This window comes from Solanum stenotomum, chromosome 6, assembly GCF_019186545.1.
Source record: "Solanum stenotomum isolate F172 chromosome 6, ASM1918654v1, whole genome shotgun sequence".
Taxonomy (NCBI): Eukaryota; Viridiplantae; Streptophyta; class Magnoliopsida; order Solanales; family Solanaceae; genus Solanum; species Solanum stenotomum.
In genome coordinates this window covers 3,488,908-3,560,996 of record NC_064287.1, presented here as the reverse complement: position 1 = coordinate 3,560,996, position 72,089 = coordinate 3,488,908, and the positions used below count along the sequence as shown (strand labels likewise).

The 72,089-nt window shown below is 31.6% G+C and overlaps 5 protein-coding genes across 6 annotated transcripts; 3 read left to right on the top strand and 2 right to left on the bottom strand.

Moving 5' to 3' along the window:
- Positions 1-13,573: 13,573 nt before the first annotated feature.
- LOC125867310 (uncharacterized) lies at positions 13,574-14,494 on the top strand. Its single transcript, XM_049547753.1, has one exon. It carries the CDS (start codon positions 13,574-13,576, stop codon positions 14,492-14,494), a length of 921 nt encoding a protein of 306 aa, XP_049403710.1.
- A 23,795-nt stretch (positions 14,495-38,289) lies between these two features.
- LOC125867090 (eukaryotic translation initiation factor 1A) lies at positions 38,290-41,355 on the top strand. Its single transcript, XM_049547512.1, has 2 exons — positions 38,290-38,675; positions 40,975-41,355. The coding sequence occupies exons 1-2, from the start codon at positions 38,421-38,423 to the stop codon at positions 41,155-41,157; spliced, it is 438 nt and encodes a 145-aa protein (XP_049403469.1). The 5' UTR covers positions 38,290-38,420; the 3' UTR covers positions 41,158-41,355.
- A 1,159-nt stretch (positions 41,356-42,514) lies between these two features.
- Positions 42,515-46,874, bottom strand: LOC125867079 (GDSL esterase/lipase At4g01130-like). The gene is made up of 5 exons (XM_049547499.1): positions 46,600-46,874; positions 44,290-44,499; positions 44,036-44,193; positions 43,260-43,530; positions 42,515-42,811 (listed from the first exon to the last, which is right to left on the bottom strand). Exons 1-5 carry the CDS (start codon positions 46,844-46,846, stop codon positions 42,540-42,542), a joined length of 1,158 nt encoding a protein of 385 aa, XP_049403456.1. The 5' UTR covers positions 46,847-46,874; the 3' UTR covers positions 42,515-42,539.
- Positions 46,875-57,222: 10,348 nt separating this feature from the next.
- On the bottom strand, positions 57,223-57,944 carry LOC125867309 (uncharacterized). The gene is made up of 2 exons (XM_049547752.1): positions 57,774-57,944; positions 57,223-57,696 (listed from the first exon to the last, which is right to left on the bottom strand). Exons 1-2 carry the CDS (start codon positions 57,942-57,944, stop codon positions 57,223-57,225), a joined length of 645 nt encoding a protein of 214 aa, XP_049403709.1.
- A 5,135-nt stretch (positions 57,945-63,079) lies between these two features.
- LOC125867076 (transcriptional activator TAF-1-like) lies at positions 63,080-69,981 on the top strand. Of its 2 annotated transcripts, none has more exons than XM_049547495.1 (13): positions 63,080-63,236; positions 64,556-64,756; positions 64,933-64,977; positions 65,065-65,160; positions 65,278-65,358; positions 66,381-66,437; positions 66,597-66,754; positions 67,154-67,202; positions 67,310-67,358; positions 68,316-68,533; positions 68,686-68,763; positions 68,897-69,022; positions 69,103-69,981. In XM_049547495.1, the coding sequence occupies exons 2-13, from the start codon at positions 64,697-64,699 to the stop codon at positions 69,334-69,336; spliced, it is 1,251 nt and encodes a 416-aa protein (XP_049403452.1). In that variant the 5' UTR covers positions 63,080-63,236; positions 64,556-64,696; the 3' UTR covers positions 69,337-69,981. The 2 variants fall into 2 exon arrangements, with proteins under 2 accessions (XP_049403452.1, XP_049403453.1); XM_049547496.1 differs by having other exon boundaries at positions 63,081-63,236; positions 64,539-64,756.
- The last annotated feature ends 2,108 nt before the right edge of the window (positions 69,982-72,089 follow it).

The window sequence follows — 72,089 nt, the reverse complement described above, 5'->3', positions numbered from 1 at the left end:
GACACCCGTCTTACAAAGAAGATCCACATATTTGTTTCTCTAATTAAGGCCTCAATTGCAAGTCCAAATCAGTTTGTTCTTCAACTATTTTAACTAACTCATCTGCAATTGATGAAATAGGAACATCCAATTGATTGATCAATGGTGTGGTACGATCAACAATAGCCTCCCTTGAACTTTCAACCTTGTTCCTTCTTTCCATCTGTTGTCTATCCATTATTGATGTTATACGCCTTCTGATCGGTACAAACATGTTTCTTTGTGCCAATTGTTGTCTATCGATTGGTAGTGCTCTACCCCTATTAATTATTGGGTGGTTAAGATTTGAAGATGGTGTTGGCAGGATAACAATATTATCGCTTCTTTCTGGTCTAACATTTCGTGGGGCCGCGAGTTGAGTTGATAGAGAATTTCCTGGTAAAAAAGTACCAGATGCATATACAGAAGAATGTAGAATGATGTTTAGCTCAGATGATAATGGATGTGTAATATGTATATGATTTATGAATCCGGAATAAGTATGAAACATTCCATTGCATACGGAGCAAAAGAGTAGGATAGGAGAAGGTCTTAAAAATGGAGAAAAGTTAGCGTTATGCATATTTGATGATATTTTTTTTCCCTCTAAAGTAAGAAATAGTAGAGAAAAATATCAACTATACCGTATAATTCAATGAAATGTAAGGAACATTTATAGGCACTTCATTTATGTGTCTTCCAATTTTGCAATGGTAAGTTCCAGATATTGTTGCAATAAGTGACAACTTTGCTACCAAATTGATTTGGAAATCTAGTTAATTTTCTCCCTTCATTTATATGTTTTCCATTTTTGAAGTGGTAAATTCAAAATAATGTTGCAGTAAGTGACAAAACTTTGCTAACAATTTAAATTGGAAACATAGTTTTTTTTTTCCTAATTCATCATCTACACTCCTAAAACTAGATAATTGCCCACGTTTAAAATTACTTCCTAAAGACTAGGACAAACCTAACGTATAACAAAACTCTAATTTACTAAACTGAATTTTCAAAACTAACGGGTTTGTTGTTTTGAAAAGAATAGTAAAAATAGTAATAGATGATATTGAATCAAGATGATAATTGATAACTTATCTTAGGAGGCTAAGCCCTATTTGTTTGCATTGATATTAAGATATATCTTAATACATGTTCGAATGATTAAGATAGTGCATATAAATTTAAACAAATGATTGAGACTCTAATTCTTTAAACACCTAAATGTGAATAATTTATTTATTGGTATGCACTTCAAATTAAAAATAATAATTAAATCCTCCTTAGAAAATAAATTATTATTTGAAAAAAATAAAACATTAATGTTCGCTAGTGATGATTGAGATGATTTGTAGTAGTAGTGAGGATGGTGCTAGTGAGTATTAATAGTGAAGTTGATAGTCGTGATACATGAGATGGTGTTCTATTGACTAGTGCGATGATGACGATTAATTGTGATGATGGTTGTGGTAATAATGATAACGAAGTTAATTGATGTTAGTAATTAATGATTGGAGATGATAATCAAAGAATATGTGATGATTGATAATGATATTGATGATAGTTGATGGCGATACTATTTGTATATAATATTAGAACTTGACTCATTCAAGTTTAAAATTAGTATTAGAACTCTCTCTGTGCACGAATAACATTAATAATACCATATAAAAGTTGTAGCCTGTCAAACTTTTTCAAGATTAAAAGTTTTTTTTTTAAAAAAAGTTGAGGTGTTTGCCTGTTTGGCTAAGCTTTTAGGAGGAATAAAAGTTTCTAAGTGAAGTAAGAATTATTTTTGAGAAACGATTTTTTGAGAAACTCAAAAAAATCATTTTTTCCTGAAGTACTATTTAAAATAAATTGATTTTAAAAGTTTTGAAACTTTTTAAAAAATTGATCAAATAATTACTATTCAACATTAAAATATTTTTCAAATAAATTAGCCAAACCACAAATTAATTTACAAAACAATTTTTTTCTTTGGAAAACCTTTCAGAATAATTTCAAAAAAAAATCTAAAATTACTAGCTCATTCTGACTGCTAGGTGCTTCACAATCAAATGGCATCTGTCTCTTTCAAAAGTGAAAAAAAATAATTGTTAAATTCAAAAGGTTAGGTAGAATTTATTCATTAAAAGATTAATGATGGGGGATTATTTAGGTATAGCATAATATTAGAGAATTAAAATCCTTTTTGAAAACCAAAAATGAGAGGAAAAGAATATGCGTGTTGGTACAATATACTCCAAACATATTGTATAAGTAAAATTGAAATATAATATATTAGATTGGAAAAAGAAAATGTAGGATCCAACCTTGTATGAATTTTAAAATTGTCAAAAGATGAAATAAAAGGAAAAAAGCGAATGCAAAGGAACAACCTTATACTTTTCTCATTTTTATAAATTATAGTATTTGTTTTATTCATGTATAGTAAATTACAATTTTTTCCCTTTCTCTAATTCTTTGTCGTTACTCTTCCGTTTCAATTTATTTGTCTTACTTTCATTTTTTGTCAGTTACAATAAAAAATATCTCTTTTCTATTTTACCAACTTTCTAATTTTTACTTTTCACGTTATATGTTTTAGACTACAAGATTACAAGGTATGATAGTACATGTTAAATCTTTCATTTAAGAAGATAAGATTCAAAAGTTTTCTTTACTTTTATTAAACTTTATGTCAAGTCAAAACAGGTTAAACAAAATTAAAATCGAGGGAGTATTTTTAAGTAATATTGGTTCCTCANGAATGCCACATAAGTATTTCCATGGTTTTGGGGAATTTGACGATGTTTTTGCCAGTAGCGGTACAGATGACTTCATATACATACAGAGTTATGGAGCACCTGCTCTTCTTGTTTTTGATGTTGAGCAGAAAATGTGGACGTGGTGTCAAAAATGTCCTGGGAAAAAGAGGCTTCCCCTTCAGCTCTTTACTGGTTTTTGATTGGAGCCAAGGCTTGAAATGGTTCCATAATTCTTCTTTAGAAAATATACTTTCTTCTCATATCTTTTGAATTTTTGGTTTACCCTTTTCTTTCCATTTATTGCTCTTGGTACAAAGGTCTATGAAAAGTTCTATACATGTATAGTCAAGTGAGGTTTCTAATTTATCAAATGAGAATATAGTCAAGTGAGTGATCAGGAGGTCATGGGTTCAAGCCTTGGAAATAGTCTCTAGGAGAAATGCAAGGTAAGACTGTGTACAATACGTCCTTGTGGTCGGGAGCTTTAGTGGATCGGATCGGATTGCCTTTTTTTTATGCCCGGTATAGTTGATAAACAGAATGAAAGTTCTTCTCATTTGGAATAGTTATAACCACTCTTTTGTTTGTTTTATTCCAATTTCATTTCAACCATCAAACAATAGTGGAGCCAAGATTTTTATTAAAGGAATTCAGAATATAAAGAGGTAAACACATGCAAAATAAACAAGGACTTGTACCAATTTTCTGAAATCTCTAATAATTTTGGCACCTGAAATTAGGGGTCTACAGAATCGAATCGAAAATCAAATTAAATCATAAATCGAGTCAAATCGAAAAATAAATCCGACTAATGGTTTAGTTTGACATGTTTGACATTGAAAAAAATTCCGATTATACTTGGGTTGGTTTGGTTTCAATATAAAAAAGTCAACCTGAAACCAAACCAACCCGACATTATATATATAATTTTTAAAATTTATTTTATACATAAAAGTATGATGTAATTTCCAAAATATTGCTTATACGTTTTCATAATTTTATCTTTTTAACATATTTTTTCATATATTTTGAGACTTAACTTTGAATGATTCAATAAAGGTTATAGTCCATAGATATTAGTCACTCTAATAAAGCTCAATTCAAAATCAAATCAATACTAATGCTAACAAAAAAAAATCAACACTAAGAATGACAATAATGTTGAAAAAAATTTCTTTAGTTTTACATTCGTTTAGACATTTAAAATACATAAACAAATTTTAATTTTTCTTTAATATTTAATCATGTAATTAATACTTAATAGACTTATTTTAGCATGATTTAGTACTTTTAAATTAGGATCATTTTCATTATAACTTATCAATTTGCAATATTTATTTTATACGATATCATTATTATTTTTTAATGAATATTTTTGTGTCATCACTCATCTCATATTTGTGTTATTTTCTTTAGAACACCTTAGAGAGTTGTATTTTGATTGAACTAAAGAAATATTTGGAGCACAAGTTAAGTATATGTTTGTATGAATACTTCACCGGAAAAATCCAAAAATCTGAAAAAATATCTGAGGTTTATTTGTTTGGTTTGATTTAAAAATTCGACACAAATGATTTGGTTTGGTATTTGAAAAACCCGAACCAACCCGAAAAGCCCGAGTTTAATAAATTTGATTTGGTTTATAAATTTAAAAATTTGACACAAATAATTTGATTTGATATTTAAAAAACCCGAACCAACGACTGATCATGTACACCCTTACCTGAAATACAATGGGAAAGATGAAAACACAAAAGTAATAAAGTGATTAAATGAGTTAGAGCTCACTTCATAACAACAAAATCATATGACTTTTTCGAATTCCTTTCTACATCAAGATCTTTTCCATTTTTAAACCCTCAAAACTAAAAGACTCACCCAATATCCATTCGATCACCTCTTAAATCGGGTTACCTATTCCCGCAGGTCTTAAATGATATACAAAAGTTACGAGAAGGGGAAAAATAAGAAAAACATGTAGAAAACATAAAAAAGGACCATGAGGATCGTTACATATCTAGGTTACACGATTTAATAGATTAGAAAATGCTAGATTGATAAAAAAGAATTGATATTTTGAAATGAAGCAATCTACACTTATTTTACTGATTGACATGATGCACACATGCAACACATGTATAATTAAATTGACGCCAGATTTAGAAATTGGTGGTATTTTAGGTGCCATGTTAGGGTACTTTACTTAAACACTTGGCTCTATATTTTAGGCAACTCATTTTTTTTAAATTAAAAATAATTTATATCTAAGCTATATTTAAAATTATATTATTGAGTAATAATATACCTTACCATAACACGTTGATAATTGAATGATTTGATATTTAATTTTTTGTTAAATTTGTGAAGCTATATTGTCGAAGAGGAAAATGATGCATATTATTAATTGAAGATTATATGTATTTAACTCAAATTATAATTAATTATATAACTAAAATAAAATTTATCAATAACTAAAAGTGCTAATGCTTCCATAAATTGTTTATAACAAGAAAATGATTCACATTAACATGGTCATTTGCATTTTTTTCTCCTATTTTGTATTCCGCTTTAATTTATATCTTTCATATTTATAGACTTTTTGAAGTCATTTGTTATTTGCAATGGTAAGTCTAAAATAAGTAAACTAACATGCTGCAACAGACTTGAAAAAAAAATCATGTTGTTCTTTCTAAGTAAAGTAAACATACTTTTTAAAAAATGATGTTTTATCTCTAACTCTATTCACTTCACAAAAAAAATATGCTTAGTGTGATGGATAAAGAAAATAATTTTGGAATAAGTTTTTAGAACTCCTTAATTCTTTATTTGGTTACAAAGTGTGGAATAACTTATCTCAGGATTAATATTTATGACTTAGATAAATTATCTCTACTTGTAGGTGGAATACTAATCCCATGATAACTAATCCAGGGATAAAAATGTAAAATAACAAAAGTACCTCCTTAAACCCTCTTTTATAAATAAATAACTTATTCTTAGAGAGTATTTTTGTAAACAAACAACTTATTCTTAGAAATTATGTCATGCATATTTGACAAACCAAACAACCAATAAAAAATAATCTCAACATAACTAATTTTGTGATAACTTATTACATCATAATTAACCTCAACATAACTTGTCTTTAAACCAAACAACCCCTGAGTTCATTAACTTAGAAAATAAATATTTCCTCTCTAAGTCAATTAAACACTTCCTTAAATANTTCACAGTTTTTTTAGTAGTGTCTCAACATAACTAATTTTGTCATAACTTATTACATCATAATTAACCTCAACATAACTTGTCTTTAAACCAAACAACCCCTAAGTTCATTAACTTAGAAAATAAATATTTCCTCTCTAAGTCAATTAAACACTTCCTTAAATAACTACAAAATCTGTTGTTTGGTCATCTAATTTAATGTAAACAATTTAAGAATCTCATAGTGTAAAGAACAAATTATATCATATCCCCATTCTTTTTGTAATTACAATAATTCCTTAAATTTTGTACCTTCCGGATACATAAGTCACCATATGGATACATTACTTCTAATACAATAAGTATCAATCTGTTACACTAAAATAGGAAATAAAAACTGAAAATCTACTTGTACACTAAATGTCAAATTCGAACTCTCGCTGATTCTGCAGAGTAAAAGAAAGGGAAAAAGTAGAAGAACACAACCTTGTTAGAGCAATTGGATGGATTTACATGTATCAACTTTTATGTATTTATGTATCATGCCCATAAAATTGTGCATGATACCTTACTATCTATAACTTTAACTTCAGAGTAAAAAGATCTGATAAAGAAAGATATGAAATTACATGTATTGTGTTGTGTAGTCGATTTTTTAATTTGTGATCTCGAGATGCATATATTACTCATGATACATTACTATTTCTAAAATATTTAGTAGATTTCTAAGTATTGTAATTCTACCGGATACATTAAAGTAGTAAAGATTGTCCATAAAGTACTTGGTTTTAGATCGATATATTAGTGTTTGGTTTTAGATCAATACATTTAGCCAAATCCTATTTTCTGAGAACAAACAAAGGTTCAGAAAAAAAGGATAGGTGCAGAAACTCAATGAAAGCTATTTTAACAAATGGAGTTAAATGCGTTGTTAGAGGACTCTTTACATTGAAACTTTAGAAAGATAATTGACAAATTGTAATACGTTAGCATAATTCAAAATTCAAATTTTTTCTTCTCATTCTTCCATAAAACTCTCAATTTTTGAATCGAACTTGTTGACAAATTGTACTAATACCACATGAACTTGTCGAGACATTTCGAAAACTAGGAAAGTGAAGTGAGGTATGAATGATACAAAAGTGATGAAATTGTTGTTGGTCAAAATATTGGTTTTGTGAATCTTAAATCAGTCATTGCAACTGAATTAGAGATTGATAAGTTGAGGAAAAATTTGTAAATCAAATACATCGTTGAGATGAAGAAACAAGAGCCTGAATTTTCAATGTATCTGGCATGCATTGATACAACATACAAAAAGGTTGAAGAGATACATAGCTTTGATGGATACATGTTTGTGTGGTAATTGCTATGTATCATATACATTTAGTATAAATTTGAATTGACGTATCTGCCTAAAAAAGTAGTGCATGATATATTACTATTTGTGTGTCTTATTTTGTTTGAGAAATACTGTATTTTATATATAAAAAAATACAGTATACATGTAATTATTCCAAATAGAATCTGTTTGTGTGTGATACATAACACATTGGTGTTCACTTGGTATGTATATGTGTCACGACCCAGACCGTCATGAATAGCACCCACCCTAACCCTTCAGTGGGAGAGCCACTACTACAACCCAACTACATAACCAAACGAAAACTAGGACATTGAAATATATGGAAGTAGGTTTAAATGTCTAAAGAAAATTGAAGTTCCCATAAACTCCGAAAGTTAATAAAACCATTACCAAAACATTTGCGGAAAACAATGCCTAGAACCTGAAAGTCTATGTACCAAAAAATCTAAAGTGCAACAAATCTAAGAAAAGGGTACAACCCCAACCAAACATAGGAAGTATCTAAACAATAGTCTGAGTCCGAAGAGAATGGACTAAACGAAATGAAGGACTCCATGCAGCCTGAAAGAACTGGCTCACCCTTGAAATCCGGTCTCGATCACTGATCTCCTAACTGAGGTCTATCAATAGCCGCCTGAAGATGCCCTGTACTCAACAACGAACGAGCAAGTGCAGTATCAGTACACAACCACAGTGTACTGGTAGGATCACGCAGCTATCCCCATAAGTGAAACATATATAAGCAATCACAACAAATCAAGCATAACATATACAACATATATATATATATATATATATATATATATATATAGACACACACACACCAGTTATCATTTCAGGAGCAATGTACAATTCCACATTCTCAATAACAAGTAGATATAACAATTCAATGGTCCTTTCATGGAATCCATACCCAAACTGTTAGTGTGCCGGACGTGACACCCGATCCCAATTAGTGTGTCGAAATGTGACACTTGATCCAATATATGTGTCAGAACGTGACACCTGATCTAATGTATGTGTCGGAACGTGACACCCGATCCAATCAACACAACCACAATCACATTCACGCTCATAATGTACATCCATACTCATAATCATACAATCAAGTGTTGAATCATGACATACATTTGTTCTTTCATACTCATTTTATTAGGTTTTACCAACAGTGCTTCATTCACATACATACATGCATTACAATGAAGCAATCACCAACATACATCACACAAACAAAAAATCAAACCATCACCTACCTCGAAACCAAGCTTGAATCCCCCTAAGGCACTTGAATCTTCCCTTTCAGGATTCTTTCTGTTTGTTCGTGGTCTGAAAACAACAATTTAAAGCAAGGATCAATAAATTAAGGTCTAATTACCTGAATTATAACAAACCCAATAACCCAAGACCAAACCCATGATCCTAAAGTGCAACTAGGGCTTTTTCCCACCATCAAATTCAGTCCAAAACCCTCCCCAAACAATAATTACCCACGAATCTAAGTTTTACAGATCGAAAAATGGATTAGGGGAGTAAAATCCTTACATTTATCACCAAAAGTCTTGGAAAACTATCGAGAACTCGTTCTGGGTCATCTCGTAACTCTTAAGAACGAAGTTTGCAGAAAAATAACATTTTTGAGGTTTTTCCCCGACTTAATTCGCGATTGAGCCGCTACGGCGGACCCCATCCCATCAGAACGGTCCTGCCCTGGCGGAATAATCCTGCCACAGCTACTTACACGGAGACAGAACCTCGGAATTTGAGTTCTAAACCCCCATTTCACAACACACCTTCAACCCTTGACGTTCAAAAACTACACGTTCACGCTAAGATCAGTTTCGGGAGTTCTACTGACCCGAATTCGATTCTGTAAAGTCGTACGGGCTCCTTAACGTCTCAGTTATCCACTCATGTAATCAAAATCACTATTAAATTTCTCATTCATTACCAGATTTCCCTAGACCTCACATGACTCAGATTTTGTCCAAATCTGAACTAGGCAAGGAATTTTTAAGTCACTACCCAAAATTTTTTGGCCTAAATTATTTCTCCATTGGCTTTTCTATAACGTCGGGATCAGGTCGTTACAATATGATACATGTAATAAAGTCTTAAAACTATTGAATTTGATATATATATATATATCATGTATCATGCACATATCAATTAATTTGATACACAATGCTTTCGCTATAGAACATTAGGGTTTATGTTTCAAGTGTATTTATTAGGTAATATGTACAGACACATAGCCTTCTAGTTGAATAATTTTGAGTGTATGTATCTGGTAGTAAAAGATTGCCACTGATATGTATAATATACCTATTGTTGAATCTGATACGCATTGCTATAGTTATAGAACATTATGATTTATTTATCAAGATTGAAGATACATTATATAACTTGATACATGTAAATGATACATTAGGTATTGTTTATGTATCAAGTAATTTATATTGAATATGATAAACACTAATCGAAGATTCAACAACGTTAGAGTTATGTATCAATACCTTCAATATGAACAAGATACATTGCATAAAACAAAAGGTTATTGAGCGGTGATGTATCATATTAGAAATAATACTAACAAAGACTAATTTAAGAATAAAAAAAATAAACGAAATATATTGAAAATCAGTATCTTTGATAGTGATGGTCGTGTAATGACAGATTCAACATTTTTCCTCCTTTTTTGGAGAGTTTTCTCAATAGTAGATTTAGAACTCGAGCAAGCATCCTTCTTCGACTTCTCCAATCTCAAATTCTTTATGAATAATTGATTGTTTCTTTGTTTAGATCTATTTTATATAAAATCTTCATCGTCAGAATCAAATATACGACATACATTATCATTAGTGGTTGAAACTATTTGGGCAATCTCAATACTAAAAGATGGAGCTTTATCCATATATATAAAAAATTTATAGATGGAAATCTAAAAAGAATTAAAAAGATTTATATTGATGAACTTGAAAGAAAAAAACGATTGAAGAAGATGAAAAAGAACTACATCTTCAATAACCTACCATTGATGGAAAGAAAATATTTGAAATTCAAAAGTGGAGTGATTGAGGTAACTGATAATACAATGGAGTAATTTTAGGAGTGAAGAAACAGAAGAAATATCATGTATTTGAGGTTGTTCTAAGCTATGTTGTGCGAACTCTTCATATTTGCAGGCGAACCCGTCTCGACGCGACACTGGTGCGGGCGCGGGCGCGGGGTGCGTGTCGGATTCGGTCAATTCGATCCGGACACTTTGACCAAGCCGAGAAAAGATTTGGGGAAGAGAAAATCAGTTTTCGATGACGTAAAGAGGACGAAGCTTGAAAAAGTACAGAGAAGAAAAGAAAGAAGAGAAAATCAGTTTCCGGCGACGTAAAGAGGACAAAGCTTGAAAAAGTACAAAGAAGAGAAAATCAGTTTTCGGCAACGTAAAGAGGACAAAGCTTGAAAAAGTACAGAGAAGAGAAGAAAGAAGAGAAAATCAGTTTCCGGCGACGGCGACGTAAAGAGGACAAAGTTGAAAAAGTACAGAGAAGAGAAGAAAGAAGAGTTTTTTCTTGAAAAAGTAAAGGAAATACAGAGTCTTGTTTTTTATTTTTCTTGAAAATATATGTACACAATTACATACACCCCTCTTGAAAAAAAGAAAGCTCAAAAAGTCTTCCAAGTACAATAGCGTCAGAAAGATGACATCCCATCAGCCATCAACTAGTCCAAAAAAAATTTCATTCTCACCAACTTACATGTATAAAGAAAATAGGAAAAGAGACGTTAGAAAAAAGTTTTTTTTTTCAGTTGGAAATACTATATATATATATATATATATATATAAAGAGAGAAAATGAAATGAAGAAATATTACAATTTACATGTATAAAGAAAATAGGAAAAGAGACGTTAGAAAATGAGAGAAGGGAACAATATTTTGAAAGATAAATATTTTGTTCATATAAATAGGACGAGTTGGATTGAAGAATGGGATCTAACAATATTATAGAGATTTTTATTTGAAAGGTGCTTTATGTGTAAATATTTACTTGCATGAAATAATTACTGATTAATATTACTATTAATATGTAAATATTTTTAAATATATGCTAATAATTTACATTAAATTTGAATCGAATTCTAATTTGGATTTATTTTTTTANNTGAGAGAAGGGAACAATATTTTGAAAGATAAATATTTTGTTCATATAAATAGGACTAGTTGGATTGAAAAATGGGATCTAACAATATTATAGAGATTTTTATTTGAAAGGTGCTTTATGTGTAAATATTTACTTGCATGAAATAATTACTGATTAATATTACTATTAATATGTAAATATTTTTAAATATATGCTAATAATTTACATTAAATTTGAATCGAATTCTAATTTGGATTTATTTTTTTATTTTTTTTTGGATTAATATTTATATTGATTGATTTCTTGTTTTGGTTTTGGATTCTAGAAAAAAGAAGAAGGGAGAAACCGAAAAAAACCAAATTATATATATAATTGCAAATATAACTTTGATTATGTTTCTAATTATTTACATAACCAAATAATAGAACCGAAAAAATTCAAATCGAAAAGAGAAAAATCAACCCAAACCAAATATAAGTATGATATATATATATATATATATAGTTTCACGCACAGTATCATATACAAACCAAGGATCATGTCTCTCTAGATCACTTAATTCTTCCTATCAATACAAGCGCTTTAAGGATCCCATCTTACTAGATCTTTTGATTCTTTCAATCATTACAAGCTTCGAACTATCGAAATACTAGAAATATATATAGATATATATAGTTTCACGCACAATATCATATCCAGATCAAGGAACATGTCTCGCTAGATCACTTAATTCTTCCTATCTACGCTTTAAGGATCCAGTCTTACTAGATCTTTTGATTCATTCAATCAATACAAGCTTCGAACTATCGAAATACTAGAAAAAAAAAATATATATATATATTATAAATAGCTTCACGTACAATGTCATATCCAGATCAAGGATCATGTCTCGCTAGATCATTTAATTCTTCACATCAATGCAAGCGCTTTAAGGATCCCGTCTTACTAGATCTTTTGATTCTTTCTATCAATACAAGCTTCGAACTATCGAAATACTAGAAATATAAGTATGATATATATATAGTTTCACGCACAAGATCACTTAATTCTTAGATAAAAACATTATATCCAAACGATCTCACATAAATTAAAATTAGATAAAATAATTTTATTTCTATTAGAACTATAAAAACAATTCAAATTAAAATAGTAAAAATATATGTACACAATACATACACCCCTCTTGAAAAAAAGAAAGCTCAAAAAGTCTTCCAAGTAGAGCAGCATCAGAAAGTTGACATCCCATCAGCCATCAACTAGTCCAAAAATCTTTTCATTCTCACCAACTTTTCCCTCCTAAAACCAAAAACACCATTGTTTCTTCTTTGTTTTTCATTCAAGTTTACTGTAAGCAAAAGAAAAATTCATCTACCTTTGTTTAACAAGATGGCATCAAGTAGTTAAAAAGGAAAAGATTTTATGAGACCTACAAAAAGTGTTGGAGTAGATTTTGATGATAAACCTCTATGGAATCAGGTGAAAGTTATTTCGATTGCTCCAAATGGGGGTGGGAATAGAGTATGGTCTTGTAACTATTGCAATAAAATAGTTACGGGATCATATAATAGGGTGAAAGCACATCTTTTGAAATTATCGGGTCATGATGTTCAAATATATAAAGAAAGTAGTGGTGATGTATATGCGACTTTGAAGATGGAGCATGAACAAGCCGAAAGAAAAAGAACCGTTGTTCAAGTTGAAGCAAGAAAAAAAGTTGATTATATATCACTTTCGAAGAGGACTGATTTAATTCAACAAAAAAAAAAGAGTTCGAGTAGTGGAGCTATAGAAAAATCATTCGGCATCTATGAGATAAATACGGCCGACAAATTAGCCGCTAGAATGTTCTACGCATCAGGTTTATCGTTCAACTTTGCAAACTCTCCTTATTTTAAAAAATATTCTAAGTTTCTAGCCCAAAATTCCATTCCCGGTTATATTCCCCCATCATATAATAGATTGAGGACGACTCTTTTAGCTCAAGAAAAAACACATATTGATAGAAAGTTGCAACCAATTAAAGGTACATGGAAAAAGAAAGGATTGTCGATTTGTTCGGATGGATGGTCCAATACTAAAAGACGACCTTTGATCAATATAATGGCATCATCTAGTGGAGGTCCGATGTTTTTAAATTCAATCAATTCTAGTGGAATCGTAAAAGATGGTGAATATATTGCTAACTTATTTATTGAAGCAATAGAAAATGTAGGTTCAAACAATGTTGTTCAAGTTATTACGGATAATGCAAGTAATATGAAACTTGCCGGTACTATTGTGGAGCAAAAATATCCTCATATATTTTGGACTCCCTGTGTTGTTCATTGTTTGAATCTAGCTTTGAAAAATATGTGCCAACCTTCGGAAAAATCACCTCACTTTATTAATTGTAGATGGATTTTAGAGTTACTTAGTGAAGTGAGTAATTTGAAGAACTTTGTTGTGAACAATGACTTGGCACATGCACTTTTTCAAAAATATTCGAATTTGTGTTTGTTGAAGGTTGGTGAAACAAGATTTGCCTCACACATCATTATGACCACCCGAATTCGCAAAGTGAAATCTTCTTTGGAGAAAATGGTCATGGATGATGGATGGAAGAATTATAAGGGGGATAAGGGGATTGAAGCCAAAACACGTGAAATAAAATTCCTTATAATGAATGATGAAAAATGGGATAGTATTGATTATTTCTTGAAATTTACGGAACCAATTATTGATATGCTAAGAAGTTCCGATATTGATGGTCCAAAATTACATCTCATCTATGATATGTGGGACTCAATGATTGAGAAGGTCAAGAAAGTCATCTTTGAGCATGAGGGGAAAGATCTCATTTTCGGTCAATTAATTTTTTTTGATACTATTCATGATATTCTTGTGGCTAGGTGGAACAAAAGTAACACACCTCTACATTGTATGGCACATTCTTTGGTTCCCAAATATTATCATGAATCATGGCTTCAAGGAGAGAATGGAATTCGAAAGCTTGCTCCTAATGAAGATAGTGAAATTTCATGATTGAATAGAGTCAAGTGCCTTCAAAGGTATTTTAAAGATTCTAATGAAATGAAACAAGTCTCATTGGAGTATGGATCCTTTTGTAGCGGAAGTGGCTATTTTAGTGAGCCTCATGTGATTGAGGCTATGATGTATGAAGATCTCTTTCTTGGTGGGCAAATCGTGGGGTCTCGGCTCCACTTTTGCAACAATTAGCTTACAAGTTGCTTACTCAACCGGCTTCTTCCTCTTGTTGTGAAAGAAATTGGAGTACATATTCTTTGATTCACAATATCAAGAGAAATAAGTTAGCAACTTTAAGAGCCGAAGATTTAATGTTGGTACATTATAATCTCCGGTTGTTGTCTCGCAAGAAAGAGAAATATATAAATGGGCCAAGCAAATATTGGGATGTTGGTATGTCTATATTTTCTTTATTATTTTCTTCAATTATTTATTTAGTGATTTTTTTCTTTTTATATAAAATCTTTTAATAAATTTATTATTTTTAATTTATTTTAGGTGGAGATCAGTTTGATATTGATGAGACAACTAATGATCTAACCGAGCTTTCAATAGATGAACCTCATATTGAAGGTGTGATATTTGAGGGAGAGTTTGAAGATTTGGAAGAAGTTGAAGAAGATGTGGAAGATGTGGAAGAGATAGCTAACTTAATTAAATAACTTGATAATTGACAATATTTTGTTGTTATGTTAATTTTAAGTTATGGATTAAGTTGAGATGATCTCTTGATTTTTGTTAAATAGTATGTTTTACACTTTTACTTGGTGTATTGAATATTGATTAGTAATTATGAATATCTAAAGTATAAATTATAGGAACCACATATTATAAGTACTAAATGACATCCTATCCCTTCTAGTTTTCTATTTACCAAAAATCCCTTAAAAATGATGTTTGCGGGATACATAGCGTTGTGCACGGGATACATTAGGTTTGATACATTCCACATAGCGGGATACATAGCATTGTGTACGAGATACATTAGGCTTGATACATTCCACATAGCAGGATACATAGCGTTGTGCACGGGATACATAGCGTTTGATACATTCCACATAGCGGGATGCATAGCATTGTGCACGGGATACATGCGGGATACATAGGTAAATAAGAGATTTTTGAAATTTTGAAATAAGTAGGGATAAATGGATATCAAGGTAAGTAAAGGAGTGTAGTTAAGTAATTTATCCATATCTAAATTGTGGATAAATATCTTTGTGTATATCTTAAATTTTAATAATTGCAGTATTTTCACTTTCAGTTTGTTTCAAGAGTTACTATCCATGTTCTAAGGTTAGTTCTTCTTTTCAATTTTTATTGATTCTTTTAGTTATATTTATTCTATTATAATTTGTAAATGCTTTTAATGTTTAGTTTCTATCTTTTTGTGTCTTTGTAGGAAGAATGGAAGAGTAATCTCATCTTGACGAATGGAAGATTGAATTCTACAAAATACATGTAAGTTTATCACAACATATCTCTCAAATTTAGAATATCTTCATAACTAGATTTTTATAATATTGCAAAAAATTAGCCGTATCACCTCACCCGTATCCATACTCGGATTCGCACCCACGAATCTTAAAATTTGGATTTTGCCGAATCCGACTCTCGGATTTGCATCCGTCTCGGATACCCGCACCCGAGTCCGAGCAACTTAGGTTCTAAGTGATGTATCCAGAAAGGAGATAATGTGAGAGAAAAAAAGGATTTTGTAATTTTTTGAAATGGTAGGAAATAATAGAAAATATGATAAATAATGATGTGTAGATAGGTAATTTTTCCATATTTAATACCCTAAGCTTACTAATTTAAAGTTCAAAGTAAATATACTTAATAATTATAGAGCCTGTTTGACATTGTTGCTAAAATTTGTTTATTTTTAGAAGCACTTTTTTGAAATAGTTTTTTAGAAAAGTGTTTTTGAAAAGAAAACAATTTGTGTCTAACTAATTCATTTGAAAAGTCTTGGCAAGCAAATTGTGTTTGACTGTTTTTTTAAGGGAAAAGGGTCAAAAATACCCCTCAACTTCGTTTTATTGGTTGACTATGCCCCTACCGTTAAAGTGAAGTTAATTTTGCCCATACCGTTACTAATTTCACCATATATGCCCCTTATTTGACGGAAAGCCCCAAATCAACTCAAATTAACCCGATTTCAATTGAAATTACCCAATTGTCTATTTTAACCCAAATCCGACCCGCTATACTAAAGAAACTCATACCAATTAAATCCCTAGTTCATGTCTTCTCCTCCTTAGCACCACTTTCCCGATTTTCCCTCCCAAAATAACGAAATAAATTCACAAGATTTCAAACCCCTTTTTTTTTTATGCAAGAAAGGAAAACATTTTCATTATCACTGAATCAGTATTCATAAATACAACAACCAAATCCATTAACTAATATCATACATCAAGCGCACAGGCACATGGATTATCAACGGTGATCTCGTCGAGTTCCACTTACCGCCGAAGGTCGGAAAAGTGTAAAGAAGGGGAGCATTACGGACCCAATGCCTCTAGTGCCACCGCCCACCAGTGACAAGGGCATTCATGCCATTAAGGGACCATCGATTGGCTTTTCCGGCACTTTGAATTGAGCTGCACTTCTTCATCCATGACCTTATTGTTATACAATTTCTGGGTTTTGGAATTTGAAATTTGAACTTGACAGAAGCAGTGTGTGAAATCAAGACGGATTCCCACATATTTTTCCCGATTTCCCTTTGTTTTCCAATACTTTCGAAAATATGGTCACTTAACCGCCGTGATTTTCAAACTCAAATTTTGAAATATCATTGGATACAATTTTCCGGCGGCGGAGGGTAATTCCTCCTGAAATTGGCAAAGATAATCCTGAATCATTGAGTAATTGCATAGCTTCCATGGAAATTGATTTGAGCTACTGATTTCTGAGATGTTTGATTGAAGAAATCAAGAATCAAACCAATCCCAAAAATTCTAATAAAAATAATAAAATGAAATAAAAGAGGAACTGAAAGAAGAAGCAGTAGTATTGAGGTTGGAAGCTAAGAAATGGTTTCTTTAAAGTGTTCTTTTGAGAATGGGTAAGAGAAATGAGTTAAATGTATTCAGAGGAGTCGGGGCATGGGTTTATTTACAGATAAAGAAACAAAAAGAGAAAATCGGGTTTGGATTAGAGATGAAGAAGATGAAGGAGATGAAGAATATTAGAGAGATGGGTTTGGGTTTTAATTTGGTATTAATTCATTTGGCTTAGTGGGTCGGGTTTGGATTGAAAAGAGAAAATCGGGTTATTTTAATTAAAATTGAACAATTTGAGTTGATTTGGGGCTTTCCGTCAAATGAGGGGCATATATGGTGAAATTAGTAACGGTAGGGGCAAAATTAACTTCACTTTAACGGTAGGGGCATAGTCAACCAATAAAACGAAGTTGAGGGGTATTTTTGACCCTTTTCCTTTTTTTAAAGTACTTTTAAGTGTCAAATTGCAAATATCAATGTATTTGTAATATTAAAATTATTTTATAGAGAAAAAATATTTTAAATATCTACTATAAAATTTTTGATCAATTTTTTTGTCACGACCCGAGCCTACACCCTGGATGTGGTCGGCACTCGAGAATCATTGTCGGCCCCCAAAGCGAACCCTCATCCTGGTTGGCTACAAGCGGAAGACTAACTCATGCATACACAAACATCAAACTGAAAGAAATGCTAAATCAACAGTGTAATAAATCTCAAAACTCTCTGAATGTACTGAGTATAAAATATAAATTTTAAATAAAACATCTCAAACTGAAAGACTCTCCAAAACTATCTATCTATGAAGCCTCTACTATACAAAGATGGGTGTCGAAACAAGACCTACGACTCCTCAAGAGAACTACTACTAACAACTCATAAAATTGGAGTCCTCTAGAAGCCAGGAGGTCTTACTCAAAAGCTGACGACCAGATGAAGTGATCTTGACAGACTCTTGTTGAGGATCCTAAGAACATGTATCTGCATCATTAAAGATGCAGGTCGAATGACATCAGTATATTGAATGTACGAGTATGTAATATAGCTGAATAACAAATAACTGAATGAAAGGACTACAATAGATATAGATATATACTCAACTGAATGTAAATAAATAAAAAAGTGAAATCATTAAAACTTTACAAAAGTACTTACTCATCTCTGAAATCAACATATTAAGTGATATAATAAAAATACACTTTTAAATCTATTTGGGAGATTCACTAACCGACAACTATCACTATGAGCTGCGTGATGATACAACTGTCAGGACCCAAGTCTACAACCTGGACGTGGCCGGCACTGAGAACCATTGTTGGTCCCTAAGCGAACCCTCATCTTGGCTGACTATAAGCGGAAGTCTAACTCAAGCATACAAAAGCTTAAAACTGAATAAATTCAATAACTCAAATACTCAACTTTAAAATAAACTGAACAATACTTAATATATGAACTCAAAGTTTGTAAAAACAACTCAAAGAAGATACATATTGAAACTACTCAACCTAGTCTATCTATGAAGCCTCTACTATTACAGAAGGATATCGGAATAAAATCCACGACATCTCAAAACCTACTAACTACAAGGTAAAGGTGAAGTCCTTCAGAATATAAGAAGGCTCACCAAAGCTGATTGGAACTACAAGTGGTATCAACGAAGCTTCTGTTAATGACCCAGAATACCTGTATCTGCATCATAAAACGATGCTGGCCATATGGCGTCAGTACATTGAATGTACAAGCATGTAAGGGGAATTCTAAATCATAAACATAAGCTTGGACTGCTGGAAAATAAACATACTTACCTCTTCTCAACTCACTCAACTCAACTTAACTCAACTCAATGAAATATAGTTCAACTCAACTCAGAGAAATAGGGCTCAACTCAACAATAAGATACTCAACTCTGTGAAACATAGTTCAACTTTGGATACTCAAGGATAAAGCAATAATACAAGATGCAATATCTGGAAAGATTTTAAAATGATAGATAATAAATCAGTTGTATACAAAAATACAATAATAACTCAATTGTATGAAAATACAATAATAACTCTGTTTGTATGTAAAGATACATAATAGCTCTGTTTGGGAGATTCTCTAACCGACAACCATTCTTATGGCTATGAGATGATACAACGTCTAACCCACGCTACCAGAACTGTCCTATACTTTGTCAGGGTATAAAACCTACTAACAAAGTGGATCCACTAGTCTATGCTAAAAACAATAATGAATCATCTAAAAAGTATAACCCTTTTTACCCACGTTGGCTACATGGTTTATGGGGGTTGTGAGTTGTTAGAACTCTCCCCCATATCGGTGCTCAATACTACTCCCAAAATATAACTTAGCTCATTATGTTTTAAATAAAACATTTTCTCTTCCTCAACTTTGAGATTATTACTCAAAATATTTCTCTTAAAAGAGATAGTACTGAAAACTGCTCATGAACTCTTTGGAAATCGATATTTCCTCTCTTCTTAAATGTAAAAAATATTTACTCTTGGGAATACTTAGTTCTCATATATCATTTTATAGAAAATGAAACTTGACTCTACTCTTCCTCATACTCAGTGCTCAAGTCTTTAAAACAAGTTTTAAAATAATCTGTAAAAGACTTCTTAAAATAGGGTTTATGCCGAATTATGGACGTGAACAACTCAATTCAAGGTTTTCAATAACCATATATAGAACTCAATTCTCGAAACTCAGTGACTCCAGAACTCAAGGACTCAATGATACTATTCATCTCATGAATGCTCGACTCATAGGGTTCATGCGAAATTATGGGCATGAACTACTCAACTCAAGAACTTTCATGGGTAACATGTAGTAGTCCTATGATTAGGGATAAATCCCAAAATGATTAGGAACTCAATACTCAAGACTTAGAACTTGAAGATACTACTCCTCTGAAAGATACTCAAATTATGGAGTTTATGCGGAATTTATGGGCATGAACGACTTGACTCAAAGATCTCAATGATAATGTAGACTCATTAATACATTATCCTCATTCTCATACTCACTTACTCGAGTCGTAAAACAATTTAAAAGAAGACTCATCGAAAAGACTCAAATGGACTTTCTCAAACTTTACTCTTAACTCTTCCTTGAATTTGAATTATGGATTCAAGGGTTATAATTCATGTTATTAGTGATCTATTGATGTTTAGATGTATTTTAGAGTAGTTAGAATCAATAGGGAGTAAAGGTACACTTTAAAAGAACTTAGACAGGTAAAACGACAGAAAAAGGGTGGAGGTAGCCGACCCTGGCGCAGGGTATCAACCCCTAAACTTCAGAGGCAGTAACCTGGTGCACTGCTGGGGCGCCTCCCCAGCCCCTTTGGCGCATCTGGGGTGCGCCGCCCCAGCCCTCCCCCAGAACAATCCGACAAATTTTTCTTCTTCAATTTTTGGCTCTAATTCACCTAAAATCGAATGGTTTCTTCCCAACCTACTTAGATTTGAATACCTAACATAAGTACACGAAAATCTACTCAAAAACAATTCTCAAACTCCTAACTTAGAAAGGGTGGGAAAAGACTAAACTACCCCTCTTAAAAAATGACAAAAAATGTCCACAAGACTATCTACGGTTTGTGGTTTGAGCTACATACTGTAGATATCATCCGTGGAATTTATATTAAATTTTTAAGGCTCAAAAATCCATTTACGGGTCCAAACGGTGGCCCGTAGTACTTCTTAAACCCCGTAGAATAGATCTGTAGGAATTGGGTCCTTAAATTTGAATCCAAATACTCTATCGACGACTTGACATGATGGATCGTCGTTCAACCTACGGCTTGTAGGTTGGATCCGTCGTTCACAAACTTAGAAAACTTTGATATGGCAGTGTTTGGTAAAGTGGCCATAACTTTTTATTTCAAACTTGAAATAAGGCAAACTTGATAGCGTTGGAAAGGAGACTTGAAGACCTTCAATTTGATAGGTCATAGGCCACCTAATTCATTATGTGCTGGGAGATATGATCGTTTGAAGTTGACCTAAGTAGAATCTCATGTCAAAACTTAATTGATAATGAAATTTTCAACTCAACTTTGTGCTAGGGGGTTCTTGTGACCTTAATTCATATCTAAAACCATTCACACACTAAAGAATTGACCTTAACACCTAAGAAAAATTTAAGAATCACCCAATATGACCTTACATATAAATGAAGAATAGTTTGGGTCTTAACTTGGAAATTTTTGGGGTGTTACATCTTTATTTTATTAAATTTAAATGTATATATTTGGGTTTTCAATCAATATTATGCATAGATAAATAAATAAATAAAAAATAATGATATAATATTAACATGACGATTTAAATATAATTAAAAATATCAAATATAAAGTAACAATAATAAACGTAAAATAAAATTAAATAATTATTACATATAAATAAATTTCTTAAATGAAACTTAGCCAAACTTATAATTTATGATAATTAATTCATAAGGGATGAATTGGTAAATATGTAAATATAGAAGAGATATTTTGGTCTTGAAAAAAATAATTTTTGCTTCTACTTTTTTTAAGAAACGGAAACATTTAGTTTCTTCTCAACAACAGAAAAACTACTTATGCTTCCTTTTAAAAACAATTTTATTGATTTGCCAAATGTCTTGCTTTTAAAAAAAAGTTTTTCTTTCCCTTCCAACAACAATTTCAAACACACTCTTAGTTTCATTAATGAATACAACAATCTAGTCAGTTTTGGAATTCTGATTCTGATTATATTGTTGTAATCCAGTACAAAGATGGATCATACTAAATTAACTATCTTTTACTTCTATAAGATTTTAGAAAATACTCCCTCTGTTTCATATTAGTTGTCTAAAATTATTTGTCAATTTATAAAATTAAGATAAAATTAATTAAATTTTCTTATTTTACCATTATAATTTTTTAATTGAAAGTATAAACAAGTTTCTAGAGTTTCAAAAAAGTTTCGTAAGAGATAAATTAATTAAATTGTTCTTCTTATTTATGATTTCTTAAGGATGGTGTAAAAGAAATAAATCTGACAACTAATATGAAATAAACGAGGTAAGAAAATAGAGTAAACTAGGAAAATAAAAGATTGGTTATATTTTTACACAATGAACTTTTTTTAAAAAAAAATTATGATGTTGAAAGTTACAAGTTGGATAGCGTTGATGTGCCAAGATTTGACATTTTTCCCAGTAATAATATCTGAAATTTAATTATATTTAAATAATTACAGTATTATTTTTAATATCTTTGACAAGGAACTAGGGAAATATTTGCACACAAATAAATGGATTTGAATGATGAAAATCAAGACAAATATTTATTAAATAGAACAATAGACTCTAACCATGACATAATTTTAGACACCCATCCTATCTGACTAAAAATAGAACAAAATAAAATAAAACAATAAACTTGCACTCTTAGACACCCATCTATCAAACAACATACATAAAATAAAATTTTAAGAAATGTTTAAAACTTAACCCATTTTTAGACACCCATTGACCACCTTAAAAAGAAGATCCACATAATATTTTTATCTCATTAAAGCCTCAAGTTCAAGTCCAAAGCAGTTGATTCTTCAGCTATGTTAACCAATTCATCTACATTTGATGAAATAGGAGCATCCAATCGACTGATCAATGGTCTGGTACAATCAATAATAGCTCCATTTGAACTTCCAATTATGTTTCTTCTTTCCATTTGTTGTCTATCAATTATTGATGTGCTACCTCTTATTATCGGTACAATTATGTTTCTTCTTGCCATTTGTTGTCCATCAATTGGAAGTGCTCTATCCCTTCTTATAGGGTGGTCACGGTTCGAAGATGTTGTTGGCATGATAACAACATTATCATTTCTCGATAAGCTCGCCTGTTGTGGGACCAGATGTTGAGTTGATGGAGGGTTTCCTAGTACAAAAGTACCAGATCCATAAACAGAAGACTGTAAGATGATATTTTTCTCAGACAACATATGATTATTTTGTACATGACTCATGAATTGAAAATGAGTATGAAACATTCCATGGCATAGTGGGCAATAAAGTAGGACATGGGAAGGTCTTAGAAATGGAGAAAAGTTAGCATTATTCATATTTGAAGTATGAATGAAATATTTTCTCTAAAGAAAGAAATTGTAGAGAACAGTACCAACTATGCAATATAATTTTATAAAATGCGAAGAATATTTATAGGCAATTCAATATACCCCCACCCCACCCCCAATCCCCCCCCCCCTTCATTTATATGTCTTCCATATTTGCTATGGTAACAAAATATTGTTGCAATAAGTAACAAAATCTTGCTTACAATTTAAATTGGAAGCTTAGTTATTATTTTTCCTCCTAATTCATCATTTATATTCAAAGTAAAATACACTTATGATTTTTCTTTCATTAGTGTATTACGACAATATGATTTCTTTTTGACTTTTGACTATTATATTGCAATATCTGACAAATCTTTGCTCACAATTTAATTTGGAAACTTAGTAAAACAAATTCCTCCTAACAACGTAACAATATGAATATATATTCAAAGTGAATAGCCCTTATGATTTTCTTTCATTAGTCTATTATAACAATTTAATTTCTTTTTGACTTTTGACTATTATTATATTGTTATAATTCGGTACCACACAAAATGGATTTTACTATATTAAAAAATATGTATATTCTAATATAATAATTATTTTTCAAAAAGTTCAAGTGCCATTTTTGTTGTGTACTTTCATCAAAAGTTCATTATTTCTTAGATATATATTTTTGTAATAATTGATAAGTATATAGGTGATACATGTGCATAGAAACTAGTTATTTAAAACAATAAAATACTAAAAATGTTATTTTTCAAGAGATAAAGCATACACCATAAAATAACGTTAGAGATCATTTGCACTAAATTTCACAAATATCAAGTATGCAAAAATTTATAGGCGATACACGTGCCATACATGTTACAATTAATTATTTTAAACATAAGAAGATGAGAAGAGTGTTTATTTTCAATTTAAGAAGAAGATTTTTCAAATCCTATCCCATATTTCCTAGATCCTACCTTGCTTCGACTTTGTCTAAGATTGATCTAGCCTAAAATTTTCAACTCACTACTCCAAAAGCTTTCTTACCCAAATTTTGTCATCATTGATTTATCCATAACGATCGAAAGGGTTGTTATAGTTTAGTGTCTTTAAGATACTGATGAAACTAATACATGCATATGAACTGGGAATGTATTGTTTTGTGTCGTTGTATCGTAAGTCATAGATTTGGATGATGCTAATATATGTGGGTAGTAGTTAATGAACTAATGGTTTTTAATGTAGTTAAAATTTAAGATGTAATGATGTGAAACTATTTTAGTGTTCTTGCATATGGTTTATTTGAACTCTCATCTAATTTTTGAGATAATGATTTTTGGACGAATTTAATCACTACTAAATCAGTTATTAATTTGACACAAAATAAAGTTGAAAGGTGTTACTCAATGCAGTCCATAGTATTATGAATTTATGACAGTATCATTGAGCAAATATCCGTAAAACTCGATATACAATGATACTAGATTAATATCCATAAAACTCGATAGTATTATGATAGAGTAATTTGCCCTATAATAGTATATCGATAAAGATTTTTTGCTTTTGTTTCACATATGCCCAACAATGATAACAATTTAGCATATAGTTTTTATAAGAGCAAACAATTTTGAGTTAGAGAAAGTAGCTATGATGTCAATAACAACAAACGGGGCAGTCTTTAGAAAGTTTACATTCTACAAACACATTGAATTTTTAGACCTGACATCAACAAAAATATTCAAAAACAGAAAAAACAATTACATGTAAATTGTTATTGCACTCAAATACAATGGTGACATCTACGACAAGCTCAGAGAGTTGGTGAGTAGGGAATGTCCCAAATGAGAGATCTTAAGTTCAAAATTTGTTTGGTAAAAGTACATCAAAAAAATAAATCAAACCAAACCAATTAAAGTTCCTAAATGCTCCTATGATGATTTGTAGTTGTTTGAATGATTTTGACTGACACTTGGGGGTTGTATTGTCACAACCCAAAATTGGATGTGATGACACTCATCTTATCCCCCAAGACAAGTCAGCCTAAAACCAACAATTTCGATAAAGTGCGGAAATAAAATAAAAATAACAGTCCAATAACAATTACTAATACGAATAATAAGTCAACCTAACTAAATCCCCAAAACCTGGTTGTCACGTGCACAAGCCTCTAATGCAAATACTAGAATTGAAATAAAATACGTAAGTCTCAAATGACGTTGTCTTTCAAGTAAAAACAAAATCATAACAGGAGTAACAAGTTCCGCTGAGATGACAAACAACTACCTCACAAATCTCCACAGAAAGCCTCGAAAACGAAGAGAATAGAAGGTATCACGAATATCCGGGCTCGTAACCTATAAAAATGTAAAAGTAAGGGGTGAGTACCAAACCACACGATACTCAACAAGTAAACTTCTAAACATAAGCTAAGGGAACAGAATACGGGTACTCCTTACACCCTATCTGAACCTCCACAACTACAACCTGCATAAAACCAGCTCAACCTAATAGTTCACAGTTTCCAATCATTTTAACCAATCTGATTAACCCATGACACTATTACCATGACCAGAGCAAAATGGATGAAACCACTTGTCTTTAAACCCAATTCTCATCCCCTCTGAAGATACCTCCTTAGTTGCAATCAAAGAAAATATTCTTACTTTCGCCTCTTTTCGAAGGCTACACTATATTCCACTAAAAAAAATTTCATCATGACTCTAGCTCCTTTAAATTTTATTTGAGTGGTATCCCGGAATCTCCTAAAACTTTCCATACAACCACGTTACTCACCAAATAGTAGAAAATCACAACCTTAGATACTCACAATTGTTATTACTATACAAAATTCATTTAACCAACAATTCTTATTATATAGCTGCATCTCAATCACAATCCATCACGAACTCTTTTTACCATCATGTTCAGTTAGCTCTTATCATCACCATGAAGTCAACCTTTTCAGCAATATGACACCTTAAATCCTGTTATACGAACCAAAATCAAAGGACTAACCCAATCTTATATGCACTTTCTTACTAAAATCCTCAATTGCCTTCACACAAGTACATTCGCTGGGACTTTCTTTACCCATAAGCTTTTTATTTCAATATCCATCCAGTCCCTTAGAACTTACGATGAAATCAATAGTCCTCATTTAGAATCCTCAAGATACACTTCATAATTTAAATACATTAATATTGTACCAAAGATCCACCACTAAACCTTCCTTATAAATAATGCTTAACTCTAGCGTCCGTAGTAACAAACTTATTGGTTTCTCAAATGTGAATGCAATATCGAATCTCATTATACGAGCAAATGATACATCTGACAACTCCTCAAGTAGTTAGTATTAACACTTGGCAATGGACGTATCCATTTTCATATAACACTAGTAGCTCCTTATCATGCTATTCTTGAATGTAATGCTTAAATGGTAAGAGAGAGCCATATTTTGGAATTTTTATAGGCTACAATGTGTTTGCTAAGGAGACTCTGATACCATTTTGTCACAACTTAAAAATGAATGTGATGTCATTCGTCTTATTCCACCAAGACAAATCAGCCTAAAACCCAACAATTTCGATAAAGTGCGAAAATAAACTATAAATAAAAGTCTAATACTCAATTACTAGTGCGGATAATAAGTCAACTTAACTAAATTCCCAAAACATGGTTGTCACGTGTAAAAGCCTCTAACATATTACAAGTGATTCAAAGAAACACACGAGTCTCAAATGACATTGTTTCTAGAATAAAACAAGATCATAAATAATAAGAAAGAAGGTTCACTGAAAAGACAAACAGCTACCTCACAAATCTCCACAGAAAGCCTCGCAAACGAACAGAATAAAAGGTATCATGAAGATCCAGGCTCGTAACCTAAAAAAAATTGTAGAAGCAAGGCATGAGTGCCAAATCACACGGTACTCAACAAGCAAACTTCTAAACACAAGCTAAGGGAATAGAATACGGGTACTCCTTACACCCCATCTGAACCTCCACAACTACAACCTACATAAAACCAGTCCAACCTAACAGTTCACAGTTTACATAGCACACAGCTCAACAACAACACTCAAACAGATTACATATCCTCAACAACAAACTCAATATTCATCAATCACAACTTCCACAGAAAGGCACTCACAAGATCATCAACACACAAAATCAAGTTCATCAATGATAAAAATGTGCAATGCAATGTCAAGTATAGCGATGCATGTCTGACCTAATGATACACACCCGCTGTCTCTCAGTCCGGGACCCATGGGGGACATATTTGTCCATGCATCCATCGCAGCGTGCGATACGACCCTCGATATATATATATCCATCGCGGCGCACGATACATCCCTCGATATATAGTATCCATCGCGACGCGCTATATGTCCCTCGAAATGGTACATCCTCTTATCACATAATACTTATCACAACCATGCCTCAGAACCAATGCAAATGACATATTCACACAAATAATGAGGGATGACCATTTTCATTACAATGCACAATTCACAACAATACAACTGTGATACAACATCAACAATTAATCAATACGCCTTTTAAATCATTCTCAAACATCACACGCCAACAATTAATCACATTACCTTTTTATCACCCCTTTTCCATCATTAGAATTATTCAACATGGACAAGTCAACCCATCACCAATTCCCATTACTCCCCAACACATACCACAAGGAAATACCCGATTCTATGCACTTAACAAGGGTTTAGAAATCCACTTGCCTCAAATAGTCGAACATTCACTCCGGGACATGAGTCTTGCCCTTTCGTTGGACTTCCACATAAATGCAATCTATTCAAATATGTAATCACCATAAGATTCCAAAACTAACAACACCCATATGCTATATGTCTAGCTTAGACCCAAAAACTCACCCATATTCAAGTTACTAAATTTTGATGTCATTTAACAAGCCAACTCTTTCAATTTTCTCTAAATTTCAAGTCTAGGATTGAGTTTCAATTCCTCCAATATCATAATCTTATGGTATTCATATAATACAATACATCTAATATTTAATTAGGTCTATCAAAATATCAAAACTTGAATCATAATATAATTTTATTAAATAATTAATTTTTATTTAGTTGATGATTAATGGGCGGATAGGGGTAACTTTTTCTATAAACTAAAAAAAAAACACTATATTTAATAACTACTGAACTTGTTGTTTGGTCATCAGAGGCAAAGTCAGGATTAAGAGTTTGGGGATTCTAAATTTCGTTAATAACCGTCAATCAATTTTGTTAGAAGTTCACAAATTAATTTACATATAAATATTTAATTAATTTTTTAGTACAAGTATAGGGTATACGAAAAAGCTACTGGGTTCGTCCCAACCCATGAACCCCACCCAACTCCGCCTGTGTTGGTCATGTATACTTAATATATGCTAGACTTATGAATTTCAATTTCAAAGTACATAAATATCGTTAATGATGTTAGTTTCATCAATTAATGAAGTAGAACAATCTAATCTGTTTTGGAATTCTAATTATGACTATTATTGTAATTAAGTACACAGATGGATCCTACTAAAATAAGCATCTTAAACTTCAATTAGATATTAGAAAATAATTCCTCCATTCCATATTAGTTGTCCCAAATTGCTAATCAATTTACAAAATCAAGATATACTTCATTAATTTTTTTTTATTTTACAATTATAATTAGTTCTTTTTTTGAAAGTGTAAACAAGTTTGTATAGTGTAAAAGAAGTTTCTTAAGAGGTAAATGAATTAAATTATCCTTTTTATTTAAAATTTCTTAGGGGGTGTAAAAGGAAAAGATGATAACTAATTTGAGATGGACAAAGAAAAAAATCTGATATGTTATATTTTTATACAATTGATATTTTAAGAATTTATGATGTGAAAATTGCAAGGTAGAGAAGAGTTGATTTGCCGGAACTTGACATTCTTGCCTAGTAATAGTATCTGAAATTAATTGTATTTTGAACAATTACAATTTTGTGTTCTAATATCTTCGACAAGGAAATAGAGAAGTATTTGCACGCAAACAAATAGAGTTGGATGATGGAAATCAAGACAAATACTTAATTAAAAAAATAAAATAATAGACTCTAACTATAAAATAATTTTAGACACACGCCCTATCTAACAAAAATAAGAATAAAATAAAACAAAACAACAGACTTAGACTCTTAGACACCCTTCTACCAGACAAACATATATAAAATAAAATTTTAAAAAATACTTTAAATAAAACAAATTTTTAGACACCCGTCTTACAAAGAAGATCCACATATTTTTTCTCTTATTAAAGCCTCAAGTTCAAGTCCAAATCAGTTTGTCCTTCAGCTATGTTAACTAACTCAGTTGCATTTGATGAAATAGGAACATCCAATCGATTGATCAATGGTGTGGTACAATCAACAATAGCCTCATTTGAACTTTCAACTATGTTCCTTCTTTCCATTTGTTGTCTATCTGTAATTGGTGTTATATCCCTTCTAATCGGTACAAACATGTTTCTTCGTGTCATTTGTTGTCTATCGATTGGTAGTGCTCTGCCCCTACTAATTGGGTGGTTATGATTTGAAGATGGTGTTGGCAGGATAGTAATATTATCGTTTCTTCTTGGTCTATCATTTTGTGGGGCTGCGGGTTGAGTTGATAGAAGATTTCCTGGTAAAAAAGTATCATATGCATATACAGAAGAACGTAGAATGACGTTTTGCTCAGATGATAATGGATGAGTAGTTTGTATATGATTTATGAATTCGAAATGAGTAAAGTAGGATAGGAGAAGGTCTTAAAAATGGAGAAAAGTTAGCGTTATGCATATTTGAAATATGAATGACAATTTTTTATCTAAAGTAAGAAATGGTAAAGAGAAGTACCAACTATGCAATATAATTCTATGAAATGTACTCTTCATTTATGTGTCTTCCAATTTTGCAATGGTAAGTTCCAGTAAGTGACAACTTTGCTACCAAATTAATTTGGAAATCTAGTTAATTTTCTCCCTTTCATTTATATGTTTTCCATTTTTGAAGTGGTAAATTCAAAATAATGTTGCAGTAAGTGACAAAACTTTGCTAACAATTTAAATTGGAAACCTAGTTATTTTTTTTCCCTAATTCATCATCTATATTCAAAGAAAATACCCTTTTGTTTTTTTTTCATTAGTTAATTACAACAATTTGATTTCTTTTTTCTTTTGAATATTTTTATGTTGTTATAATTTGTACTATACAGAATAGATCCTACTAAATTCAAAAATTATTTATATGCTAATATAATAATTATTTATTCATAAAATAATGTTTATGATAAAGTTGAAGAAGATACAATACCTTTAGAACCAGTTACGCGTAAGGAAACACTTATCGCATTTAGAACTATTCACAATTTTATGGTGTAGTTCGAAAAGACAACAACGAAACATTTGGATGCAATAAGAAAAGTTTGAGATAAGCTTCGACTTGATTTAAATTTTAATAAAAAAATAGAACACAAAGAATCATATTTCTCTAAATTGTCTTAGATATATTTGCATTTTTAAAGAAATATTAATTTATAATATTAATTGGACCATATATTTATATAAGGGTCTTCTGAAAATATATTATCTTATTATCTTATCAAAATATGTGATTTTTTCTATTGTCCCAAGTCGGGATCGAAGGAAAATATTATCTTAGGGAGGATTTTAATTAACGATTATTAATTTAGTAAAATTTTACTGTATTTTATAGTGAATGTAGTTATAATTTAAGATGTAATGATGTGAAACTATTTTAATGTTCTTGAATATAATTTATTTGAACTCTCATCTTGTTTTTTAGATTGTGATTTTTGGACGGATTGAATCACTACTAAATCAGTCATTGATCTGACACAAATGAAAGGCGTCACCCAATGTAGTCCATAGTATTATGAATTTATGATCAATATCATTGAACAAATATCCATAAAACTCTATATACACTAGATTAAAAATAGAATAATAAATTTTAACCATAAAATAATTTCAGATACACATCCTATCTAACCAAAATAAGAATAAAATAAAACAAAACAACAAACTTAGACTCTTAGACACCCTTCTATCAGACAAACATATATGAAATAAAATTTTAACAAAAACTTCAAACAAAACAAACTTTTAGACACCCATCTTACAAAGAAGATTCACATATTTGTTTCTCTAATTAAAACCTCAATTTCAAGTCCAAATCAGTTTGTTCTTCAGCTATGTTAACTAACTCATCTGCATTTGATGAAATAGGAACATCCAATTGATTGATCAATGGTGTGGTACGATCAACAATAGCCTCCCTTGAACTTTCAACCATGTTCATTCTTTCCATCTGTTGTCTATCCATTGTTGGTGTTATACCCCTTCTGATCGGTACAAACATGTTTCTTGGTGCCATTTGTTGTCTATCGATTGGTAGTGCTCTGCCCCTACTAATTATTGGGTGGTTAAGATTTGAAGATGGTGTTGGCAGGATAACAATATTATCGTTTCTTTCTGGTCTAACATTTTGTGGGGCCGCGGGTTGGGTTGATAGAGGATTTCTTGGTAAAAAAGTACCAGATGCATATACAGAAGAATGTAGAATGATGCTTCGCTCAGATGATAATGGATGAGAAATTTGTATATGATTTATGAATCCGGAATAAGTATGAAACATTCCATTGCATACAGGGCAAAAAAGCAGGATAGGAGAAGGTCTTAAAAATGGAGAAAAGCTAGCGTTATGCATATTTGATGACAATTTTTTTCCTCTAAAGTAAGAAATGGTAGAGAGAAGTATCAACTATGCAATATAATTCAATGGAATGTAAGGAACATTTATAGGCACTTCATTTATGTGTTCCAATTTTGCAATGGTAAGTTCCAGATATTGTTGCAATAAGTGACAACTTTGCTACCAAATTGATTTGGAAATTTAGTTAATTTTTTCCCTTCATTTATATGTTTTCCATTTTTGAAGTGGTAAACCAAATCTAGTTAATTTTCTCCCTTCATTTATATGTTTTCCATTTTTGAAGTGGTAAATTCAAAATAATGTTACAGTAAGTGACAAAACTTTGCTAACAATTTAAATTGGAAACATAGTTATTTATTCTCCTAATTCATCATCTATATTCAAAGAAGATACCCCTTTTGTTTTTTTTCTTTAGTTAATTACAACAATTTGATTTCTTTTTTACTTTTGACTATTTTTATATTGTAATAATTTGTATTGTATAGAATAGATCCTAGTAAATTCAAAAATTATTTATATGCTAATATAATAATTATTTATTCAAAATATTTAAGTGGAATTTTTCGTAATGTACTTTTGTCTAAAGTTCATTATTTTTAGATATATATTTTTGTAATTATTGATAAGTATACAGTGATACACGTGCAAGAAAAATAGTTACTTAAAACAAAAAACAACAACTAAGACTATTTACTTTTCAAGAGAAAAACTATCACTGTTAAAATAACGTATTTATATATCATTTGAACTAAATCTCACTAAATCAAGTATACAAAATTTTATGGGTGTCACATTTGAGAGACGTGTTATTAATTACTTTAAACATAAGAAGGTGAGAATAGTGTTTATTTTTTAATAGATAAAATGTACATCATAAAGCAACATCTCTAAAGTGAATTTAAGGGTTTATGCATAAGTACACAACTTAATTTAGTTAGGGTCCTATTATCCCCCTCCACCCCCCCCCCCCCTTCAAAACTCATGTTTTTGTATTTTCAAGCACTTTTTGTGCCAAGTTGGCCCCTTCAACGAGATAAATTGATTGGTTGCCTTGTATAACACGCATGTAAATATTTTATGATTTAAAAAAAAATTAATAATTTTCTTATATTAACTATCTTGTGTTCAAACAAAGTTAATACATATAACTTTTTTAAAAAAAAAAAAAATTGTCTTGTAGCTAAACCCTTTTTTTTCATTTTTTACCTTCATTGATCGTTTTTTCTCTTTATTTCTATTGATTATATTTATTCTTTTTATTTTATTTACCTTTTTCTTTTGATTTGATTTCAAATTTACATTCAAAGTCTTGTATTTAAAATAGTTAATTTTGTCTGGATATCAAAGTAAGTGAAAAAAATCAAACAACACATTTAAAAAATTGACATGACACCTTCAACTACCCAAGTTTAGTTAATTTTGTCTGGATATCAAAGTAAGTGAAAAAAATCAAACAACACATTTAAAAAATTGACATGACACCTTCAACTACCCAAGTTGGTTGTGTTTGTACACACTCGTCTGCCACGTGTGTAAATATTATTTTATTTTAAAAAATAGAAATACCTTTTTTGGTTTTTTTTCTCTAAAATATTCTTATTTTCTTTATCTTATATTTAAATTAAGTTAATACACATTCTTTTTACCTTGTATCACAAACTTTTTTTAAAGCCTTCATTCATTGTTTTTTCTCCTTTATTTTTTTATTGATTTTATCTTCTTTGTCTTTCGTTTTGATTTGATTTCAAATTTAATTCCAAATGTCTTGTATTTAAAATAAATTAATTTTGAACGGATGTCAAAATAAGTGAAGAAACTCAAATAAAACATAAGAAAATTAAAACGTTAAAATTCAAGGACACTTTTGATTATTTTTTTTAAAAAAAATACACATACTTTTTTAAAAAAATAATTAAAAGTGAAAAGATAATAAATTAAATTTAAAAAAATTAAAGTGAAAAGAAATTAAAATAAATATTTTATTAAGAAACTATAAAAATAATTAAATATATATAAGTTTTGATATCAATAAATATTGTGTACTAACTAATTATAGAATTACCAATAAAAAAAATGACATGTGTTCAATTTGTGCACTCATCACTTGCCTTCAAGAGATTATGCACACTCTCTATGCCATGTCAACATTTGTGGTATATTTATTCCATTTTAAATTAGTTTATGGGTAATAGGATCCTGGTTAAGTTTAGGTGTTTAGGATTTCTGTCATAGTCTAGGGGGTACTTGTGCTATACCCCGTTACTTTATTAAACTTAATCCATCGATTAGTTATACCTCATATAAGGTCTCATTTTATCTATCACTCCTCGAGCCAACACCCTGGACGTGGCCGGCACTAGAGAACCATTGTTGGCCACAAGCAAACTCTTGGCCTGACTCAATTTTCAGCGGAAGACTTTCTCAATAAAAGATAAACTCAAAAGTAGAACTTTACTCGAAATCTAAAAATAATAACTCAGAATATATAAGAATATTCTACTAGTCAGAAATAGGCAACTCAAGTCTTTAAAATATTTAACAAAGAAATGAAAAGACTCATGACTACTACTATCTATCTATAAAGCCTCTACTAACTGAGACAGACGTTGGGACAAGATCCACGACATCCTAATAACAAAACTAAAATGATAAAACATAAATGAGGGATCCTCCAGAAGCAAGGGGCTCACTAAACAACTCTGAAATTGCAACTCGTATCAACGAATAGTCTATTGATGACCCTGATCTACTGTATCTGCATCATGAAACGATGCAGGCCAAATGACATCAGTACATTGAATGTACGTGCATGTAAGGAAAAAACTGCGCATAACATCAAAGCTTGAACTTTGGAAAGAAGGAAACATACTTACCTCGACTCTACTCAACTCAACTCAACCTCAACTCATGAATACTTAATTCAATGCAGTATAAAAACAACAATAAAGATACAGTTTGTATAAAGCATTTAAAACAGTAAATAACAACTCAATGTATTTAAAAATATAATAATAACTCAGTTTGTACGTAAAAATACAAAATAACTTTGGCTGGGAGATTCTCTATCCAACAATCATCACTATGAGCTATGTGATGATACAACGCCTCGTCCATGCTGTCAGAACTGTCATATACCTTGTCGGGATATAGAACTCCTCAACTAAGTGGATCCACTAAGCTATACTTAAAACGCAATAAGGAATCATTTAAAAAGTATGACCTTTTCTACCCACGTTGGCTACATGCTTTACGGGGGCTAAGAGTTGTCTGAACTCTCCCCCATATCGGTACTCAATACTACTCCCAAAATATAACTTAGCTCATATATTTTTTTAAAAACATTTTCTCATCCTCAACTTTGAGATTATTACTCAAAAAGATTTCTCTTAAAAGAGATAGTACTCAAACCTCCTCATGAACTCTTTTGGAAATCGGTGTTTCCTCACATCTAAAATTTAAAAACATTTACTCTTGGGAATACTTAGTTCCCATATATCAATTTTTTTAAAAATGAAACTCAACTCTCCTCAGACTCAGACTCAACTACTCAAATCTTAAAACAAGTTTTAAAAGATTGTAAAAAACTTCTCAAAATGACTCGAAAGACTCTCTCAAACTTGACTCTTATCTCTATCTTGAATTTGAATTATGAATTCAAGAGTTATGATTTATGATATGAAGGGTCTAGTGATGATTAAACGAGTTTTTAGATAGTTAGTAACAAGAAACGGGCGAAAACACTGACTGGGGAGCAAAGGCGCGATGCGGAGAAGAATTTATTTATTTAGTCGCGAAATAATTTTTTGAGACAGTGGAGTCCCCCCTCTCTCCATGACGCAGAGAGAGAGAGGAAATTCTCTAAGGGAGCAAGTCCGTGATGCGGACCTAGGCACCAATTTCTACCCGATCTTTTCTTCCTCTCCCAAACTTGATTTAACTCATACCCATTGAAATTCTAAGATAAAAACTCTCGAATTCTTATAACCCAGAACAAGTTCAGCGAAACCCACCCAAGAATTTATCAATTTACTCAACTCATTAACAATATCCTCGCCTCAAGAACTCAACCAAACATCAAAATTTAAGTACGAATGACAACACTTGAAGAAACTCTTTTAGAACTTAAATCATTCAATCTTTATGGATGAATTCGAATATGTAAATCATGATTGACATGTGGGTGAACGAACCTAACACTATGAAAACTTACATACCTGGATTTGGCGAAACAATTCCTCGATTCACAAGAAATCTTGAACGTTCTTTCTTTTCTCCTATATTCCTCTTCTTGAACTCTCTTCTAAAACCTTAAGCGTAATTTAGGATTTTTAAAACTGACCCAATTCAGATTTGACCCCAAAATATTACTAAAAATGTGTTTAATCTGATGGGGTAAGGAAAATATCAAAATACCCCTCATTAATATGGGTAACTTTCCTTATCTGAACAGACTAACTTCAAACGGGCATATCTCTCTCACCCAAACTCGAAAATTAGCAAATTCGGTGGCGTTGGAAAGAGGATTTCAAGACCTTTCATTTGATACACATAACTCATCATGTACTGAAAGTTATGGCCATTTGAAGATGACCCAAAACTCACATCTTAAGCATAGCTTGAAAAATTCTCAAATTAACTCTTTCCAAATTATTTCTTTCTATTATTAGCTCTTTCTAAGGCGGGATGTTACATTATCCCTAGAAAATGGAGGGATAACTAATTCAAGATTTAACAATCCTTGGATAAGACCCCTAAATGACTAAACTATCCTTCATTCTTTTTTCCTAAATTTCTTTGTAATTTAGTGTCCTTTTTTATTTATATTGGAACAGTTATAAATGTTCTTTTTAATACTCCAAATTCATCCAATGTAATTATAATTTCACAAACTAATATTTTTTTCTCCATGTTTGATTTGCTATATTGGGTTGATTTTTGTTCAGGTTTCATTTTTTTAAAATGTAATTTGTCAATTGACTACTTGAACTATTTTTTTTAATAAACTTCGTGTATTTGAACAATTTAAGTAGTCTTAAATCTATGTTAAGTTTAAAGTATATTTGACTAACAAAAAATTAGAAATACACCATGCTATCAAGGATTGTCGTTGTGGCACGTCACACCTCAAAATTAATAATAATTTTTAAAAAATATATTTTAGTATTTAACTTGACTAGGTAAATGAAATAGAAAATCTCAAAATAACTCAACAGTATAAAGGAAAGAAGCTTTTTGTATAGTTTTAAACCAAACACAAGATTATGTGGGAAATGATGAACCAAACACTTGAAAAAACTAATTCATGTATTACTAAATCGTGCAGTACTAATCCCTTCATTATGCATATTTAGAAGGAAAATCTTTCGTGACGTGAATTCGAATTAGTTGGGCACCAATTCATGTACCGAACACCGGAAAAAAAAAAGGGATAATACATATATTTGACCTTAAACTTGGCTTCAAATTTTAACTTTGACCTCCAACTTTCATAGTGCACAAACAAGCACTTTAACTATCCAACCTTTTAATAAATAAACACGCGATTTTTGGAGCCAAGAGCGTGAAATGCAATCGCTGCCACGTGTATTAGTGAGCCACTCAATGGCTGCCAACTAATTAAACACTTTACACGTCAATTTTAGAACTAAAAAATAAATAAAAATTAATTAAGGGTAGAGTTGTCATTTCAGCATTTTTTTCACTGTTGTGTGCCTAAAAATTACTTCTCACTCGCGCAAAATGCGTGCACGTCACGCGTTTTGCCAGGTAAGACACGCGTGTTTATTTATTAAAAGGTTGGATAGTTAAAGTGTCTATTTGTGCACTNAAAAAAAATATTGTGCTCCTTTGTGACACTATACACGTGTACAAGGGTAAAATGGTCTAAGTGACACCATGGCTCTCGTGGCTTCAACGCTAGCTCATAACATTTCTAATCAAGACAACAAAAAAAATCATTCAGATAAAAAGGAACAAGAACGCCCCCTTTTTTCCAATTTAGGGTTTCTTCCTTCTCCAATCGAAGTTTGAGAGAAGCGATTCAATCAAACAACCATGCCGAAGAACAAGGGTAAGGGAGGTAAGAACAGGAAGAGAGGAAAGAATGAAGCCGACGATGAGAAAAGAGAGCTTGTTTTCAAAGAAGATGGACAGGAATATGCTCAGGTCCTTCGTATGCTTGGTAATGGACGTTGTGAAGCTATGTGTATTGATGGAACTAAGCGTCTTTGTCACATACGTGGTAAGATGCATAAGAAAGTATGGATCGCTGCTGGTGATATCATCCTTGTTGGCCTCCGTGACTATCAGGCAAGATCCAATTTTTCCGATACTCTTTTCTTCTATTTGTGTTTTTCATATCTGTTTTTGAGAAATAAAATTTGGTGTTTTTTTTAAAAAAAAAATGGTGTAGGGGGTTACAAGCTTGAGGATCAAACCCTCAACAACAATGTGTAAATTTGGTGTGACAAAGATGTTCTCTTTTTAGTAGTTTCTGTTCTGTAATGTATAACTTTGATCACTTTGCCTAAATGGATAAATGGGATGATGTACAAAAATTGCCTCCTCTGTATTAGGATAGAACTATTGATTCCATATTTTTTTGATTGGGGGGCATAAAGTCCCGAGGATTTTAAGTTATTGGGTATGGTGCACCTACTACTTTGTAGTAGTATGGACATGCTATCTCAAGGAAGTAGCTAGTCTATGTATGATTGATTTGTGTATGTATATATGTGTGTGTGTGCGCGCTGTGGCGGATTTAAGACTTGGAGTTTAATGGTTCCCAATAATCTCAAATTATAAAGAAAAAGTGAGACAAAATGAAGGCTTGCGTGGTTTTTGTTAAAGCAGAAAAAAGGAGAAAAAAGAAGATAATTATGTTGCCCAAAGGATTCAAACCGTTGCAGAGGACAGCAAAACTTAACAGGATTCCCCTTTGCCACTATCAACAGACCATTTTTATATTGGGTTCCAACTAAAAAATTATTGTATGTTTAGTGGATTCTCAATATAAATACAAGGTTTGTGCAAAAGTTACTTGTTTCCGGGAACCCGCACTTCATACCCTAAATCCGCCCCTTTGTATGCCCGCAAGTGTGTCTGTGTGCACGTGTGTGTATATATATATATATGATATATGTATGTATGTATCTGTTCCTGCTTCTGGCTTGACATACATCTGCCCGTTTCAAGAGAAAAATAGTTTTTGTAATTGCTACTTACTACTGATTTTCAATTAGAAGTGGCACTAGTGTGTGTGATTGAGTCTGTGTATGAAGATCTCCTTCCTCATTTTACTTGGCAATTAGTGCCTGATAAGCCTAAAACAAAGGCTATATTTTTACTGAAAAGATTGAAAATTATAGGTAGAGAATAAATATGGACTTAGAGAAAGCATACTATAGAGTGCAAAGAAGTATCTTTGGTAGGTAATGCAAAAGAAAAGAATTCATGTCAAATATATAAATGGCATACAGGATATGTACAAGGGAGCTGTCACAAGTGGGAAAACAGTTGTGGGATTGGCGGGAGCAGTTCTCCATTATTGTGGGTTTTGCACTAGGGCTTTGCGCTAAGCTCGTGTCTATTTACACTTGTAATGGGATGGGCTAACCAATGATATACAGCATGAGGTACCATGCTTTATGCTCTTCGCAAGCAAAATCTTGTTAATTGATGGAACTAGTAAGGTTGTCATTCAAAAGCTCGAGTGATAGAGAAGCACTTTAGAGAGTTAGGGATTTGAGATAAGTTGGGAGTAGGACAAAACTTCATTCACTGCTCGTTCAGCCAAAGAGATAGGACTGGAGTCCAGGTGAGATTCGATGGGGTTGAGGTATCTAATTGTTGACAGTTTAGATGTTTAGCTCAATGTTCTAGAAGAACAGAATGATAGATGAAGATTTTACACATAGGATTAAAGTAGGATGGTTGAAATGGACTGTCACAATAGTGTTATAGGAAGATATCTATCAAAGTGAAAGAAAGTTCTATAGAACAATTGAAAGATCACATCTAAAGCCCAACAAATCTACAAGATGTATGTTGTAGAGATGCGAGTATTAAGATGGATATGTGGTCATACAAGATTAGATAAGATCATATATGATCACATCCATCAGAGGGTGCAAGTAGCATGCTGAGGATAAAATGAAAATGTTACTTGAGATGGTTTGTTCACGTGTTACCTAGTCTTCTAGGTTCACTGGTTTTTAGATGTGAAAACATGATGATTGAACAATGAAAGAAGTTCTCAAAAGATCTAGACAGAGATGGAATACAATGGAAGTTGAAAAATCTGTATAGGTGATACTATCTAAAAGACTAGTGCTTACTGTAAGATATTAGTATATTAGAGATATATCCACTAGGGCATTTCAGAGAAGAACTAGTGTTTCCATAAGCGTGGAGTATTGAAATAGTTTTAGACCCAAACAGAGCATTTGATAATTGATGATTCATACTGCCGACCTCAATTAGCTTGGGATTAAGGTGTGGTGTTGTTTTACTTGGAAATTTATTTTATTATAGGTTTGCTTTGTTGAGATTTGGGTTCTTATCCAATGTGGATATTGCTGTTTTTAACTAGTTATTTTGATTTCCCCAGGATGACAAAGCTGATGTGATATTGAAGTACATGCCTGATGAGGCCAGGTTATTGAAGGCATATGGAGAGTTACCAGAGAACACAAGGCTTAATGAGGGCATTGCTAATGGTCTTGATGAAGAGGATGAGGGTGCTGGTGATGATTACATTGAGTTTGAGGATGAAGACATTGACAAAATCTAATCTAAACTCAAAACTGTTGTTACTGAGGTCTATCATAGGCCTTGCTAATATTTCTGTGGCGTTCTTTTTCCATAAACATTGAAAAAGTATTTTTGTGTATCGTTTGAAGTTGTATGATTGAGTTTTGTGCATCGAAGTTCTGTCTGAAAATTTGTGCTTTCATGAAATGAATGCAATATTCTGGCTAGTTTCTATTCAGTTATGCATGTAGTCCGGCTATCTGCTGATAGATCGTTTGCCTACGTTATACTTCTGAAATGTTTGGGTGTCGTCACATTTCTGAATTAGTTGCTGTATCTCATTAGAGGGACTTGATGTACTTGCATTGAGTGATTATTGTAGAATATATGTCTACCTGTTTCTGGCAGTGTGCTCTAAGTTGTCTTCTGGGAACAGGGAAAACTTGGAATCGAGGATGGGGATGAGTAGACTTCGATTGCGGGACCCCAGCATTTAGGTTTTGTAGTGCCTCTAGATTTACAGTTGGACCTGAGGCTGATGAACTAATTTCTTCATAGGTTACTGGCCTAGAATTTTTGCCTTTCTTAGGGTGAAAATAATTAGGGATTTGGACTCTATTCATCACTACCGCTTTTTGAATAGTTTTGTAAGGTGTCGTGATGCTGGATGATGAATTTTGTTTAGGAGTGAACTTAAATTATCTGACTTGCTTCCATCTTTTTATTTTGGTTGCTATACTGTTTATTTTGACTGATGCATGCTGTTTGAACAACAGAGTTTGAAAGGAATCAACTTTGGAGTTCTGAAAGTCAGTCCAAATTGGAACATCTAATCTTTTAAACAATAAAAACAAGTTTGTCTAAGTAGGAAGTTTAAAATCTTCTGGGATTGTGTTTCATCATTTGGGAGAGGTAATTATTCACTCCCACAAGGGATATTCTGTTTTCTTGTAGTTATTAGGCTGCAGAGTCCGAAGAATTAAATTAAGATGTCCATCGTCTACTGAAATATTTTGCAGTTGTTACACTTTGTAACTGGAAAAGATTACAATGAGAATGTAGTAGTGCAGCAAGAAAATTTGTTGAAAGGTTGGGTAATAACTTGAAGACCGATGGGAACCAAATGCAAGTGAACCATGAAAGGTATGTCTTAGTGTGTTTGGTTTGTTCAGTCTCTATTTCTCTGGTGCCCTTTTAACTAGAGACAGCAGCTCAGTGTGCCTCGAGCTTAGACCTAGTGTTAAGAGTGAAATGTGGGTTCAAACTCTCTGGATGTTGGCTTGTTTGTGTTAAAGAATGTTTCTGTTGATCCATTGTTCTTAGCACATACAGCATAATGTATCCATTTATCAACGTCAATTTTAATTAAACACGTGACCTTTATTTATTTGTTCCTCCTAGTAACAACTTGTGGATGATGTATCAACCTACAGGCTGAATATCACAGAATTTATGTAGTGAAAATGGAGGATCAAAAATAGAACCATCATTGAGAATGATATTTGCTGTAATTTTGTTTGCTGCTTCAGTGGCATGTACCCCATCCCAGCTAACATAATTGTATGGATCCTCACAGGCTGTGGCTGACAATGTTTGTCCATTTACCTCTTTGGTATTTCCACAGTATACTTCCTGGTTAAAGTTGTAAGAACCACCTCCTTGTCCACAACATGCTTTGTTTCCATATTTTAACCCTACAAACAGAGACATCATTAGAAGTTGGTCAACAAATTTAGGCGGAATACATCGATAGCCCCTTCAACTTGTTAGTAAACCTCATTTAAGATACTCGAATTATACTTTGGTTTGATTCCACACCTGAACACATGCATGATAAAGTATTCCTATTAGATACTTCAGTCTCTAATTTTGGAGAAACTTTTTGTCTATGTTCTTAAGTGCTCATTATACGTAGACAAGTTAAACCATTTAAAAAATTTCACCTCCTTTAATTTTACACCTTAGTTTCATAAGCCATAAAACCTCATGTGTATAATTAAAGGAGTCGTCTTATTTTAAATGGTCAACTTGTCTACGTGTAATGGACGCTTATAAACACACAATCTTTTTCAATAGTTTGTGTCAGAAGTGTCTAATAAGAACATTTGATCATATGTTTAGGTGCTCAATTGGAGTACGTACCATGAGAAGTGGGGTGTTGGAAAAGCTCCAAGAGGACAGCATGAGTGTCCACATAAATAACATTTGCATCTGAAAGATCTTTTCTTGTTTGTGCCAATGCATCTTTAAGCATATTGTTATAGTCCACAACTGCATTGTTGTATGATATCAAGCATCCACACTCATCAATATCAGAACTTTCATGAGGGAGCTTCACCAAAAATGCTGGGTAACATCCAATTGGTGCAAGGTTAAGTACCAAAAATGTTCTTCCTCCTAATCCATAGATTTCCTGATGAAAAATCAATAGTCAAATTTAACCTCGAAATCTAGATCATGAGGTAACCAAGTTCCCAATTCATAATCGATGTAAGAAACTCAATAGCTCCAACATGCTTAGGCATGATCCAGTTGAAGCGTGGATAATATAATATGGGGGTCAAACATCGGGTAAACCACAATTTGAGTTGGTTAGGGTTTGATACCGTGAACTCTGAGTAAGCCTCAATTCAAAAGGTAGATCATGAGATGAGCATTGCCCAAGACCATATAAGAAGTCTCCTATCCACAAGCGATGTAGGGAACTCAACAATTTCTATATTGAAACTAATTAACTTTACTTTTTTTTCTTTCATTTTACCCTTAATAAAAAGTTGTTATTGACACACAAATATTATGACATGTTTAAAAACCACAAACTTCAAAAGTTTCTTTTTGCTTTCTAAAACTCAGTACAGAACCAAACTACGTCAGACAAACTGAGACAAAACGTATATTAATTCTAATGTTATTATTACCTTGATTGTGCTAACAATTTGGGAAACTACTTGAGGTAAGTACTCCTTCACTCCACCTATTCCTTTACTTCCCAAATCACCAGTGAAGTCATTCTGACCTATATAGAATGTATAAAGAGATTTCCCAAATATGTCTGAGGGAGGCAGATTAGTGTTACCTGAAAATTAAGAAAAAATAATATAAAGATTATGAAAAAAAATATGAATATTTTTAAAAATGGAATACTAATAAAGTAGTAAATTATTTATTTTACCTTTACTCTGAAATTCATCAATTTTAGCCTTAAATAGCTTGAACTGTTGGAGTTGAATTCCTAGGTAAAAAGGGCTAACACCTGATACAAACAATGATGTTTGTGGCATGAGCACTGTGGATGCTGATGTTGCAAAGTTTGCACCATGTCTGAAATCAGATCCAATTGATTGCAAATATGGACTCAAAAATGGCAAACCTAATCCTTGAGCTGCATATCAAACAACACTATTATTTAATAGCAATTTTAGTAACCAACGCAGGGTTCAGGGAAAGGCCGCATATAAGTCATGTTCAAGTAGGGTACATAAGAAATGTTCAAGCAGGGTCCGGGGAAAGACCGCACATAAGCCATGTTCAAGCAGAGTTATAAATTGTCGAAGTCAGAAATTTCATTAAGGATGGTCAAGATCTGATGTAGGCAACCTACTTAATACAACATCAATATATAATTGATTTCACAGCTTGAACCTATGACATATAGATTACACGAAGACATTTTTACCATTCCCTAAAGACATAATAACATAAATATGCCATTTTACTTGGATTCAACGGCATCTATACCCTCCAACTTTTGGTGTGTGCACAACTAGGCACACTTAAACTTGTATAAAATTGAACAAGTAGACACACACGTCCTACGTGATATAATACACGTAGACCGCCACATTAGACATAAAATTGTCATGTAGGACGTCACGTAGAACAAATATGGTTATTATTCAATTTTATACAAATTTAAATATCTATTTATATACACCCATAATTAAAGATCATAAACATCACTTGAGACCAAGTTAAATTACACGTTTATGTATTATGCCTTCTCTAAATCTCCGCTTCCCTATATATAAAGCACAATAACGTTATGAGGAAAAAAAAACAAAAGAAAGTCACGGACTTGATCTCATGTATAAATTTCTACTAATAGGACAAAGAAAGGTAAACCTATGGACAAAACAAAAAATAATTACACCTTTATATGGACCAACTACTTTACTTTTTACAGCTAAGCCTTTTTTGTCAACTCCGGTCACAATAATATGTTTTTTTGTCATTTAAGGAATAGTAAGAAAAAGATGACATTGGTGATGACAACTTAGAGAATGGGCATACATATATATATATAGATTACGAATTTGAGTTGTGGAAGTAATCATTAATACTTACGTAAGCTATCTACATTACATTATTTTTGGTGCAACCCTTTTTCGAACTCTACATGAACGCATGATGATTTGTGTATCGAGCTACCCTTTACTAATCTATGTGTGATTTATAGATAATGGAATCGAGCAAGCAAGCACTAACCCTTGCATTATATTTCCTCCGTCCCACTTTATATGATGAAGTTTAACTTCATGACACAGTGTTTAAGAAAGAAAAAAAAATTGAAACTTGTGGTCTAAAATAAGTGTGATAGATATTTGTATGAGTAAAAATTATTTCATTAAGGGTAAATAGGACATTTTAAAATTAAAAAGTTACTAAATATATAAATGTGTCAATCTATTTGAGACTCACTAAAAAAAATGAATTACATAAATTGAGACATAAAAAGTAATAAATTGTCTACATAACACCCTAAGCCCTTAGGATACGATCCTTCCCTTGCATGAACCAAAATGATATGTGCACATCACTGCCCTTTAATTAATCTAAATAAAGAATTTATGTTATATACCCTTTTTTTTTAAAAAAAAAAAAAAGTACACTATCAATTGCTCAAAGGATATCTATAAGTATACTTTCTTTTTAAATGTGGAATTTGTAGTGTCGAAAATAAAATAAGTTATCTACTAATCGATAAAGATGACACAAAAATATTTTAATCAACCCAACACAGGAAAATTAAAAAAAAAAATTGGTATACCAAACACATCTTTTTATAAAATATAGTTTGAGTACTTAACACTATTTACAAAAGAAATAAAAATTTTTGGAACTTAATTATGATCATAAATATGTCAAAATTGAATGTATTAATTATAAAACTCATTTATGTAACTTTAAAAATCACTTCTCAAGAGCAAAAATAGAAAGTCTAAACTAAAATACTTTCCAACTATAAAAGTGTTTTCGTTCTTTTTTAAACGGACTAATAAAAAAAATAGTATAACAATCAAATCAATACTTATAGTAAGATCCAATTGAACAAAATGAATACAACAACAACAAACTCAATAAAATTTCACAAATTGATTCTGAAAAAGTATAATGTACGCAGATTTTACTCCTACAATAGATAAAGAGTTTGTCTCGAAAGACCCTCGACTCAAATATAAATGAAATTAGATGAAAACCATACCAAGAAAATCAACAATGACTCTTCCATCAGTTGCCCTTCCAGTTGGTCTTTTAAAATAAGTCATTCCATAAGGAGGCCCTTGAGATGGAAATGCAGCATTAAATCCACCAGTATCAGTATTTGAATCTCCAAAATTAAAAATTGCTTCAAATGCACATTTACTTTCCACCAAATTATTACAAGTTGTTATAATAATAATAATTAAAATAAACCAAACCACAATTGATGAAAACCAACAACTCATCATTTTTCTATTGTTTTTTTCCTCTCAAAAACAAAAAATACCATAATATAAAGTAATGGATTATGTTGAGACATTTTTTCCATTATATAGAAAGGAAAGCCAATGCATGTGAACAACATCAATATTGCTGACGCAATAAATCATTGTATGTACGAACAAATACTGTTACTAATACTTATAAAATTCATATTTTATTTTTAGTGCCGAATTTAGAATTTTCATTTAAAGAGTTCGAAAAATAAATATGTAAAATATAATGTAGTACATAAAAATCAATCTTAAGAGGTTAGGGGTGCAATTTGAATGCCCTTAACCGTTGAGCTAACCTTTTAATTTGCATATTGTTTATGGGTTTCAAAATTTATATATATATATAGAAAAATATACCTTGTATTTGTCATATATTTTTTGCCGAAAGGATTCGGGTGAATATATACCTACCAGAGTACAGGAAACAAGTTCAGCAGAACTCAATAATTTAAAATTTTATTTAATAATTACAACTTATTAGTTTCAAACCCAACTAATTCAACGGAACTAAATTTTTGAACTCATAAATTTTAAATTCTGACTCCTATCTATACGAGAAAGTGTTCTATCTCTTGTTCTTTGCATCCTAGTTCCTACCAGTTCATTTACATGATTAGGAACAAAAAAAGGACAACTGTATCCTTTGATTTAAATGGTTAACAACAAAAAAAGAACAACTGTATCTTTCGATTGGGTTGAGGTTGGGGGGGAAGAACTCATCATTAACTTGGAAAATGCAATAAATTAACATATGTACAAAATTGTATTCTTTGGATTTAGTTAAAAAAGAGGCAAATATGAACATTTTTTCTAAACTGTTGGTAAGCACAAGTTAGCTAGCTAGAAACAATGATGATCAACTCATGCACAACAAACAACTATATATAACGTATTCAATATAATTTCGTAAGTAGGATTTGAAAAAAGTGAAGTATGTAAGGAGACTATTTGTGAAAGACTCTCAACTCAAATAAAGTATATAAAAAAATAAGTATGTAAATCGAACTTAATCGAAGACCTAATATAGCACTAAAACAAAAATGCGGATAGACGAATAACTACTCGTTTTCATATGTAGCTAGAATTAAGATTTTAAGCTTATGTGTTTCAAATTTTTAAAAAGGTAGTTTATTATATTTTGATATTTATGCATATTAAATGAACTTTCAAAAACAAATACTCTCTCTTTCTCAATTTACGTGACACTTTTCATTTTTCGAGAGTCAAACAATTTAAGTTTGACCAGCAATTTGCGCATGGAATCTTTAAATTTTTTGAAATGAAATTTATATATTTGCAAACTACATAAAAAGTATTATAAGTTGCAATAATTGATAATTCAGAATGTTTAAAAGATGTACGAAAAACTTACGGTAAAAAATAGACTTGTTTGAATCTCAAAATCCGAAAAGTGCCACATAAAATAAAAAGGACGCAGTATAAGAAAAATATAATTCTAAAACTATAATCTAAAACATGTTATTATATCTATTTAATTAGAAAAGCATAATACTTTGCAAGAAGATTGGCGGTTGGGGGCTTGGGGCTGTGGAAATACTTTGCAAGAAGATTAACTTCATTAAGAAATGACAACTATCAACTACACATTTTGTCCAATATGTATACCATTTTCAAGTGCTTGCATGGATGGCTATTTTTTGGGTGGTTTTTAATTTTTGTTCCTTAGTAGGTCATATCACTTTAATTTTTGTTCCTTAATTGATAATGATTTTTTATTTTTTTTTATTATTATTCATTTCATAAAAATTATGGGCTACAATATTTTTAATTGTGACCTAATTTCGCAAGGTATAAATTTAGAGAACTTTTGTCTTGTTTGACATAAGATGCAGGAATAAGTTGTGCCTATTGAGGCATAACTTTGTTGGTTTTGAAACTGAATTTATGCTTCTATTGGCATACGTTTTGTAGGGACTAAGTTATGTCTTGTGGGTTATGAACTTCTTAAAGAATAATGTTTTGAAACTAAACTTATACCTAACTAAGTTTTGTCTAGTAAGACATAACTTATGAGTTATGAACTGAACTTATGTCTCTAATGACAAAAGTTTCACATGAATTAAGTGGCATAACTTGTTTTGCGAAGTAAGACATAACTTGTTTTGCATTGTAAAACATAACTTGTGTTATATCATGATGTGAAAATCTTTTTCATTAGGATTAACTCAAGAATTTGAAGGAACTGCATGTTCATTGCTAAATCTAAGGTTGTTGATTCAAACATAGCAAAGAAGGAGATTAGATCTAAGTTTCGCAATGACCCCATCAAAAAGGGGCTAAAAGCTCCAAAGAAAAAAAGAGAACGAGGAAAAAGAGTTATTGATTCCAAGGAAAAAGTACAAAAAACATCTTCCAGTAAGAATGACTCAAAAACAATTGTGGAAGATGATTATGATGCAATGGACCAACATGAAGCAAAAGATTTTGAGATATAGCCTTGTTTTTGTTTTCAATTTGTATATGACAAAATAAATGGGTTGTTTGTTTGTCCACTATACTATTTTGGAATGTCTAACAATACTTGTCCACTTTATGAAATCAATGGATAATTTTATATTTATTTTCTAATTTACCTTTCTTATTAATTATAGTCATTTCCCTATTACATTTTTCAAGACATTTATTTATTATGTTCAAAGGCTGATATAGTAAAATTATTCTTCTATTTATAGTTTCTTAAGTGTGCAAAGTTAATAGTGGACAAATATTGTTGGATAGAGGGAGTATTACATAATTAATAACCAATATATTTATAAATAATCAGTTATGCAATTTATAAGACTACAGTTATACAATCAATATTATGTAGTTATACAACTGCAACTATTTGTATAATGAAGATCTATTATTTGTATATTTTGTATACAATCTATATAACATAGATTTCAAACCGTCACATATAGATAATTAATATAAATGAATAAAAATTAAATTATACATATTTGTTGTCTTAAAATACACAACGAATTGTATACCATCTATATAATATGGAGTTCAAAGCGTAACGTATACAAACTGATATAAATCAAAGAAAAATTATTTAATTATACACATTTGTTGACTTAAAATGTACAACGACTTATATACGATCTATATAATATAGAGTTCAAACTGTAACATATACAAACTGATATAAGTAAACAAAATTATTCAATTATACATGTGTTGACTTAAAATATACAAGAAATTGTATACAATCTATATAGTATGGAGTGACATGTACAAAAGGATATGAGTCAAAGAAAAATTATTCAATTATACATATTTATTGACTTAAAATATACAACGACTTATATACAATCTATACAATATGCTTAGACACATAAACACACACAAACAAACTTAATCTGAAATTTGATACCAATTATATACATACACAAATGATTTTCAATCAAATGAACTACTTCATATAGAATGTTAATACGCTTAAAAATATTTTAAAGTTATAAATAACTATACAATTCAAACGGATATTTGTAGTCAATAATACAACCCTGCAAATTAAACACGAATTAACCAAGTGATATATGAAATACATATAAGTTGAATATAGTCGGAAAAATATACAACTCGTAATGGATAGATTATTGTATACAATCCAACAAAAAAGTCAATGGAATCGGTTTTAATTATGAAGAAGTTTCGATATAATAAACACAATGAGTGCTTTGTGTTTCGTCAAGAAGAAGTACTTTGTGTTTCGTCAAGAAGAAGAAGTCTTATTTGGTAAAGTATTCTAATTAAATTAAATGATCTTTAATTAAGGTATTATTTTCCTTTATTACTGCATAATTAGTTATATGTAATTAAACATGATTTTATACAATTATTTTATAAAAAGGGCGAAGTATATAAATCTGATTCGGAGTGACTATTTAAACTATACATGTGATATGTAAATAAGTAAACTATAGTTAAGAAGGCCTACTATGTTTCCTATTATAGCTAGTTATGAATTATCCCCCCCCCCCCCCCCCACCCCCACCCCCTAAAAAAAGCACCCCAAAATAGGACCCAACCATTTTTGGTTGGTTCGGAATGAAATTTATGAACTTGGTCTAACATCTTGAAATTCATCAGGGCTTTACTGTTGAGTACGGGTATCCTTTCGGCCCAATTGGTTAATGGCTAGAGCCCAATGCTTTAAACAAAAGGGAAAATTGTATAAAATAGCAAATTATTAATTCAAATTAATGATATAACCACAATTTTATTTAATTTTAATTCGTAGCAAACACTTGCCATTCACCTCTTTCCCCAAAGAATCTCGCTCGTCACTCTCCCTCACCTCTCTCACTTTATACAAACACAAATGTATAAATTGTGTTTGTGTAAAGCGAGAGAAAACTGTATATACAAATACAAATACATATATTTTCGTCCTATACACTTATAATTATACAAATACAGATCTTCTCCTACCAGTTCTCTTTTATCTTTCTTTCTTTCTCGCTTTATACAAACACAAATTATACAAATTACAATGTATAACTTGTGTTGTACAAAGCGAGAGAGAGAGATTTGATATACAAAATATTTTATTTCGATTCAATTGTATACAAATTCAAATTTTATTCAGATATACAAACATAATCATTGATACATATACATAGTAGTTACATATATACAATTTTCTAACTGATATACATATACAATCGTTGCGCTTTTATACAAACGAATGGTTGCTTGTGATTTATACAAATATGATGTTCCATAGCAAATATAATATTTGTTATGGAGCGCAATTATGCAAACTATAGCTATAACATAAAATATGATTTTTATGTTTGCTAAACCTAAAATTTACTCTTAAAAAAAAGGAGAAACTAAGTAAATACCCCATAAAAGCAAAATAATTACAAGCATATACATCTTTACATTCATACCCCATTAAATAATTACACTATATACCCCCCAACTAATTTCGCTTGACTGATACTAAATCAGTGTGTGTGTATATATATATATATATATATATATATTATTTTTATTTTTAAATTTTTTAATAAAAATTCTGTTCTTCGGTGCACCAAAGTTTAGAGACCCTTACACCTAACACCGAACCGAAGAATCAATCTTTTAATAAAATAACACCGAACGAAAAATCGAATTACTTCGGTTCGTTTTGATTTTTCGGTAATTATGCCCACCCCTATATGATATTGATTTAGTATTAGTTAAGCGAAATTAGTTTGGGGGGACTATATATTATAATTATTTAGTGGGATATGAATATAAAGGGATATATACTTGTAATTATTTTACTTTTATGGATGTTTGCTTAGTTTCCCTCAAAAAATCTGGACATATAGAAAAATGAGAAATTTACACCATGCGTCAAGCTTATAAATTTATTAGTTAAGTGTACATATTTCACACGTGTATCGTGATAATTCCGACTATCTTATGTTCTATAATACTTTGGTAGAGATGCTTGAATTATGAAGAAAATTTTATATTAGAAAAGAAAGATGATAAGTTATTGGTGAAACACATCATTTTGCCGACCAGGATTTATACAAGAAAAACAATGGGCTTAGAAGAGGGGTCCACCTCTCAATTGCGTTTTAAAAGAGATTTATATATATAAAAAAAAAAGGTTATGTTCGACGTAAAAAGACTATTGTGTAAAATGATTAAACTAAACAATAATTAGTTATCATTATTATTATCTAGTCGATTTTTATAAAATTATATATCTTTAAAAATTTATAATTGAAAAAATATTTATAAAAAAATATGTGATTTATCAATATAACTATTACTCTCTCTGTCCCAATTTATATGACTTACTTTCCTTTTTAGTCAGTTCCAAAAAGAATGACACAATTCTATTTTAAGTAACAATTTAGCTATAAAATGTCTATTTTACCCTTAATGAAATGATTTACAGCCACACAAATTTCTATCATTCATTTTGGACCACAAGTTTTAAAAGTTTTCCTTCCTTTCTTAAACTTCGTGCCGAGTCAAAGTACCTCATATAAAATGGGACAGAGGGAGTATAATATNCAAATTAATGATATAACCACAATTTTATTTAATTTTAATTCGTAGCAAACACTTGTCATTCGCCTCTTTCCCCAAAGAATCTCGCTCATCACTCTCCCTCACCTCTCTCACTTTATACAAACACAAATGTATAAATTGTGTTTGTGTTTGTGTAAAGCGAGAGAAAACTGTATATACAAATACATATATTTTCGTCCTATACACTTATAATTATACAAATACAGATCTTCCCCTACCAGTTCTCTTTTGTCTTTCTCTCTTTCTTGCTTTATACAAACACAAATTATACAAATTACAATGTATAACTTGTGTTGTATAAAGCGAGAGAGAGATCTGATATACAAAATATTTTATTTCGATTCAATTGTATACAAATTCAAAATTTATGCAGATATACAAACATAATCATTGATACATATACATAGTAGTTACATATATACAATTATCTAACTGATATACATATACAATCGCTGCGCTTTTATACAAACGAATGGCTGCCTGTGATTTATACAAATATGATGCTCCATAGCAAATATAAAATTTGCTATGGAGCGCAATTATGCAAATTATATTTGCTAAACCTAAAATTTACTCTTAAAATAAAGGAGAAACTAAGTAAATACCCCATAAAAGCAAAATAATTACAAGCATATACATCTTTACATTCATACCCCACTAAATAATTACACTATATACCCCCAACTAATTTCGCTTAACTGATACTAAATCTGTGTGTGTGTGTGTATATATATTATTTTAATTTTAATTTTTTTAATAAAAGTTTGGTTTTTCGGTGCACCGAAGTTTAGAGACCCTTACACCTATCATCGAACCGAAGAATCAATCTTTTAATAAAATAACACCGAACGAAAAACCGAATTAGTTCGGTTCATTTTGATTTTTCGATAATTATGCCCATCCCTATATGATATTGATTTAGTATGTTAAGCGAAATTAATTTGGGGGTATATATTATAATTATTTAGTGGGGTATGAATATAAATGGATATATGCTTGTAATTATTTTACTTTTATGGATATTTGCTTAGTTTCCCTTAAAAAATCTGGACATAGAGAAAAATGAGAAATTTACACCATGCCTCAAGCTTACATGGTGTAAATTTCTTAGTTAAGTGTACATATTTCACACGTGTATCGTGATAATTCCGACTATCTTATGTTCTATAATACTTAGGTAGAGATGCTTGAATTATGAAGAAAATTTTATATTAGGAAAGAAAGAAGATAAGTTATTGGTGAAACACATCATTTTGCCCATCAGGATTTATACAAGCAAAACAATGGGCTTAGAAGAGGGGCCCACCTCTCAATTGCGTGTTAAAAGAGATTTATAAAAAGAAAAAAAGGGAGTTATGTTCGACGTAAAAAGATTATTGTGTAAAATGATTAAACTAAATAATAATTAGTTATCATTATTCTTATCTAATCGATTTTTATAAAATTATATATCTTTAAAAATTTATAATTGAAAAATTATTTATAAAAAAATATGTGATTTATCAATATATCGTCTTAAGATATTATAATATTTTGTTTATCCATATTTACATCCTAATCGAGCTTTAGGCCCCACTCTGATTTTCTTGTGGGGATTTTTTGAGAAACCCCGATCATACCCATGTTCCTTTTTTTATATTAATTTATATGATTATGTTTGATTCGTTATAAAATTTAAAAGATAAATAAAGAGTTTTAAATTTGTGAACTCAAATAAGTTATAAATTATTTTGATAAAAATAAATAAGTACTTTTATGCTAAATTAATATTAAATATAAATATATATCAGGCTTTGAGAGTCGACTAAAAAAATAACATAAAACGAATGAAATATTAAGGAAGTATTTAACAATCTGGAGACTTTAATAACCTATTCAATTCTTCAATTGATAAATTTTAATTTTAATAATATTCGATTAAATATATTTGATCTTCGATTAGATTAACCGTATACATTTTATCGCTTAAGTTGTGAATTCTTATAATTAAATATGATTATTAATCATTCCACCACTTAATTACCTCTTTTATGCCAATTTTATATTATTACTTTATACATGACACCAATATATATATATATGAACGAATCAAAAATAAAAAATTTAAGAATATATCAATAACAATCTCTATATCTCTATAGGATAAAATAAATTTATAGATACACCACCCTCTTCAGATTTAACTTTATATGATTTTTTTTTAACTTTATATGATTACCCTATATGTATGTTGTTTGTTGTTGTTGTAATTAGGCTAAAGTCATCGATGGTCCCTTAAAGTTGTTCGCATAATTCACTTATACACTTTACTAGGACTTGTATCTATTAAACACTTAAATTGCTCAAAACATATACTCCCTCTGTCGCTAATTACTTGTTCACATTTTCTTTTTTAATTGTCCCTAATTACTTGTCCATTTTGACAAATCAAGAAAGGACAATTTTTTTTACCCATTATACCCTCAATAAATTACTTTGAAAATAGTAGAATTAGTTTTTAATTCATCCATTTTATAATTAATAGGGGTAAAGTGGTAAATTCACTACATCAATTATTGTTTTCTTAATAGGTGTGTCAATTCAAAAGTGGATAAGTAATTAGGGACAGAGGAAGTACCTATTAAACACAAAACACTGATGTAACAACTTAAGTGTACCTTACTTGACATTAGACACGTGAATAGGTTCCATATATCATTTTACTTTTATTTATTTTTGAAGAACTTGTACCTTTTTTTGTTGGGAAAAGGGTTAAAAATGCCCTTAACGTATCCCAAATGGTTCAAAAATGCCCTCCTTCCACCTTTTGGTTTAAAAATGCCCTCAACGTTTTTTTAAGGTTTAAAATTGCCCTTTTTTAACAGCCGGCTGACATGGCAAATGTGACATGGATTTTATTTACCCATTTCAAAATATATGACCCACTTAATCTAGAAACCCATTTCAAAAAATTTGACCCGATCGTTTTTGGGTCTTTTGTTTCCACTAGCTCTAGTTCTCTTCTTTCTTCTCCTTCAATTCATATGTTCTCCATTCTCTAGTTAATTGCAGGAAGAAAAAGATGGAAGAACTACATCAAGATTTGTCAAGTTGATGTTTTTGCACATAGCGCACTACAAACTTGATTATGACGTGAATTTCTGCAAGTTTTTTTAGTTCTGTTGTAAGCAAGTTCTTGAATTCAATTTGCTTGGCAAGAAACTATCTTGAAACTCATTCTTAGGATTAAAATTCATACAGTAACTCTAAGAAATAGTGCATTCAAAAAGCTAGCAATTAACCGAAAAGTTATGCATAAGTAAATCTTTCAAGGGTATTAGTTCGCAGCCGCAATACGAGAAATATCAAGAAGAAGAAAACTGAAATGTTGGCGTTATCAACAACAGTTCGTGGTATGTTTTTGCTTGAGAATCAAATCTCATTTTCGATAATGAAGCTCTTGATCAGCTTACGATATGACAAAGATGAAGGAGATGAATTGCTTGAGATGTTCTTAAATTTCACCCTTTTCGGTGAATATGAACAAAAAAGGGAAATGAGTTACAACCATGTCGAAGAGCCTCTCCATTTTCTTGAAGCATTTAGAACAAGATCATTATGGATGTAAACCTACAAAGGAAGATGCAAAAAGATGATTCATGCTAGAATTCGATAGAGCTGTGAGTAATAGGCAAACTGTTGTTAAACTAATGTTTTTGGGGTGAAAAGATTGATTGTATAGTTTTGTTGAATAATGTTCATCTTTACATTGCAAGCTTTTATAATAGCTTAAACTTTGACAGAGAAGGAGAAGTTTCATTGGTAAAATCTTGATTTCATCTAATGTTGACAGATTCGTTCTTGGATCATACTATTACCAATGGAGCCTCAAAGTCTTGATCAACGTTATATGGCTTACGTGATGTATTATCAGCTGACTAATGCACCTTCTATCACCGAGCAGCCATAAAAGGAGAATTACAAGGAGAACAAAGAACAAAGAACAAAGTGATGACTGCCTAATTGTTTAAGTTCTCCGCAACTTTCAACCATATAACACAATAATACTAAAATAAACTTTTGACAAGTAAACCAAATCAACAATACACACAACTAAACCAAATTTACAACTGTCACAATTAAACAATATTGATATTAGAAAGGTGACACTTTGGAGTCGTTACGATTGTTGTCTAACAACTATAAAGAGTACAAAAATCAGCAAAAGGACTAGTTGTTTAGAGTCATTACGATAGTTGTGTAACAACCATTAAGAGTACAAAAATTAGCAAAAATACTAATTGTTTGGAGTCATTGTTTCATTTTCTCCTTACATAACACTTAAGACAGTAAATACAAAACAAATCATACATCCCCTTGCCCCCTATAGGCTTAAGTTTGCCAATTTTTCTCTCTCTTGTAGCTTGTAACTGGTTTGAAGTCATTGCTTCTTTCCCTTTCCAAGTTACTTTTTTTGGTGAATATGGAAGGTTGGTCGGTATTGATATACCATCGTGATCTCCCTGGAAAGTTATCTTTCTTGGCCCAGTATTTATCTTCTTCAGTCTTTCATGAAGTCTAAAATTACTTTCAGACACCACTTTAGGATATATAGTAGGGTCTGAATCATGCCCTACTACAATAGAGGTCTGGCTAGAGATCTGACTTGAACCAGGAACAAGAATGAAGAAACATACACTTTCTTGAGTGTTTTCTGATTCTGTCAAGGGCACATTATGAGATTCTTGAGAGTTTTCTTCATCTTGGAAGACGTCCTTGTGTTTATCATTGAGCTGCATAAAGAAAAAAAAATTAAATGATAATCGTTAGATACAAAAGGGGAACACATTTATGAAGTTACAATTGTTACCAATGGATATTTTCTTCTGTTATGATTTGGTTCACCACAATAACCACAAGTCATTAGCATTCCTTTTCTCGAAGCTGACCAAACCCCCTGCCTATTTTTAGCCTCATCCTTCTTTCTTGTTCTCTTCATCTTTGGTCTACCAATAATCTTAGCTAAAGTAGGAGGCTCCATGGCAAGGTGCGGCTCCATCTTTCAAAAAATTTCACCTCTAACAGGTTCGATCTTGTGCTTATATACCATCAAATACGCTTCCTTAGAATATCACCAGTGTATTTTAGCAATAGGGTCATTTTTTTATGGATAAATGCTTTGATGGCATGAGGACATGGTATTCCAGATAAGTACCATACTCTGCATGAGCATCTTTTAAGTTCTATATTGATTGTATGCCTATCCACACCCTCGGTCACTTCATATCCACAGCCCCCATTAAACTCAACCTTACATCGTTGGGCAATGACCCTGTAGTCATTAAAGAGATGCATTGCATGTGGTGAAAACTCATTCTTTCAACTTTTAACTTCAGTCTCATGCTTCCTTATCATGTTCATTACCTATACAACAATAATCAAAAACAACAAAATGAACCAGCTAATGTTGCACAAACTGAAAAAACAAAAATTTAAAATACCTTAAAACAAATATCTAAAATTCTGATTATTACTCTAAACTAGCAGTTTGATTTAAAGTAGATTAAAAGCGCGATCAAATGGATTAATTTTTTATCATAAACGCTATTGGAATCAAAATGATAACACTTTTAACACTTGTTATAACTCAAGTTAAAAACTTTTTCAGTAGCTTAAAACACTTTTTCCTCTTCAAGTTAGAACTTATTCCAATAGCTTAATACATAAATCTGAAAGAACTAACACTAGTTCATATCAAATATTATGGAATTTCAAAAGGTAAGATTTTCTAACCTTCACCCTTATTTTTTCAAGCATCTTTATGATTGGTTTTTGTCTGGCCTCTACAATCCATGAGTTGAAGGACTTCGTGAAGTTGTTGTCAACCATGAAATTTTTGCATTTGGTGTCAAAATATGCTCTACACCATTTTTCTGGTTGATAGCTCACCAAGGACTTAGCAGCCTTCTTATTCAACTCACCCATTTTTTTCAGCTGATCTTTGAACTCCTCCTCATATGTACCCCAAGCACACCATCAAAGAAGCTTTTTCAACTCCCTACTTCTGTAATTTTTGCTCCAATTAGCTTCAACATGCCTAACACACCATCAATGATTTGCTTGTGGGCATACATTAGTAACAACATTCAATAAACCCTTAAAAAACATAAATTCAGATTAGTTGCAGAATAATATACATGAAAACTAGCTAAGAAAAGATGAAATGAACTTAAAGTAAAGATACCTTTTGCATATTTGATATAAAAGTGACATTTTCACCCGACTTTAAATCCAAAGAATGTTTCAGCAGCTCTAGAAACCAGCTCCAAGTTCTTTTAGTTTCTTTATATACTACGACTCAAGCAAGTGGATAGAAATGGTTACTCGAATCTTGTCCCATTGCGACCAACATTATTCCCTTACTTTTTCCTTTTAAAAAGGTGCCATCTAGCCCTATAAAAGGTCGCAAACCTCCTTTCCAGCCTTCCTTTAATGCCTGAAAGCATATATACAGCCTTAAAAATCTTCTTTTACCTTCTTCCATAGCATCTCTTGACAAATTGATCACTACATCAGTTCCTTGATTACTCATCCTCAATTCTTGTGTGTATGCCTCCAACTTGTTATAATCATCCGCGTAACTACCATCTAATTTCTCTAAGACAAGTCGCTTTACTCTCTTCAATTTTGACTCATTCACATTAAGATCCAAAACAGAATCCAAGTGCTCCTTCGTGTCTTTAATCTTTAGTGCAGGATTATTCTGAACTTTCTTCTTAAAATATTGAGATAAAATCCCAGCTTTAGCTCTCATGTTCTTAGAAGTCTCATAATATGTGTGTTCTTGATTTAAGGTCTTGATCTTAAAACCTTGATCTCTCCCATCCTTGTAAATCGAGCATCAAAAGGGACAATCAAGAACACAACAATAAGTAACTCTACCTTTGTCGCTTTTCTTTACTCTAATATCCCTCTTATTTGCAACAACATAGAAGTCTATAACTTGTTTAGCTTCTTTGAGATTGCTAAAGGTTATACCATACTCCAAATCCTTGTACTTGTCTAACTTTTCATTGATATCAAGTTTTTTTTGCTTTTTATAACTCTCCAACTCTTCACTATCGTATTCGCTAGACACAGTTTCACCATTTTCCTCTTCCTCACTACTATCACAATCTGTTCCAACTTCTACAACATTGTCACATTTATGGTAATGAATGATGTTTGGAACTAACCCAAGCTCCTCTTCATAGTTATCCACTGCAAAAAAGTTCACTACCTTGAAATTGTCAGATAATAAATTCTGAAGAGTTCTAATGCCTTCATCCCCTTCGATCACATAGAAACCACCAGATGGGCTGTAAATAGAAGCTGTCGTACTTCACTAAAAGCTAATTTTTCTTTAAATTCTCAACATACATCAATGTAAGACAACAAGTCAACTTTGTAACCTCTCCATGCGTGAATCAATTTTTTATGGTATACCAGTTGTGGTTTTCGGAACCATTGTCCCCCATAATTAAAAATCAGATCAACATGTTCAACCATTCTTGAATCGAGTCAATATGCAACATAACAAAAAAAGAAGAGAGCCCATATCAGACAATACTCAGTGTAATAAAATATAAAATATAATATGTATAAATAAAGCATATCATCGAGAAAAGACATGGACCTCCACTAGCAGTTAAAAACTCTAAATTAATGAAGACGGAGACAAATAAAAAAAGAGGGACATGGACCACTGCAACTAACACAATATAAACAAAGCATAAAAAGATTCAAAATACATGATTTTTAACATATACTCAGATGCTCTGTAATGTAAAAGGGCAAAACATTACCTTTTGCCAACTGAAGAACAAATTGAAGGTGTTGTGATTTGCAACCCTAAACCTCCATCCTCGGCGGCTGCTACAAAAAAAGGCTGAAAATCATGCTAAAATGGAGTTCAAGGATATGTTAGGTTAATGTGTAAACGGGTTTGTAGGTGGGTTTGAGTTTTTGTAGCATAGATGGGTCGGGTCGTTGGGCTGGATTTTAAAAAAATAGGTGGACCAATAAGATGAAGCCATTTGTCTAATTTAATGACTCAACATTTGCCATGTCAGCTGACTGTTAAAAAAGGGCAATTTTAAACCTTAAAAAAAACGTTGAGGGCATTTTTAAACCAAAAGGTGAAAGGAGGTCATTTTTGAACCATTTGGGATACGTTAAGGGCATTTTTAACCCTTTTCCCTTTTTTGTTTTATTGACATTTGGCATTAAAATAATTAAAATTATTTTTTTATTTAAAATTGATTTCTTGGTAAACCCAAGAAATCAACCCCACCCCCTTTTTCAGCCATCGTCCTCTTCATCCACACTCTCTGTTTTTTTTTTTTTTTTTTATAACTTTGTTATTTCATTTATTTTCATTCCTTATATAATTTGAATCTACTAATTAATTTGATTTTGCAATAAGAAAAAAGATTTTCAAGCATTGAAGTTAAGAAAGTTAGTCGGACTCTGTTCATTTATATTTCTGGCCACTTTGAACTGACATCACCACACAAATTAAAATATAAGTTAATTAAGCTTATTGACAATGATATCTTAAAATTTCATAGAATTAATTTGAGTATTTCGATTTCTTATCGTTGTTAATTTCAAAATGATTCACATTGATTTATTTTTCACAGGCATCTCAAAAATCATTTTGCTAAGCTACAAATTATTCACGAATAGATTTAATCCTCATAATTTATAGGAATAATAAGAAGAAAAAACAAAAAGTAATCTGCCAAAGGAATCGAGAACGGCGAGTGCCTAAAGAAGAAGAAGAACGGGCAAAGTTTTAGTAGGTGGGGTTGAATTATTTAGGGTTGAAAACAGTACTTATTTTTTTTATCTTTCAAAATTATAAAAATATATTTTTATAGTTAGATTGGGCAATAGGCGATGGGTCAGGTGTCATAACTTTATTCGTAACTATTTTAAACTACGGAGTGTGAGTTACACGCACAGGGTTTTATGTATTGATTGTTATTTTGTGTCTAATAGATATATATTTGTTAATATTAAAGTGTCTAATAGATACTAACTTTAATTGAGGTGTCTAAATGAATTATAGGATAATTTTAAAATTTGTTACTAACCTAATCTAATGGACCATGCAGATTAGTTGTAGCATGAAATGACCTGCAGGTGTATTCCACTACTTTTGCAGATATTTATTGATTTTTTACTCAGAGTTCACAATGGATCTCGAACTAAAATCGAATCCCCAGCAGTAGGATTTTAGTTGAACATAGCGTTTTGAACAAGATTTTTTTCATATACAAAATTCAAATTCAAGACTTCTGATTAAGGATGAAGCAGTCTACTATTACATCGCAACCCATATTGGTCAGATATTTACGTCTACACTTTTTATTTCCATTTCAAATCAAATGCATAATTGGCGGATTTGAAATAAATTATCCAATCTGCTTAAATTTTCAATATGTTTTAAGTAATTTGCGGAAAACAGACCACGTCAGAGTCAGACACAAAAACAGATCACCTCTTCAATTTTAGTTTAAAAAATAAAGAGATGATTTTCATTTATTTATTTTTTATTTTTTTGGTCACAATTTAAATGATATTTTTCATTTTTTGATAGTCAAACAATTTAAATTTGACTGAAAATTTGCGCATGAAATTTTTGAAATAAAATCTATATATTTTTAAACTACATAAAAAGTACTATATGTCACAATAATTGACGATTCAAAAAATTCAAAAGATATATGAAAAACTTGCTATCAAAGATAAACTTATTTAAATCTCAAAATCCACATAAATTAAGACGGAGAGAGTACTAAATACTAGATTTATAATAAATAGAGGTGATATAATAAAATTATCTTTTTATTATGTGAAATGGACAAATAAAAATAGGCGGAGTAATTAATTAATTGGCCAATAAAACTGGACGCGACGCCAGAGACGCGTAAATCATGTAGGCAAATGACACGTCAGAGATAAAAAGTGATGTAGTTAATTTATTTAAAATATAAAATACACGAATTTCAAAAACGCCAGCTCAACCACTCAGCGAATAAGCTGATTTTAGATACGTACACGTGTTTGGTGACGTGGATCTCCATCTCTTTCTTTCTTCGTCTTCAACAAATCAGTCTCTTTCTCTTTCTACTGTCTCTCTCTCTCTCTTCTTATCTCTGCTATTTTCTTTTATATAATATGTACTCCATATTTTATTATTCTATCTAGAAAAAGAGAAAGTAGATACAAAATGCAGAAAGTTTGAGACAAAAACTGCAAAATTCCATCAATTAAATCTCAATTTAAGGTATGTTCAAATTTCGATTTATGGTTTTCGTGAAAAGTTTTGGATTATGAAGCTGAATTTAAGTTTGATCTCTGTTGAAAAATAAGAGATTTGAGTTATTGAGCTTTTGGGGACCTAAAATACTTGAACTATTGGAAATGGTACAAAATTACCCTCTGTCAACCTATTAGCTCTGAAATGAAATACCCTGACTTCTACCTAAAGGTTCCATAGACGTCAGGGTATTTCAGAGCTAATAGGTTGATGGAGGGTAATTTTATACCATTTTCAATAGTTTAAGGATAGTTCTGTTCTTATAATTATGCTTAGAAATTAAGAAAAATTGTTATGTTTTATTCTTCCTTTGTTTGAATATTGATATTTTCTAGTGGTAATTTAGGTGGGTTGAGGAGGACTAGATTGTCATTTCATCCTATGTAATTCTATAGGCTCAATTTTTTTTGTGAAGTTTGTCTCTTTACTTGTGTGAGGACTATGAATGGACGATTATGCCCCTGTAAGAAAATGAGTTAATTTTGAAAGGACAGTGGCATCAAGAGAGAATGGCTGGGGGTGATGATACATAATTAATTTCTTGAAGGTTTGAAAAATATAACAGTAAGAACTATACTGACAGGGATGGATGCAATCAGTTAAATTCTGTGTTAAAATTTAGGTGTCATTTGGTAGGGTGTATAAGAATAATCCTGAATATGCTATATTAGTAATGTTGGTATTAGTTATGCTTGCATTAGTTGTATTATGATTATTTTTTATGCCGTATTTGATTTGGTGTATTAGAAATAATATGCATTACATAATTTCTAATAAAGAATAACTTGTTTAAAAAAGTACCATGTACAAGTATGGTGTAAAGGAGGTGGAAAATGTTTTGAAGGGCAATTGTGTCTTTAATCATGCTAATGCATACATTAAAACCCTTTGCATTGCAATATTATGGATTTTTATGTATTAGGTATTTGTAGCATATATAACTACCAAGTGTAGAGTGTTAGTTATACGTAGATTGAAAAAGTGTATTGAATAAGGTACTTGTAATATACAAAGTTAATGCATGCATTATATTTTGTAACAAACTCTACCAAACGACCCCTTAAAAGTTTGGGCTATAGAAACTATTTCATAAAGTGGCTAGCTTTAAAGACTTTACATAGTATAAATTTACCATTTGGAGTAATTGAGATTCTTTAGCTAAATATTATCTATTTAATGTGTTATGCTTTTTACTGGAATATTTAGGATGGATAAAACTTATTTGCTTCTCAGCTTTGGATGGTTTTGTTGTTGCTCATTGTTTGACAGGGCTTTGTTTTATGCAGTTGGCATAATAATCTTGGTTAGTGTACCTCCAACAACAACTATGCCCAAGTCCCAAACAAGTTGTGATATTGTTAGTACCTCCGAAAGGAAATAATCATCTCAGCAGTGAATTAGTCGAGTGTCTAGTTGCTTTCTGACACATGGGAAATATTGAGGATGGGAAGTCTTCTACGCCTGAGAAATCATTTTCGACTGCACCAGTAAGCAAATACAGAATTGTGTATTGTTTAGTTTGTGTAGAGTGTTTGGTATTGTTCTATATGCTTCAGAGTATCTGTCACTCGTATCTTTTTAATGTCCTCTATGTTTGTTTTCTCTTTTAGTCTTAATCCCTTCTTTGAAGTTCATCCTGGTAAATGCCTTCGTGTATTGACAGGACCAAAGCAATTTTCATGTGTATCCTGATTGGGCTGCGATGCAGGTTAATTATTTTCTGATATGCTGTTAGATACTATTACCATAGGTCTAGTGATTATTGACATTTTTATGTAAATTGCTAAATCTTCAGGCATATTATGGTCATCGAGTAGCTGTACCTCCATATGTTAATTCTGCTGTTGCACCTGGTCGTGCTCCTCATCCTTACATGTGGGGCCCGCTACCGGTACTTTCCAGGCTGAATCTTTCTTTTAAATTCTTGCAAGTTGTTTAATTGAAGTGCTAGGTAATAGTTTATCCGGCTTCGCCGACATGAGTTCTAACTAGAATTCTCCTTTTTTAGCCTATGATGCCACCTTATGGCACACCATATGCAGGAGTCTATGCACATGGTGGTGTTTATCCGCACCCTGGAGTTCCTATTGTGAGTCCCCATTCTAGTATCTCCGTTCTTTTTTCTTTTCTGAAATCATGAGTGCTTTCTGGTAATTGTGCTTTCTAAAGTTCTCTACATGTAATATCAGAATAAGCCACTGGAAACAGCAGAACCAATGCTGGTGGCTTTCATCTTAACTGAACCCTGTGAGCAGCTTTCGCCTTGGTTATTACCTAACGAGAGAGAGCCGATGCGAAAGTAGTCCTTTACGCGAGGAAACGCCAGAGAGACTGACCTCTGCTAACTAGTTTTGTTCACAGTTTGCTAGGCCATCAAATTTAGTTTAGATTATAGGGCATTGATCAACAACTTTAACGAGCTAGGTCCACCAATTTCTTAAAGGAACTGAGAAAAGTAACTTCGGAGGAAAAAGTGAAGGTTATAACTATGTTAACAATAAATGGTGTGTGAAAAGCAAGCAGTTAACCGATTTAGGAATTATGCCCTTCAATTGGCCAAACAATGATTTCCAGTATCTACTTCATTAGGATTTATGAGTCTACTGCTCAGCTGTTGGTAAGAAAATGGTGTATTTGTTGTGTTTCTTAGTACGATGGAGAGGGTCATTTTTATTATAAATTCAGTTGAATATTTACGGATTGGCTCAAGCTAACGGTGATCATTGATAGAGGGTAGTCATATTAAAACTTGATCCACCTTTACAAGTTCAACAAAGTGGGGTCTGTGGAGGGTAGAGTGTACACAGGTCTTCGTAGAGGTCGAGAGGTTATTTCCAAAAGATCCTCGGCTCAAGTGAAGAAAAACAAAGTAGTAATGAAAAGGAAAAACGACAGTGAAGAAAAAATGACAACTAATAGGAAAGCAGTAAAGACCATAAAGTACCAAACAACAAAATAGTACATTCACCTAAACGTAATAAACAACGGATAGCAAAGCATATGACTGTAGATTTATGTAGAGTTACTATAATATATGACTCTAGAGACAAAAGTTGTGGCTGAAACATACGAACAGGCCCATTTACAGATTATTCTTTTTTCTGATTTCAGGTGTCTCGTCCTCAGGCGCATGGAATGACATCATCTCCTGCTGTTAGCCAAACCATGGTATATGTTACTTTTAGTTCTTTGACTTCTTTCAGTGTTTATAAACTTATTTGCTTCTGGAAAATGCCCGAGACTGACAGATTATGTTCCTTTTAAGCTCAACGTAGTATACTAGTACCTAATGGTGGGATTGAAGCTAAATCACTCTACATTGTGTAGAATACTGCTTCTTTGAGTATGGATGCTTCTGCTAAGTCTTCGGGGAACTCTGATCAAGGCTTGACGAGTCAGTCAAAAGGGTTTAATGGACTTGGAATGTCAATAGGAAATTGCAGTGTTGACAATGGTGATGGCACTGACCATGGACCTTCTCAGAGGTTCGTGTGAAACCAGTTCATGCTTGGGATCATATTCAGTTGTTTAAGAACCATATGCGACTCAGTTGTAGATACTCCCTTCATTTCAATTTGTTTGTCTGGTTTTGACTTGACACGGAGTTTAAGAAAGTAAACAAGACTTTATCTTGTGGTTGCAAACTAAATATATGTACAATGTACCAAAATATCTTTTAATCTTGTTGTCTTAAAATATTCTATGTGGAAAGTTGATATTAAATAACATTCCATTTGAAACAGACTCAAATAGGAAGTAAGACAAACAAATTGAAACGGAGGGAGTAGAATATCTGCAATTAGTGGTCCTTACGTCTGGAGACCACTTTTAATCCTGTTAAAGATATTGAGTATTGACTGATTGTTAGTTTCATGCCATGACAGTGGGCAAACTGAAGGCTCAAGTGACGGAAGTAACATACACACAGCAGAGGTGTGATCCGAGATCTTTAAATCCATTTGTCTCAATTTTTTTATTTTTTCTTTATTTGTATTTGGTAAGAGGGTTATTGTTGCTCATACTTTCTCCTCATGCTCTAGGTGGGTGAGCACAGGAAGAAAAGAAGCCGCGAGGCAACTCCTAATAACTGTAAGAGTTTGGTCTGTTTCTCACTTCCTATTCAAATTTCAATAGTTATAGGATTTGCATATTTGTGAACTCTGCAGTTCTCCAGATGAACTTCAAGGGTTCTTGCTTTAAGTCAATTCTCGTTTCCGCTTCCATATTTGTTGACGTTAGTGTCAACCGTCAAGTGTTGTAACGTCATGAGCTTAAGACTTTTGAGGGTGGTGTCAGGTACATGCAACAAAAGAACTTGTGTTAATTGCTTAATGGCATGATACATAATAGACACTTTAACTTTGCCTTAGCTAGCAATTAAACACTCCAACTTTGAGTAAGCACATGTAGACACCTCAACTCGTCTCCACTGTGTTAGTTGAACAGTCCAACTTATGAAATGATCATCGAGACACCTCCAAAGTTTATGCGCCATGTCAGCATCGGGTGTCCATGATGGGGACGAGTTGGAGTGTTCAGTTGTCAATTGGGACCAAGTTGAAGTGTCCAAATGTGCACTCTCAAAGTTGGAGTGCTTACTTGCCAGTTGAGGTCAAGTTTGAGTGTCTGTTTATGTATTATGCCTTGCTTAATAGATAAAAACACTCTTGAAGCTTGTGATATTGCAGCTTTAACCTTTAAACGAAATGCTCGAATTGGGTACATTAGAGCCGTCCATACTCAATCTACTCCTGGTTCTTTTGTCAAAATTTCTCTATTATTATTGAAATATATGGCTATATTACTGGTAAAAGAGTTGGACTAGATGATTTGCCTTTCTTTTTCCCGTCATTAAATGAGTAAGGTATTTGTCATTCTGATTTCTGGGCACTATAATGGTTAGAAGTATCCGTTTCTCAAACTTGGTACACTTGATTGCTTCAACATTATTACTAGATGATGCATTTATTGGAGGGTATACAAAAGTGAGAAATGCCGAGCGTGAAAGTAGTTTACCTGATTTTATCTTTTCAAAATCTATTGCAGCTGGTGACAGAAAAAGTCAAAGACTGTGCAGTCCACAACGTACTAGGGAAGTAAATGGGGACTCAGAGAAGGGAACTGGTGTAGCTGTTAATCCTGGTAATATAGCAGAAAAATTAGCGGGAACAGCATTTTCTCCTATCCTGACTACTACTCCACTAGTAAAATCTAGTCCAACTTCACGAATCAGTCCTGCAGTGCCAGGCGAAGTCTGGTTACAGGTATGTGCATGTATCAGGTGAACTTTGCTTTTGCTTATTTTGACGTGACGATGGGTGTCTGCAATGTCTGTTTTAGTGTATGAACTTGACGAGAGCTCTGTTTATTATGTAAAATCTAAGTTTCTAATTGTCAAATGCATCTATATATTCAGAATGAACGTGAGCTGAAGCGGGAGAAGAGGAAGCAGTCTAATCGAGAATCTGCAAGGAGATCAAGGTTGAGAAAACAGGTAAGGTGGAAATGTGCACATTATGAATATTTCAATGCTGATTTAATCTTAATATATGGAGTATATTTAATTTACTGTTTGTACATATTATTTCTGATACTTAGAACTTTCTTTTCCCCCCTCCTCCCTCCAGGCGGAAGCTGAAGAATTGGCAGTGCAGGTTCAATCTTTAACCTCTGAAAATTTGGCACTCAGATTAGAAATAAACAAATTCACCGAAAACTCTGAGAAACTAAAGGTTGAAAATGCTGCTTTAATGGTATGAATTTGTCTCTCGGTTATATAGTCTTATGTATTATCGTTGTTTGGGCTTTACCGAGTATGGTCTTGATTATGCAGGAGAGACTGAAAAACAAGCAAGGACAAGCAAAAGAGGTAACTTTAGGTATGATTGATGATAAAAGGCTGAAGCCTGTTAGCACAGCAGACCTACTAGCAAGAGTCAACAACAACAATGGTTCATTCAATAGAACCAACGAAGACGGTGAAGTTCATGATAGTACCTCTGGAGCAAAGCTTCATCAACTCCTTGATGCCAGTCCCAGGACTGATCATACCGTGGCTGCTAGATGATCATCGACTAAGAGTAATGACCGTGGCGGTGTGGTGCCTACTTTGAGATGATAAAAGTAAAAGAAATTTAACAGTACAGAGGAGCTTAAGAAATTCTAATTTCGCCTAATTGTAATTTATCCATGGATGAAGCTGAGGAGTGGTTTTTTGGTCCCCTCACTTCAGAGTGCCATGTTGCATGATGGTCTTATGTAAATTGGTAATGTTAAGACACATTAGAAACTTGACTGATTGAAAAGAGTTTGGCTTGGATGTGTATGGAGCAGTCAACAAGTGATCTTTGTGATGTATTTGGTGTTTGTTTGTTAGTTATTAAGCCTTAGCTAGTGCTAAATATATTATCCTTCATCTCGGGTTCGAGTTCATGTGTACGGAGTTGCCTTTGTTATGGAGCGCTTTACCCCTCAATGTGGGATCAATGTGAATTCGAATTTGATCGGGCTCCAATGGACTTGGTATAAGTTAGGTGTAAGATAATTTTGTATTAGGTTGATTTTAACTCGATCCAATATAGCATATTTTATAAGTGATATCCGAGTCAAGTACCTTTGAACTGTGAAAGTGTTCTCTTCTTGTTCTTTGAATTTGTTCTTGTACAGAGTTGAGTGTATTTTCTACGACTATATACTTCCTCTGTCTAATAATATTTGTCTATTATTGACTTTGCACACTTCTTAAAAAACTATAAATAGAAGAGTAATTTTACTATATCGCTCTTTGAATATACTCTCTCTGTTTCTTTTTATATATTATTCCTTTCTATAAATAGTTGGACCATAATATTTGTCATTTTATAAAATCAATACATAAATTACCATATTCTTCCAATTTTATCATTGATAGAGTAGTTAATTATTCTTGAAAATATATACTTTGACTAACCTAGGAAATCTATAAGTAATTAATATTCATTGGAGTACTTCATACATTAACTTTTTTTTCCATTCACTATTCTAAAAAATCTAATTTTGAAAAAGAAATATCAGCAAACAATTTAAAACATTTTTACACAAAATATATAGGGAAATTGAAGTGGGAAAAATTTAATTTTTAAATTTTTTGGATCAATTGGTGAAAATTTTTGGCTCCAAAAATAAACTAAAAAATTTAAATAGTTGTCCAAATGCATTTAATTTTTGAAATATAACATATTTATCATTTATTATAAAGTTGACTTAAGAAAACACTAAATAAGGGTAGAAGGGTAAAGTTACTTAATTTCTTAATGCAACTGCAAATTAAAAATGTGACATATAAAAAGGAACGAAGGGAGTAATAAATACAATATCTTGAAAATGTAATAGAGAAATGATTATAATTAATGATAAAGGTAAATTAAGAAGTAAATGTAAAATTATCCATTAATTTCATAAAGCGAACAAGTATTGTTGGACATTCCAAAATAGTATAATGGACCAATATTGTTGTACGATGGGAGTAGTAACAAATTCTTTGCTTCGTTTGCAAGTAGATTCTTGGTGCTTGATTTCGTTGTTTTTTTTTTTAAAAAAAAATTATCTCCATTTAATTTTTGGCATTTGTTGCTTCAATAAAATATCTTGGTACTTGGTTATTCTTGGTAAATAGATTTACATTCCTTATAGAAGGCTTCACAAACTCTGAATGCTTTGTTCCTTAATTCTTGGTCAATCTTTGATATTTGTTTCCTCAAAACAAAGTTTGATTTAAGTTTCTCGTCAACTAATGTCGATGAGTAAAACTAAATGACATTATGACTTATTTGGTAGGATATATAAGAATAATATTAAATAGATTGTGCTGATAATGTTTGTATTAGTAATGCTTGTAAAAGTGTTTGCATTAATTATGCAAAAGTTATTTCTTCTGCATTATTTGATTTGGAATATTAAAAATAAGATAACATGCATTGTATAATTTTTTTCAAATATATTTATTTACAAAGAGACCCCACAAACATAGTGGAAGATGTAAACAATGTTTTGACTTTTGAGGGACAATTAAGTATTTAATCATGCTAATACATGTATTAAAACTTCCCGCATTACTTTGTTTTTTTTTTTATGACGAGGAAAATCCGCAATCGCTACTCTTTGTAAACCCCCCGCTCTTATGCAATAGCTCATAAATTACATAAGAGAAGTAACCCGCACTAGGCAAGCCCGATGCGATGAGCTTGACCCAGAAGGCAAACCTCTTGCTTTCGAAGTTGAGACCTCCAACATGGAAGTCCCAAACTCAAACCACTGGGACACCCCGAAGGATAAAACTCCATGCATTACTAAAACCATGAATTTTCATATATTAGTAATACACACTTAGATACACAATAGAGTGTATAACTAATACTTACATTGGCTGAAAAATATATCAAACAAGGTACTACTAATACACTCTACGAAACAATCTCTAATACTACTTAGCTCAACACCAATGCAATTCTGGCCCATATTTAAGATTTACATTAATTTGAATTTAGTAGATTCACTTTAATTATTTTTTTGTGGGTTGAGCTCGGATCGCAATATTTGGTCTCAAGTTTTTGAATCTCTAGTCTCGATTTAGGGTTGGGTTGAAATCAAGTCTCGGATCAAGGTCAGGATTAGATCTCGAGTTACAAGATAGGCTTAGTTCTCAATTCTCTAGTAAGGATCAAGTTTATGCTCGAATCCCAAGTAAGGGTCGGGGATCGCATCTTAAGTCTCAAGTCTTAGATTCCGAGTCAAAATTGGAGCTTGGGGTCCCAGGTTAGGATAAAAAATCTAGTGTTGGGT

Coding starts and splice junctions, on each gene's coding strand:
- LOC125867310 (XM_049547753.1), top strand. CDS start 13,574: ATGGCATCATCTAGTGGAGGTCCGATGTTTTTAAATTCAATCAATTCT.
- LOC125867090 (XM_049547512.1), top strand. CDS start 38,421: ATGCCGAAGAACAAGGGTAAGGGAGGTAAGAACAGGAAGAGAGGAAAG. Junction 38,676..40,974: donor TTGGCCTCCGTGACTATCAG/GCAAGATCCAAT, acceptor TGATTTCCCCAG/GATGACAAAGCTGATGTGAT.
- LOC125867079 (XM_049547499.1), bottom strand. CDS start 46,846: ATGATGAGTTGTTGGTTTTCATCAATTGTGGTTTGGTTTATTTTAATT. Junction 44,500..46,599: donor AGTCATTGTTGATTTTCTTG/GTATGGTTTTCA, acceptor TTTGATATGCAG/CTCAAGGATTAGGTTTGCCA. Junction 43,531..44,035: donor AAATTGTTAGCACAATCAAG/GTAATAATAACA, acceptor ATTTTTCATCAG/GAAATCTATGGATTAGGAGG.
- LOC125867309 (XM_049547752.1), bottom strand. CDS start 57,944: ATGGAGCCTCCTACTTTAGCTAAGATTATTGGTAGACCAAAGATGAAG. Junction 57,697..57,773: donor ACAGAAGAAAATATCCATTG/GTAACAATTGTA, acceptor TTCTTTATGCAG/CTCAATGATAAACACAAGGA.
- LOC125867076 (XM_049547495.1), top strand. CDS start 64,697: ATGGGAAATATTGAGGATGGGAAGTCTTCTACGCCTGAGAAATCATTT. Junction 64,978..65,064: donor CTGATTGGGCTGCGATGCAG/GTTAATTATTTT, acceptor CTAAATCTTCAG/GCATATTATGGTCATCGAGT. Junction 65,161..65,277: donor ACATGTGGGGCCCGCTACCG/GTACTTTCCAGG, acceptor CTCCTTTTTTAG/CCTATGATGCCACCTTATGG.